Consider the following 71,080-nt stretch of genomic DNA (forward strand, 5'->3'; position numbering starts at 1 on the left):
GTCCTTGTTACATACGGAGAGCCAGGAGGGATTTGGGACCGTCAGATCCCAAAGCCCTCCAGCAAGGTGTGGGGGGCCACAATTCTGGTTATTCCTAACAACACGGAATCCTTTTATGATGAAGATGCTTAGGAGCTTCCAAAGGTTTTCAGATCTAGTACAGAATTGGAAACTTTGAGAGCTGGTACAGGGTCAGCACTGCTGTCCTGATCAGATGGGTGGCCAACCGTGAACTGCTTCCACAGTAACTTACTTTACAGTGTGTGAAGGATATCACTACCCTATGAGAATCTCAACAGCTCCATTGCATTTAGGATGAAATCCACCACCTTACCAAGGCCTACAAGGCCCTGCACCGACCCCATCTCTGGCCGTTGCCCCTCTTCTTTATACACCCAGCCACACTGACTTTGTTCCTGTTCCTTGTCAAGGCCAAACTTGCCCTACCCCGGGGCATTTGCACTTACTGCTCCTTCACAGGGAGGCTGCTCCCCTTTCTCTACAAATTCCTGGCTTGGTGCAAATGTCACAGGCTCAGAAAATCCTTCCCCAGGTATCTTAAACAAAATGCTAGCCCAGTCACTCTCAATGACATTATCCTGTTGGCTTTCCCCAGAGCAAGTATCTGTAGCTGGAATTCTCGGGCTTGTTTCATCTCCCTCTAGTATGGCAGGTCCTTGCCTATATTACTCATTGCTGCGTTAGAGTAGACCCAGAGCAGACCCGGAATAGACCAGAGGCTACAGAGACTACATCTAGTGTCTGACACGTACACAGTAGGTACTCAACACGTTTGCTGAATGAATAAATGAATTTTATATCCTTTCTTTTAAAAAATCTGAGCCTCATCCACACACTTTACAATGGACATTGTCTCTATACAAGAGACAGTCTCTTTCCAACAGACTCTTTTCAAACATAACGTTACTGTTGTGCTTATTTTATGGTCAAGGAAAGGGACTTCAAGACGGGAGTTGATTCCCCCAACGGCACTTACCTAGTCATTCACGGCAGCATAACAACCACTCCAGTTAGCTTTAAACCACTTTAAACCACTCCACTAGCTTTAAACAGTGGTTCTTGTGCTGGCCCCACCTGAGCTCATTCATGTGGCTGCATTCAGCTAGTGGATCCGCTGTGGGGGCTGCGACTGCCGAGCATCTCTCTCCATGTGGTCTGTCGTCCTAGATATCTTCATAGCACGCTGGTCTTGGGTATCGTTCTAAGAGGGGGAAAGCTAAGGCTGCCAGGTCTCTTAAGGTCTAACCTCGGAAGCCACACTGCATCACTTCTACTGGGTTCTATGGGTCAAAGCAAGTCTCAAGGTCCGCCCAGAGTTCAAGGAGCAATGAAATATACTCCATCTCTTGATAGGAGGTGCTGTTCCATTGCAAGGAAGCCTGGGCTGAATTGCCATATTCATGGATTTTCTTTGAAAATCCATCACAGCTAGTGAGTGTTGGAACCAGCCTGGCTGAGGCTGTGACTCACTAGGCAGACCAAGGGACCGTGACGATACAGCAATATCAGATGACTCCAGAAAACGCAATGGTCTACAACACGTAATGTAAGTATCTATCATGTCCACTGGGGGCCGGCTGGGCCTTTGCGGCTTCACTCTGGGACCCAGGTGACGGAGCAGCCTCTTCCTGGAACCACGCCTGAATGGTGCCAGTCCTGTGGCAGACAAGAAAGGAACATGGCAGGCACTCTCTGGCCCTAAAGCCTCTGCTGAGAAGAAATACACATCATTTCTACCAGCACATCAGTAGCCTTACAAGTCCCAGACACATCATCATCCTCTTTCTGGGAGGGGTACTGAAGATGCGTGGATGGTGATTCCACTACCCCGGAGCCTGTTTTCCTCTTCAGCTCCTTTAAAAACACATTCTTTACTGAGTGGAAATGCATCTCATTCTGTTTCTACCATTGACCTCAGTGCTGCTCTCATCTGTTCCCTCTGCACAGAGGTCCTTCACAGAGATGAAGGTCGCTGGAGCCTTCTCTACTCCAGGACACACATCCCAGCCTTTTCAGCCCTCCCCTGCTTAAAGACCTGCCATAATCTCCCTCTTGAAAACAGGATCAAGTCCAAACTGCCATCCGAGTCCTCCCCAGATCAGGTTCCCACCAGCCTTGTCTCCTGGCTGTCTGTGCTCCCCTCGCCTTGGCTTGCAGCCCTGCTGAACCTCACACCTCAGTTCCTTTCTCTGCTGTCACCGCAACCTGCACAGCCCTTCCCCACTTCTCCAGCTTGTGAAATGTTGCTTTCCTTTTAGAATTGGCCTGTAAGTAATCTCTTTGAAGATAATCCTCTTTTCCCTTTGTCAGGATCAATCAACTTTTCCATTTTCCTTTTTTTTTTTTTTTTTTGAGACAGAGTCTGTCTCTGTTGCCCAGGCTGGAGTCGGAGTAGCTGGGACTACAGGTGTGCACCACCATGCCTGACTAATTTTTGTATTTTTAATAGAGATGGGGTATCACCATATTGGCCAGGCTGGTCTCGAACTCCTGACCTCATGATCCCACCTCAGCCTCCCAAAGTGCTGGGATTTCAGGTGTGAGCCACCAAGCCCAGATCTTTTCCATTTTCTAAACCTCTTTGTTACAGCATTTTTTTTTCATTCACCCATTCAGTGAACATTTATTGAGCATCTACTACGTACCAGGTACCATTCTAGGCTCTGCAGAGACACAGGGAGCAATACAGACAAGGTCTCAATCCTTCCACAGCTGTGTGCTGGTGAGATAAAGCAGGCAATAAGCATATAAGAAAATGAAAAACAAAATAATTTTAGACAGTGATAAATGTGTTAATTACAATGAAAGGGGCTGCTGTGAAAAACACTATAGGCAGGAAGGTGACTCCTTTAGATAAGTTGGTTAGGGGTGAACTCACTGAGGAGGTGACACTGGAGAGCTTTCCTGGTGGAAGAAACGACCTGTGCAAATGGCCTGTGGTATGGTTTACTTGGCTTGTTCCAGGAACTGGGAGGAAGCCACTGTGGTTGAGGTGCAAAGAGAGAGGTAAAGAGTGGTGAGAGATGAGATCAGAGAGGTGGCTCTTGCAAACCACATGGCGCGGGGTCTCTCGGCAGTGACAAGGAACTTGAATTTTACTCGGACTACGGCAGGAAGTCATGGGAGGTCTAGAAGCTGGGAAGTAGAAAGGCATGATCCAATTTACACTTTTCAGAGATTATCTGAGCTGCTTTGTGAATTGCAGGTGAGCAAGAGAGGCATCCAGAAGACCAGCTTGGAGACTCTTGTCATTCCAAGATGACAATGACTTGGACGCACAGTGCAATGATAGCCTCTCCAGAAGCTGTGAACTGAGAGCTAGGGGACCATGGCCCCTCATCCTCTGCATTGCAGCCCCTGGCACAGGGCTGGTCCATGGTGACGGAATGGCTTGAGGTGGTGCATCAGTCAGCGGTGGCATGTGTCTGGAACACATGCTAGCTGAACCCTCCTCGATTTCGCTATCCTTTGCCAAGCTTCCATGGAAATCCCCCTCCACACACCAGGTTCCCCAAGCAAACCGGGGCAGCCCAGCTGACCGCCTGCCTCCCCTGCACTGGGCTGCTGTCCAGGCCCGGCGAAAATCTCACCATCCTGCCCACCCAGGCTCCCTCCACGGAGATCTGCGTGGTTAGCACAGTGGCCTTGATATCTTGATATTTAAGAGATGGGTTTTCCCATCTGAGCCTTCATTTTCTCATCTGGAAGGTGGGCGTTATTCTCCCTATCCCCAAAATCCCTTTTCCGAAAGCCTACTTCCTTACTTCTTCTCTCTCTCTCTCTTCATCCCTTCCTTCAATCAAAACAAAGCCCTAGGGTTTTTGAAGTTTTGCTGATTTTTTTTTTGTAATTAATAACCCCTGGACTAATTAATTTCTGCATTTGTGTTTCTAGATTTCAGATTCCAGAATTATTCAAGCTTTTCCCTCAAAACCAGTTATTTTCCCCTTCTAGCCTGACTCCACTGGATCCTAGGTGCCCAGTGTGAGGGATGCCACCTGACCTCCCAGGTCAGGTCCTAGCGCCCACCCAGGGCAGGTCCTCCAGCTGTGGCCACTCAGCCAGTATCTGCACAGGTGGACGCTGGGGCTCAGACCAGGCGGTTGCCCGGTCAAGGGCGGGCCGTAGACCAATCAGCAGGGCGGGGAGAGGCAAGGAGCCAGGGCGAAAAGGGAGAGAAAAAGGGGGCAGTGTGGCAGAAAGGAAGAGGAAGGGGCAAGTATCAGAGTCAGCGAGATGAAGAGGGAGGGTGTAGGAGAAAGGAAAATAGAAAGGGGGTGAGACTGTGGGAGGGGGAGGCTGGGGGAGAAAATGTGGGTGTGTGCGCGCTGAGAGAGAGAGAAAGAGAGAGAGAGAGAGAGGGACTTGGAGAGGGAAGGAAGGGAAGGAGCGTTAAGAGCAAGGAGGAGCGAGTTGGGGGCGGAGACGAGGAAGTGGGTGCGAGGCGCGGGGCGCAGGCCGTGCGCGCGCCGCCCGCTCCATCCCTGCCCGGAGCGCAGCCGGCGCGGGCGCGGGACCAAGGCAAACCCGGTGCGGAGCCAACGCCCGCCGCAGCAACACCAGGTAACGCGGCCGCCGCCTCCCCGCGGGGCCTCAGCTCGGGTGGGGTCCCTGGCGGGCTTGGAGACCCGGCTTGAGCTTGTGGCGCCGCCCGTGGGGGCTGCTCCGGGATGCCCAGCGGCCGTCGTGGCCCCGAACCTGGGTTCGAGCCCCGGCCCCACCGATCGCTGGCTGTGCCTGACCTTGGGCAGGTGCCTCCGCCTGGCCTGCCAGCCTCAGTTTCCTTCTCTGTGACCCGCGGGGGTCGTGCCTGCCCCAAGGGGGATTTGAGAGCTCGGGATGCAGTCCTGGTCCGCGGCAGTGCTTGGGGCGCGGGTCGGCTTTGTGTCTCCTCTGCCCGCAGAGGGGTGGATTTGGAAAGTCCACTTGCGCCGAAACACTCCCCGTTTTGTCCCCAGGTCTGGGTGGTGGCATTTTCTCGCGGCGATGTGTCTGTCGGAGCATGGAGCAACTTTCTGCTACAGGGAAGCCAGCGGAGGGCGAGGGGCTGGTGGGGAGGGGGCTTCTATGCCTCAGGAAACCAGAACGACCTGCCTTCATCCCGCTGGGCTGCTGCCTGCTGCCCGACGCCTGGAGCGACGACAGGCAGCGCTCAGCGTTTGGGAGTCCTTGCTGGGGACATCTGGAAGGGGATTTGCCTGTGGGATGAGCCACACAAGTGGCTTCTGATAGGAATCCCAGTTTGGGCAGTGACCTTGAGCTTGAGAGCCTCAGTTTCCTTCTCTATGAAAAGGGCCATACTAATCCCCCACCCCTCCATGAGGTGTTTTGAGGCGAAGGAGGTGGGGCAGGAAAGTGCCTGTGTGCTGTGGTGTCCCCAGCGGCAGCTGTCATGCCCTAGCTCAAGTGGGCCCTGTCCTGGCACCAGTTACCTCCTGGGAAGTCGTCTGTACGCTCTAGATCCCCTCTGTGTCCTTTGCCAGAGATGGTCGATCAGTGGAGCTGGGTGGTGGCTGGATGGTGGTGGGCATGAAGCAGGGCCTAGGGAATGTGGGGGTCCCAGAAGCTCCAGCCTCCACTCCACACCTATCCTGAGGCTGATGCTCCTCTAAGACATGACGTCTCTCAGATGGCAGTTTCTGTCCTGTGAAGACTCCTGGCATAATCTCTTAGCACCTCAGTTTCCTTATTTATAAAAGGAAGTTATAAATTCCTACCTACTAATGCGTTTCCTGTCCCTGGAGGTTATCCAAGGCAATCGGATAGTTTACATTTTTTGACATCTCTGGGTCTGGATGGTGGCATTTTCTCCTTATATCTGACCTAGGATATAAGGAGAATTCCATATCATGAGAAAATAACCTATCTCGAGAACCTGCTCCTTGCAGGCCTGGTACTTGGTGCATTGCAAGTACGGCTCTGACTAGAGCCACCACAGCAGTCCTGGGAAACTGGTGCCACCAAACCACAATTTACAGATGAGGAAACTGAGGGTCTCAGAGGTAAATGATTACCACGTGGTCACACTGGTAAGAAGTGCCTGTGCAGAGACTGGACCCAAGTCTGCCCGCCTCCAGGATGCTTCTGGTTGTATCGTGCTGGCCCCAAAATATGACTGCATAAGTTAAGGCGGAGCACAGGGCCTGGCACCTGGCACGTGCACGATCAGCGCTGGCTTCTTGTTCCATGTGTCATGGGAAGGGCTGCTACAAAGCACTGGAGAAAGTGAGCCCGAAGGCTGGCAGCAGGGTTGCCGCACTCTTGCCAGTGATTTCTCGAAGGGTCTAGAAGGAAGGAAGGTCACTACTCAGTACTACGTGGGAAACAGATATCAGACTGACTCACCCGAGCCCACCAATTTCTCTGCTTCCTCCATCACCTTGTCCCAGTTAACCTTGTCTTTATTCATCTCAGCCCAGGCTGAATCTCCTGAGCTCATAGGCACATCCCACTCTCCATCCTAGGCTGATGATTAAGTACTGACCCTCCCAGGCGATGAGTCCATGGGAAAAACAAGACCAGCTGTGGTCCATCTCCGCCAACACCCCAAAGCAAGGGAAACAGGATTAAGTTCCAATCCCAAGGATTTAGTTCAGACTTGAGGAAGAAAACCCTGATGATGGGGAGAAGGGCGTCCCAGCAGGCTAGAGAAGTTCCTTTGCCAAAAGTGTTTTAAAGAAGAGGAGTACATCCAAATGAAAGGGTGGAGATAGGAACAAAGCCTCTTTCATGTGCATCAACAGTCAGAAAGTGCCTAAATGTCCAACAGGGAATCAATAAAGTTATGGAACAGCCATGTGACTACCGAAAGTGGAGAGTTTTTAATGAATGGACACATGTTTTGCATAGGCATACAGATGGCAGGGTCCCAAATATGTGGCAAGAGCTTAGAAAAAAGACTGGGAGGACATAGGCTAGAGAGGGTTAACAATGTTTGCCCACAGATGGTGGGGTCATGGGAGATTTGTTCCCTGACTACTTTTTCTGGACTTTCCAGATTTTATGCAATGAACTTGTTCTTTAATAATTAGTGGACTACCTGGCTTCGAGTTTTGAGAGCAGGAAGGAGGGTGCCTGATTGAAAAAAGAGGTACTGGCTGGATGCGGTGGCTCATGCCTATAATCCCAGCACTTTGGGAGCCACCAGAGGTGGGTGGATCACAAGGTCAGGAGATTGAGACCATACTGGCCAACATGGTGAAACCCCATCTCTACTAAAAATACAAAAATTAGCTGAGCATGGTGGTGCGTGCCTGTAGTCCCAGCTACTCAGGAGGCTGAGGCAGGAGAATCACTTGAACCAGGGAGGCAGAGGTTGCAGTGAGCCAAGATTACGCTGCTGCATTCCAGCCTAGTGACACAGTGAGACTTTGTCTCAAGAAAAGAAAAAAAAAAGGTACCATATGGTTCAGTAAAATGGGTGCCCTGTCTCTGAGGGTGGCCTGTCTTAGGCCTACAATAAAGACTGAATTTCAAGTAATGTTTTCCAGATTGAAGTTTTTACCATCTTCGTGTCTTCAATCTTGTCCCCTCCAATTCTGATACATCCTTTATCCTATTGTCAATGTGATAATACAGATCTGAGACTACTGCTCCCCTGCTCAAAAATATTCCAAGACTCCTCATTCCCAAATGGATCAAGACCAAAGTCCTTAGACTGGCATACATGGCTCATCGTGGTCTAGTCTCTGGCCAGCCTTTTCGCCTCCAGCTACCCCACCCACCCACCCTCTGCTGGTCCACCTACAACAATCTACATCCAGCTGGCTGAATTAACTATGTTCTTGCCCACCTCCAAACTTCCCACTTGGAACTTCTCTTGCCTGCAATGCCCTCCTTTGCTTAGCAACCTCATCCTACTCATCCTTCAAGATTCCATTCAAACCAGATCTTCTAGGACCCCACAGTTTACAGGTATGCTCCGCCCCCAGGGCTCCTCGAAGATAGGGATGATGTAATCAGCCTCCTCTCAGGATGAGGCAGACACATGAAGGCCTGTCAGTGATAGGGGCACCTCTATTTGAGGCCTAACAGGGCCCCTTAGAGGAAAGAAATACAAAATTGTTAATATCAATAATATCTGTCATTTGTTGTATTCTTACTACGTTCTCGTGATAACCCTATGGGGCTCACTTTCAGATTGGAAACCAAGAGTCACATGTGTTCAGCCACTTGCCCAATGTCTCACAGAATCTGAACCCTGGACATCTAAATCCAGAGCCTACACTCCTACCCAGGTTCAGGAAGAGTTGATAGATTCAATCAACCAATATTTAAGCAGGGATCACAGAGATGCTGTGAAAAGCAATGCATCCCTCCACTGTAGGGGTAAAGAAATGGCACGAGAGTGACCTCCAAAGTGCAAGGGTTTATGCCAGACACTTGGGACCAAGGCATATATAAGATGCCATCCCTACAGGAAGCTTACAGACAGTGGGGGGCAGGGAGAGTAGTGTGTAAGCAAGGGCTTCAGGGCTTTGATGCGGTGTTTAGAAAACTGTGGGACCTCAGGAGATGCGGGGTGAAGGCTGCCCAGAGTGGGTGATGCTTGAAATAGATCAGGAGGCCAGGCGCGGTGACTCACGCCTGTAATCGCAGCACTTTGGGAGGCCGAAGCAGGTGGATCATGAGGTCAAGAGATCGAGACCATCCTGGCCAACATAGTGAAACTCCGTCTCTACTAAAAAATATATATATACAAAAAAAGTAGCTGGGCGTGGTGGTGCACATCTGTAGTCCCAGCTACTCGGGAAGCTGAGGCAAGAGAATTGCTTGAACCTGGGAGGCGGAGGTTGCAGTGAGCCAAGATTGTGCCACTGCACTCCAGCCTGGCGCCTGGCGACAGAGCAAGACTCTGTCTCCAAAAAAAGAAAGAAAGAGATCAGGAAAGATAAGTAGGAATTCCTCAGGAGAGCCAGGGAGATTGGGCTAATGGTTCTCAACTGAGGACATTTTTGCCCCTCGGAAGACATTTGTCAACATCTGAAGATATTTTTGATTGTCACAACTTGGGGAGGGGGAGTGCTGGCATCTAGTGGGTAGATACCAGGGATGCTGCTAAACTTCCCACAATAAACGGGACAGCCCTCATAACAAAAAATTATTCTGTCCCAAATGTCAATAGTGCCGAGGTTAAGAAACCCTGGGTTAGAAGAGAAGAGCATTCCTGACCAGCGATCAGCTCATTCAGGTACCCACAGGTGCTTACCAAGTGCCTTTGAAGCACTGGTCCTTTGAGCCTGTGGTTGCTCTGTTGACCACCTGGCCTCCCTGCTTCCCCTCTGTCCCCACCCTCAAGCAACAAGAGTGGTCTTCTTTTTTAACATAAGAACTTTACAGAGATATAATTCATTTACCATAAAAGTCACCAATTCTTTTAAACTACAACTCTACAATTTTTAGGATATTCACACAGAGTTGTGCAGCCATCACCACTACCTGATTTCAGACCATTTGTATCATCCTTAAAAGAAAGCTGTCCACGTTAGCAGTCACCCTCTATCTACCCCCCACTTCCACTTAAGGCTCAGCAACCACAGGTCTACTTTCCCTCTCTATGGATTTGCCTATTCTGGACATTTTACAAAAATCGAATCATACAATAGGTTTCATGGCTGATTTCTCACATCTAGCATGTTTTTAAGGTTCATCCGTGTTGTTGCATGTATCAGTACCTTATGCCTTTTTATGGCTAAACAGTATTCCTTTATATGGATAAGCCACAGTTTCTTTATCCATTCAGCAGCTGATGGGCATTTGGGTTGTTTCCATTTTGGGGCTATAATGTAATAATGTTGCTGTGAATATTTGCATATAGGCTTTTGGGGAGACGTATATTTTCATTTCTCTTAAATATATACATGAATTAAAATGACTGGGTCACACGGTGATGCAGCTTTGACCTGGCGCCTGTTTGAGGAATTGCCAAACTGTTTCCAAAGTGGTTGCACCATCTTACGTTTCCTCAGCAGCGCGTCCTTTCCAGAGCTTCTTAGGTCTTTTGGATGCTAGCCATCTTTGTGGGTGTGAAGTGGTATCATTGTGGTTTCGGTTTACTTTCCTCTGAGGGCTAATGAATTTGAACATCCTTCAGTGTGCTTGTTGGCCATTTGTGTCTCTTCCTCGGAGAACTGTGTATTCGGATCACAGTCACCTTTTAAACTTCAATGCTCATTCCCTTACTTGTACTGAAATGCAAACTCCACAGAAGTCTATCAGGCGCCCCCATCAGGCCCTGCCCACATCCTTGTCTGCATTTGTCTTCACTGGGGTCTGGCCAAAGCCTCAAAAGGTCCAGTTCATTCCCCACCAGCCCTCTGTGCTTGCCAGTTCCTCTGCCCTGCTTGCCGTTTGCACAGCAGCTGGAGGATCAGCCTCAGAGAGGCCCTCCTTGTCCTCCCAGTCTCAAGGACACTTCTCCAGCCCGCCTCTAGCACACTTCAAGTTTCCTTTGGTCATATTTTCCTGTCTGATAAGATCTTGAAGAACTCCAGGTGTCTCTACACCTTTGACTTACTCTGTAACCCTAGGCAAGCCACCTGCCCCCTCTGAGCCTCAGCTGCCCCATCTGAAAACCAGAGGAAGTAGGACTGGCTTATCTCAAAGGGCCTTTCCAACTCTGCCCCTATCTGATGCTGTGTGGCAGCACTGCCAGGAGGGTGCCGGCCTGGCGCCATTGCTGTGAGAGGAGGGTGCCTGGAGCCAAGTTGGTCATGGACTGGAGCAGGCAGCATGACTGATTATTGCCAGCCCCATGGGGACAGTCCAGGAGCTTATGGCAGCTTTGACCTGGCACCCAGCCTCCAGGAACAGGAGCGAGGATTGTACACACCTCCAGCTCCAGCAAGGATTGGACACCTTGGCCACTTCTGGCTCTAGAATTGCCCATTTTTTCCTGGGAGAATGATCTACCGCCAAAGCCTCTCTGAGCATGAGGGCCATTCATTCACACATTGGGTCACTCACCAAATCTTTCCTGGGGCCCTGCTTGTGCTCAGTCCTGGGCAGTGCCCTGAAGATACAGCAAGGGATACATCTGACAAAAGATTCCAGCCTAATGGGGAAGGCGGACAGGTGCATGGAGTGCAGCAGGTAGACACAGCGTCTGGGTATTCCAGGCGTAGAAAGGACGTGCACAAGGAAACAGAGCTGCAAAACACCCGGGGGTGCTCACGGCAGTCAGAATAATTAGGCTTTACCTGAGACCCCAGGGCAGTGGGGGCAGGTAATAGAGGAATCAAGGGTGCAGACCTCGAAAAGTCCTCAGTGCCAAGCTGAGGCGTTTGGATTTTGTCCTGTAGGCGGTGGGAGCCACAGAAGAATTTTTCTTTCTCTGTCACCCAAACTGAAGTACAGTGGCGAAATCACAGCTCACTGCAGCCTCGACCTCCTGGGCTCAAGCGATCCTCCCACCTCAGCCTCTCAAGTAGCTGAGGCTATAGGAGACCCCCACCATGCATGGCTACTTTACTTTTTTCTTTGCAGAGACAGGGGTTCTCTATGTTGCCCAGGCTGGTCTCAAACTCCTGGGCTCATGCAATCTTCTTACCGTGGCCTCTTAAAGTGCCAGGATTACAGGCATGAGCCATCGCACATGGTCTGCACAAAAGGATTTTTCAGCTGAAGATAGAGGTGATCAGGTTTGCATTTTCTAAAATGCCTTTTCTCCAGACAGTGCGGAGGAGGGTGGGGCTGAGGAGAGAGCAGGAGGCCAGGAACCTAATCAGGATGCTCTGGCTCCTGTTCTTTGTCTTGTGCAGGGAAGAAGGCCAGTACTCTGCAGCTGGAGAGGAAGGGACAGCTTCAAAGCTGAGAGGGAAAATCATCTGAAGAGGGTATGGGTTGAAGGAAAGGAAGGAATCTAAGTAATGAATGACACAGGAACAGCTGATGCCAGCTTCCCGGGGTTCCTGCTATGACCGAGGAGGCACAGGAGCTGCGGGAGCTGGCATTTGAGCATGGCATTTTCCAGGTGGCTGGAGAGGGGGTGTAGAGGCAGCAGGATAGGGAGGTCCAGACCCAGGGATCTTTATATGCACAAGCACAGAAGTGTAAGAATTCAAGAGGGTTAAAGAAACAGTGAGATGCTTTGGATGTCTGGAGCACAGAGGGTGTGATGGCAAGATGGGAAGGGAAACTGAGGCTGGAGCAGGCAGGTGGGGCATCCATGCTTGGCATCAGAGGGCTGTTAGAACCCAGAACAGGGGTCCTGGCTACAAGACCACGGATGGTTGCTTCCAGGCACAGAGCACTCGCTGCCCTGAGAAAGCCCACTGCTGGAGCTAGAAAGTCCTTGATGCCTTACCACACTCCAAGGGCCAGAGGTGGGTGCCTGTCAGCCTGACTGTAAAACAGGCAGAAGGCAAACTCCCCCAAACGACTGACCAGTGAATGTGATGCCAACTGAGGCCAAGCTCTCAAAGCGATTACAAAATGGGGAAGAGTGGTTAGAAAAGAAGGAAATCCCGAAAACTGACCTGGCTCTCCAAGAACGCCAGGAACACGCCAAGATCATAGGTGGCAGCTAGCAGAGGACTTTTGCAGTGACCACAAGATATTTTTGTTTAGGAAAAAAAATGAGCCAGCATTTTTAAATGAGGAGATTCCATTGCAATGTTAGGACATTTTATTTCAAACCCAGAAAATCTTACTTAACATCCAGATTTCCAGCTTCTGGAGAATGTGAAGCTCTAATGGCACTGAGCCCGTAGTGGCCACAGCTGCATAGTGGCTGCCCCTCCAGCTGAGCACCACACCCCCACTGTGGGTGTAGCCTGCTGCATTTCGCCTCCCTGCCTGGGACCTGAGGCCCTGGGATCTGGGTCCCCAGGACCAGCTTCATCCCTGTCTCTGCCCTGCTACCTAGAGGCTGGGCCAGTGGGAGTTCCTTGCCCTGCAGTCCCTGTGTTCCTGGAAGCATCAGTCTCAGAGAAGGCTCTGTGGAGGTGGGATCTGGGGCCGCATTTGGCTCTGGAAGTCCTGCCACTCCCAGCTCCTTTCAGTCACAGTACATGTTGGCAAGTTCAGTCAAGTCCGCAATAGAGACCCTAGTTGACATGCCTCACCCTTGAATTCCAGCACAGATTCCCTTTTTTTTTTTTTGCTTTTGAGATTAGAGACTTACTCTGTTACCGAGGCTAGAGTGCAGTGGTGCAATCTCAGCTCACAGCAGCCTCAACCTCCCTAGCTCAGGGGATCCGCCTCACCTCACCCTCCTAAGTAGCTGGGACTATAGGCATGCACCACCACACCCTGCTATTTTTTTGTATTTTTCTTTTGTAGAGGTTTCACCATATTGCCCAGAGGTTTCACCATATTGAGCCCCTTCTGGGCTCAAGCAATCCACCCGCCTTGGCCTCCCAAAGCGCTGGGACTACAGATGTGAGCCACTGTGCCCAGCCTCCAGATTCCCTTTTTTGAAGTAGCACCTTTAACAAATAACCACAGAGCTCATTTGGGACCATACGGCCTTCTTCTAAAGACCGATTAGATGGTATGTTTTTTCCTTTTCACCTTTTGAGTAGATAAGACCTTCATGCAGTTCAAAATTACAATATACAAGGTGTGCCACAAAAGGCCTCACTGCACCCTGGCCGCCATCTGCCCATTCCCTGCTCAAAAAAAGAAGAGGCCTCTCTTGTTAACTTGTGGCTTATCCTCCCAGATTTTCTTTTTGCAAATAAAGGCATATATATATACATGTAATGTATAAATAGTCTTATTTTTGGCCCAAAGGGGAATATATTATAGATAGTACTTTGCACCTTACATGTTGTTTTTTAGTCACTGTAGACTTAACTCTCAATGTAGAAAACTGTGAATAAAGAAACGTGCAGGCCAGGCATGGAATCTCAAGCCTGTAATTCTAATACTTTGGGAGGCCAAGGCAGGCAGATCACCTGAGGTCAGGAGTTCGAGACTAACCTGGCCAACGTGGTGAAACCCTGTCTCTATTAAAAATACAAAAATTAGCTGGCCTGGTGGCAGGTGCCTGTAATCCCAGCTACTCAGGAGACTGAGGCAGGAGAATCGCTTGAACCTGGGAGGCAGTGGTTGCAGTGAGCCGAAATCGCACTATTGCACTCCAGTCTGGGCGACAAAAGCAAAACTCTGTCTCAAAAAAAGAAAAAGAAAAAGAAAGGTGCAAAGAAGACGGAATAACCAGTATGACCATCCAGAGAAAAGCGTTGATACCATCCAGTCCGTCCTGTTCGGCAGAAATATTTTGTTTGCTGTCCTCCCACATCCCCTGGAGGCTGACGGATTAGGAGTTCATAGCTATTGTCTCCTTACAATTTGAATCCTGCTATTTTTTGACTTAAATATAAGCATTTCCCCTCATTATTTCATCGTTTCCAAGATGTGATAGTAACAGCTATAGTAATTTTGTTATGACATAATTTAACCATTCTTCTAGTTTTGAACATATAGGTCATTCACAATGTTGCTGATTGTCGAGAATACAGTTGTACCTATAGTTATTCTATATACTTGTAACTAGGCAGTGAGCGTCCCTAGAAAGTGGGGCACCTAGGCCAGGAGCTAAAAAGTCATGGTTTGGTGCCCCAGGGCTGGGACTGTGTGGGGATGAGGTTCTGGAAGGGGAAGGGCAGGGCAGGGCACAGGCACCTCGGGAGCTGGAGGGAGGCAGGTGCTGGTGTGCGCCAAGCACTGTGCTATGGGCTTGTGCATCACCTGTGTGCAGTATTCACGCTCACTGTGTATGAACAAAGTAGTGAGTGCTGGGGCTTGGCTACATTTGCCCACTGACTCTGCACAGCAGTCAGACAGCAGGGGACTGCAGGGGTTTCCGCTCCTCCAGTTAAGAAATCTGAGGCAGAGAACCCCCAGCCGTTGCTCGCAGTGTGGGGGTACAGGGGAATGTTACTCAGGAAGTCGGCTCTAGAAGGGACTTGAACTTGACCCCATACACCTGTCAACTGCCTTGCGAAGCTGGGTTATTAGCCCCATTTTACAGGAAGGGAAATGGGGGCTTAACACAAAGTCATCTGGCCAAAATTGACTAACTGGTAGCAGCAGTTAGTCAGCAGCTGCTGTGAAGGATGCGTGTTTCCATCAGGTCCTGGAGATTGAGGTGAGAGTCAGGGTAAGGGGCCTGCTAGGGGGAAGGGCCGAGACTGGTCAGTGAGGAGGAGTCCAGCCATTCTGTGGTCTGTCCAGGCGGAATCGCGTGCTCCCAGAAGCAGAGCAAGGGTGACAGGCTCTCAAAGACTCTTCAGGAAGGGCGGCAAGGTCAGGGCAGAGTCGTCCAAATCCAGAAAGAGGGTGGGAGAAGCAGGGGAGAGGGGAGCTCCCCAGCATGGGAGGGATGTGGAGGGCAGGACCCAGCCAGTGCAGAATCACGAGAAAAGTGCAGTGATGTCCACAAAGAGCCAATCGTGCAGTTCTCCCGGAGGTCCCTGAGATGGTTTTTGTTTTGTTTTGTAAGACACTGTTTCCTCGAGCTCAGGCTGGAGTGTGGTGGCACAATATAACTCAATGCAGCCTCCACCTCCCAGGCTCAAGTGATCCTCCCGCCTCGGCCTTCCAAATTGCTGGGATTACAGGTATGAGCCACAGCACCTGGCCCCTGCTTTGTTAAACGCATTTGTTTTTGAGGTTCCAAAGAGACACAGCAGTCAAGAACAGAGAATGATGAACCCCACGTCCCCCTTTCCCAGCCTCACTATTTTCAGCATTTTGCCAATTGTCTTTCATCCTCATCCCTGCCACCACATAATATTTTTTGTTTGTTCATGTGAATATTGTAAAGAAAATCCAAGGCATTATGGCACTGTGCTTGTAAGAATTTCTTTATTTCTTTCTTTCTTTTTTTGAAACAGAGTATCGCTCTGTCACCCAGGCTGGAGTGTAGTGGTGCAATCTCAGCTCATTGCAACCTCTGCCTCCCAGGTCACTGCAATAGATTCAAGTGATTCTACTGTCTCAGCCTTCTGAGTAGCTGGGATTATAGGCACACACCACCACGCCCAGCTAATTCTTTTAATTTTGGTAGAGACGAGGTTTCACCATGTTGGCCAGGTCTCAAACTCCTGACCTCAAGTGATCTGCCCACCTCGGCTTCCCAAGGTGCTGGGGTTATAGGCGTGAGCCACCGTGCCTGGCTTCAGTGTTTGTGTTTATTTCTAACTGGTGAGCACACAGCACCTTCCCATTTCTGTAGCTAACAGAATGACAGAACGAACACAATTCCTTAACATAACCTAACACCCGATTGGCTTTCAAGTGTCCCTTATTGCCTTGAGATGCCTGTGTACCATGATTATGTTCACATCAGGATCCAAGCAAGGTGCCTTTTAATGCTTTCAAAAAGCATTAGAGCTCCCCTACAGAAATCCTGCCTTTACCGTTCATGGACTGAGCAGAACCGGGAAGACTGGACACTTCTATAACTTGATGCCACTCTTCCAAGGAGTCCGAATTTTACTAACCACAGGAGCAGCTCCCTCGGGGTGACAAGCTCTGATGCTTCCGAGGTCAGGCAGCTGGTGTCACTGCTCGGTGTCACTTCCTGGTGGGCCTGTGTCTGGCCAAACAGGCTCCTAGCACCAGGCTCCAATCCAAAGGGGGCAGGTGGGAATGAGGACCAGGGCTGTTTTTCAAGACTAATTGGAGCCAGGCCTGTAGTCGCAGCTACTCAGGAGGCTGAGGCAGGAGGATAACTTGAGCTCAGGAGTTCAAGACCAGCCTAGGCAACATAGTGAGAACCTGAATCAAACAAAATTAATTTTTTTTAAAGTAACTGGAAATCTATACTTTTCATATGAAATCTCCTGATTGTTAAATATTGCTTTTTTAAAAAAAAATTATAAACATTATTTGAACCCAAACAGCACTCCTCAGTAGATTGAATTCAGCCTGTGGCCATTGATTTCATCTTTGCTGTCCAAAAATTTGAAAACTAGGGAGACACACGTTGTTGGAAGGAAATGACCTCCCCATCTTTGGAGGCAATCAAGGAGAGGCAGCCTGGCCATCCATTTGAAATACTGGACAGGGACTCCTCCACTCTCAGTGACCACTAGGCTATTTCCTGTCCTCAGTCCTACTAATAGTTGATTCAGAAATCTCACAGCTCCTCCGCACCACACACACACACGCACGCACGCACGCACGCACCTTCCCCTCAGACCAGCAGTGTGCCTGAGAACACTGCAATAGCCAGACTGCAAATGCCACCACCTGCCTGGAACAGAACCCTCAAGACCCTTCAGCCCACCAGAGACCCTTTGAGAGTCTACACAGTAAAGCCTAATCCTCACCCTCATTGTTGGCCAAAAACCAGCCACATCAGAATGACAAAAATCTCTTCCAGGCAGACAGCTGCCTGGGCTGGTTCTTGACTTGCTTTGCCAGGCCCAGTCCGGATGGACTTGGGCCTGTAGCAATGCTTACAAAGCCTCATCTGAATGCAGAGATGGGTGAACAGACATGGGCCCTGCCCTGGGGTGCTTACACTCACCTGGCAGGGTCCAGCAGAGAAAGGAAGAATGGCACACAGGGGGTTAATGACAGGTATGGTAAGTGCCATGCCGGAAGTACAGGATGCCAAGAATGTACAACCAGACATCTAATGTCTGTTGAAAGGACTGCGTGGGGATGGGGCAATGCTTTGGGGAACTGGAGGACTGATGTGGCCAGAAGCCTCTGAGTGAGGAAAAGAGAAGTTGGGGATTCATATGAGAAAGTTCCCAGGAGCCAGACGGATCACCCAGGGCTTTGTGGGGCACTGCATAGACTTAGTTTTTCTCAGCAGAACAGAGGTTGCCTAAGATAATCAACAGGTATAAATGTTCTGGTAAGTGTTATCTGTTTGCTGCTATTATCTTAAAGGTGACCCAGCTGGTTGCAGGACTTCTGCCTGTAAGAGCAAGTTGTACCTCGGCGGAAGGGCAAAACCTCCAAGGAATGAGGTTGGGGGACAGAACACAGAGGAAGGGAGAGACGGTGTTGGCGGGAGAGACGGTGTTGGCAGGAGAGACGGTGTTGCTGGTGCCCGGTGCGTGTGGCCACAGCTGCTACTGATGGTGGAGGTGATGACAAGCCTGGAAAAAGGAACTTGGACTTCTCTGAACCTCAGAGCTTTTCAGAGACACACAAAAATGCTTGCAAACACACACACACACACACACACACACACACACACACACAGTGCCAGGTATGAAATACAAAAAGAAAACCACAAAATTGCAAGTATTAAATGTTCAGTTGGGCATCTGCAAATGTAACATTATGCCAGCTGGTCAGAGTCAGATGCCTATGTCAAATAGTCATACACAAATTATACTTTCCTTAGAATGTGCATAAATTGTATTTATGATGCAGTGAGTTATGACCTCAAAAAGAAAGAGGGTGTAGAGCTCTGTAAATGTCCTCAAGTGGCTGTGACTCATTGGCAAACACTTTGTAAGACAGTAAGCCCCCCATCGATGGAGGTATGCAAGGAAAGCCAGGATGACTGCCTCTCTGGGGTGCTACAGAATGAGGTGCACTGTGTTCTGTTTCTACCCAGAGCTTTCCTATTTTACTATGGAACACTCATAATTCCTTTCCTTCCCCCCGACACACACACATACAGTTGCTGGGAGAGATCTTGGAAATATTCTAAGCCCATCTCCACATCTTTCTGCTGAGGAAACTGAGGGTATGAAACTTGCTGGCGGAAACACAGCAAGTCAGAATCACCCCAGAGACACAAACTCGGGATCTGGATTCCCAGCCCAATGTCCTTCCCGCCCCAGCTCCTGCGTCTGAGCAGGAGTTTTGCCCCTGGGTGGCAGGCACGTGGGCTTCTTTGAAAACATTGGTGATCCATATCTCACCTCCCCAGGAACCAAGACAGACTCTTCAGCTATCCCATCCCACCCCTGCCCTTGAAACTCCCTCTCTAAGCCTTTTCCACACTCGCCAGCCCACTGAGGATGGAAGACTTCAGCCAAGTCACAAAACATCATAAATCTTCATGTCCTTATCTATAAAATAGAGATGAATAGTGGTACCCACATAATAGGGTTGTTGAAGAGATTAAATGGGATAATGTACATAAAATATTTCAAACATTAACTGACACTTTCAAAGTGCCCAATAAATGGGATATTATATTGTTACGATGGTTCTTTTCAAATGCATTTTGCCAACTGAGTATTAATGGGTTCCCCATTAAGTGCCTGTCGGGGAGCAAGGTGGAGTGGATCCCGGATCCTGGCTCCTGACCCTCGCCAAGTTCTCATTCCAGTAGGGAGAGACGAACCAATCGAGAAACACATGAAATGCTAGGAAAGCCACATGAGGAGATATTACAGAGGGTGAATTGAGCTGCCTTGGAGGGGTCCAGAAGGCCCCTCTACAGAGCTGATGTGTGTGCCATGACGGGAATCTCCAGGCCATCAGCAGGTCACAGATTGAGCTCCAGGGAGGAGCAAGTATGCAGTATCCAAGGAATGAGAGCAAGGTTAGGGGCCAAAGTGCGCCTCTGAGGCCTTGGGTGGTAAAAGAGGAGATGGAGCCGGTTACAGGGGTGCCGATCACAGGGCGCCTTCTGAGCTGCTGGAAAGGATGAACAGGACAGCACTGGTGAGGTAGAAGCAGGCAGGTGCTAGGGATTCAAGCACCAGCAGCAGGGAGGCTGGTCAGGACCTCTCTCAAAAGTTCAGGCAAGAAAGGATGATGGCTCGAACTAGGACTAGGAGGAGGGCAGCAGCAAAGGAGAGTGGATGTGTGTGTCCGTATGTGTGTATGCATGTGTGCGTTTCACAGGCAGAATCCACAGGGGTTGCTGATGGGTTGGATGTCAGTGGTGAAGGAAAGACGAGAATCCAGAAGAATGCGTAAGTGTTTAGCCTGAGCAACCAGGTGTTTGGAGGCTGGGGAGGAGCAGGTTAGAAGAAAGAATCGGGGGTCCTTTTCCAGCCCCTCACTTCATGATTTGTGCCCACACTATGCAGGATAGAAAAGTCTACAGAGACAGAAAACAGGTCGGTGGCTGCCAGGGGCTAGGGAAAGGGAGGAACTGGGAGTGACCGATAATGGGAACAAGGCTGTTTCAGGGGTGATGAAAACGTTTTGGAACCAGAGAGAGGTGGTGGTTGCACCACATGGTGAAGGTACTGAATGCTCCCCAAGCAGACACTTCAACATGGTGCACCGTTATGTTATGTGAATTTCACCTCAGTTTTATTTATTAATTTTTTGAGAAGGAGTCTCGCTCTGTCACCCAGGCTGGAGTACAGTGGCGCAATCTCTGCTCACTACAACCTCTACTCCCTGGGTTCAAGTGATTCTCCTGCCTCAGCCTCCCAGGTAGCTGGGATTATTACCACCACGCCCTGCTAATTTATGTATTTTCAGCAAAGATGGGGTTTCGCTGTGTTAGCCAGGCTGATCTCCAACTCCTGACCTCAGGTGACTCACCCGCCTCAGCCTCCCAAAGTGCTAGGATTACAGATGTGAGCCACCGCACCTGGCCACCTCAATTTTTTTTTAATGTGGAAGAGAAATAAAGACTTTCCCAGACAAACAAAAACTAAGGAATTTTGTCATCAGATGCAGCTTCAGGCTCCCACATCCGCTGTTGGCAGAGGCCGAGCAAATGGTGTGAGTCTCTCACCGATAAGGAAACATGACAGCAAGAACTGGTCACGAGTCAGTGTCGGGGCTGGCTGGTTTCATGCCTTCTGTGGCAGGTTGGGCTGAGAGGTATGGATGTTCAAAGCCCTGCCTGCCTCTTTACCAGCTGTGTGGCCCCAGACAAGTGAGCTTTCCAAACCTCAGTTTCACCATCTATGAAATGGGAACATGATAATCTCTGCTATACAGATACTATTATTAACCTCTGTCAGACACCCAGCACGTGGTAGGCACTCAGGAAGTGGAAGTGGCCAGGGTCCTGCCGTCAAGTTCAGGTCTCCCTCTTCCTCCCTATGATGCCTAGGGGATGACACTCATCATCATAGAGTGTCCGCTCTGAAAGCTCCTGGAAGGCTTGGGGCTTCTCTCCAACGAACAGCCCCAGCCAGAAGTCTTTTCCTGCCTGTAGACTTTGACCAAATGTCTTGCCAGGAAGGAGTTAGACACCTGCACCACAAAGATGAAAGGCATTTGGATGTTATCACAAGGGAGGAAGTGTCTTGTGCTGTTGATACAAACTGCAATCACGCCATCTCTTTAAAAAGCCCAAAGCCCTTTCTCTACCTGCAAAACCAAATACGTGGAGGCCGAGAACGGGGACTCTGGAGGCTGACGGACCTGGGTTCAAATTCTAACTTTGCCACTTACTGATTCTGAAACTTTGGACAACGTTTTAAATTTTGCTGAGCCTCGGAGTCTGTGTTTATAAAATGCGGAAAAGAAAAATCTCTTGCCTCACAATGTTGTGGTAAAGATTAGATGAGGTAATGCCAGGCCTGTCATGACGTAAGCATTCTACATATGTTCATTTGTCGTAGTATCATTCTCATGGGTTGTTAACTGACTGAGATCAACAGATATGGGGTCCCGGCCGGGCGCGATGGCTCGTGCCTGTAATCCCAGCACTTTGGGAGACCGAGGCAGGCGGATCACGAGGTCAGTAGGTTGAGATCAGTCTGACCAACATAGGGAAACCCTGTCTCTACTAAAATACACATAACTTAGCTGGGCGTGGTGGCGTGTGCCTGTAATCCCACCTACTCGGGAGGCTGAGGCAGGAGAATCACTTGAGCCCAGAAGGCGGAGGTTGCAGTGAGCCAAGATTGCGCCACTGCACTCCAGCCTGGTGACAGAGCAAGACCCCGTCTCAAAAAAGAAAAGAGAGATGAGGTCCGTTATCTGCTACCAGTTTCCTGAGTGATCTTAGGGCTGATGATTGAACCTTTGATGGCTCCTTATTACCTTCAGAACTAAGTCCAAACTCTCAAGCACTCCGTCCCCAGCTACATTTTCCTCCTGAGAACTAGCTGGAGAGGTTGGCGGAAGGCAGATCACACAGGGCATAGCAGGAGTTGCCATTTCTTTTCTAACAACAAGAGGGGAATTGGAAGGCCATGGCATGCTCAAAGACCAGGACAGTTAGATTGTAAAACCTGTACAACGATTGAGAGGAGAGGACGGGCCCTGAGGGCTATGAGCTTGGAGATAGGGGACTTTTTATAAAGGGACTCCTGGATTGAGTGGACCAAGCATCAACCCTCGCCCAGCCCTAGCCTGGAGACCATCTCAACCATATAGCCCTGTCCCACTCCTAAGCGTAAGCTGGTCCTCCAGCTTCCACTCCATTGTGTGTTGTTCCCTCTGCTCAGCATGACCTTCTCCTTCCATTCTCTACCTGTCAAAATATATGTCTATTAGGTTTTGAGTAGGTGATACATACACAAGGTACAAAGATTGAAAAGGTCTCAAGAGACACATGGTGAAAAGACGTCTTTCTCCCATCCTGTCCCAGCACCCACTTCCTCCCTGGAGGCAGCCATCCCTACCCTTTCGCCGCCACCCACCTGAGCCGGATCTTGACCGACGTTAACATGTGTAGACGCGTGGGTAGGCACACGTGTGTTCCCCTTGTGCATATCACACTCAGCATCGGCACGCTTTTGGAGGCCCTCCCCCGTAGCCCAGACAATCTGAGTCTTTTGGACGGCTTCACCGCATTCTGTCGTGTGCACGTTTATGGTTTCCAGACTTAGCCAACACAAGCAGTACTCTGCGGAGTCACAGGACAGAGTCCCGGCCGTGCAACTGCTGGGTCAGTAGTCTAAGTGTTTTAAACATTTCTTGGGTTTTCCAGACCCAAGAAAATGCTTCCTTCTACAAATGCATGTGTGTGTGCTGGAGTACACACTCTGGCATGCATACACCCATGCATGTGTGCACACACGTGCGCGCGCGCGCACGCACACGGAGTTGTTGCCCACCACCACCCTCAGAGCCGAAGCTCCAGTGTCCCAGTTCCCACACCTGTGTGGCCTCCACCCACAGCTCATATTAGCCATCTCTTGCTCTGTCTGAACTTTTAGAGGATTGGGACCACCGCACCCTGTTCATATGTATCCCCAGCCCCTGCCCCAGGGCTCGCCTCGGGCTCCTGGGGAAAGGCAAGAAGGAGCCCAAACTCCCAGCACATAATGGGCCATCGGCACTTTTTTACCCCCAGGTTTTTGTTTTGTTTGTATAAATTTATGGAGTGCAAGTGCAATTATGTAACATACCTAGATTGTATAGTGGTCAAGTCAAGGCTTATCATATCGATCACCCAAATAATGTATATTGTACTTATTAAATAATTTCTTATCCACCTCCTCACCCTTCAGAGTCTCCATTATCTAGCATTCTGCCCTCTAAGTCCAGGTGTACACATTTTTTAGCATCCACTTCTAAGTGAGAACATGCAATATTTGATTCCAATTGCACTGGAGGGTATTATTTTAAGTAAAACAAGGCAGACACAGAAAGTCAAATATTGCAAAAGATAAGATTGCCTTCCTTTTTGTGGCTGAATGGTATTCCATTGTGTGAGTGTGTGTGTGTGTGTCTACTACTGTTTCTGTTTACTTCCTTCCTTCCCTCCTTCCTTCCTTCCTTTTTTTTGAGACAGGTTCTCCCTTGCCCAGGCTGGAGTGCAGTAGCATGATCTCAGTTCACTGCAGCCTTGAACCCCTGTGCTCAAGCTATCTTCCCACCTCAGCCTCCTGAGTAGCCTGCACTACAGGCATGCACCACCATGCCCAGCTAATTTTTAAACTTTTTGTAGACACAGGGTCTCGCTACGTTGCCAGGCTGATCTGAAACCCCTGGCCAATCCTCCCACCTCAGCCTCCCAAAATGCTGGGACTACAGGTGTGAATCACTGCACCCTGTTACTTTTTCTTTATCCAGTCCTTCACTGATAGACGTGTAGGTTGATTCCATATCTTAGCTACTGTGAATAGTGCTGTGAAAACATGAGCTCAGGTATCTTTTCGATATCTTGATCAGCATTTCTTAAATGAAGCTGTCCTGCCATGTAAGGGGGAAGAAAGGGCTCCCTGGGAAGGCCAGGGGTCATTTCAGCTCTGACTGTCTGGGCTGAAGCCACGTTGGTCAGCAGTTTGTATAGGGGCAGCCACTCTGAGCTTGGAAAGGCTCGTCTTCCTTGCAACACCAAAATAACTCCCTGCTTCTCGGGCCCATTTTGGACTGATTGTGAAACTTTGGACAATTTTTAAAATTTTGCTGAGCCTCTCAGCATCTGTGTTTGTAAAATGCGGAAAAGAAACACCTCTTGCCTCACAATGTTGTGGTCAAGATCAGATGAGATGACGCCAAGCCTGTCATGAAGTAAGCATTCTACGTATGCTAATTGGTAGGAGTATCATTCTCATGGCTTGTTAACTGACTGGGATCAAGAGATATGGGGTCCTGTATCTGCTGCCAGCTCCCTGGGTGATCTCAGGGCTGGTGATTAAACCTTTTATGGCTCCTTATTATCTTCAGAACTAAGTCCAAACTCCCAAGCACTCTATTCCCAGCTAGATTTTCCTCCTGAGAACTCGCTGGAGAGGTTGGGGCTGATGCTGGGACCACTTTCTGATGCCCTCGATAGGCACCTGGAACATCTGAATTGGTCAATTACAGGGGAAAAGTTCTGAGAACAGATGGCTCGTAAGAATGAGGAATAGGGCAGTGCCAGGCAGCCACTTGCTCAGACCCACCCCCAGTGCCACACCCCCAAATCCTGATGTACAGCAGGAGATCAGGGACCATGCGCCCCTTTTCCCACCTTCCAATCACATCACCGTCTGCTCGAACTTCCCTTCCACCTGCCGGAGGTGTCTCAGGGCTCTTGGGTTATTACCCACCATCTTTCTCCTCCAAACTTTCACAGCAGCTGTTCTCTCTGGAATCTGCTTGTCCCATGTTCACTCAGTTACCTTGTTCCCAGCTGTACAGAGCTCAACTCAAATATCACTTCCTTGGGGAAGCCTTCCGTATCCACACCACGATACGTTCAGGTGGCGCTATCTCCTTTTATGTAACTCTTAGCACGGCTGCCATAAATAAGCAGCTCCGCAGTAGGTCACAGATTTTGTCTCCTCCCACCCGTGTGATGGGCGCTCCAGATGTGTCTGTGCTCACTACTCTAGCCCGGTCCCCAGCACAGTGTCTTCACTAGAAGCTGCTTGGTGCGTGGCATGCACATGAACGCTATTTGCTGGCCATGCAGCTTTAGCCGATGACAAAAATGTTATTGGCAAGAACCTACCACGTGCCAGGCCTTAAGGGTTTTCCATCCCGTTGCTGTCTTCATTTCACATCCAGCAAGTGAAGGAGGAGGTATTAACATCCCCACTTTACAAATGAGAAAACCGAGGCTCAGAGAGTTGGAATCACATGCCCAAGGTCACAAAGCTATTTCAGTGACAGCGCTGGAATTAGAACTCAGATCTGTCCAATGTCCAAGTCCTTGCTTTCAGCACAGGAGCTCCCCTTTGTCCTTTCTGTAGAGTAAGGATCAAACCACCTACTTCTCAGGGTTGCCGTGAGGCTCACCCAGAAGGGGTGTCATGCACAATGGTCACTGCATGGATGCCATTTTCTTTTCCTGTTGTACATTATTCCCTGGAAAATCAGATTTATCTTTCAGGCTGAGTGAGAAACCCAATCAAGCCTTAACTGATTCCCCCAAATTGCTGGCCGCTGGTGTGCAATTGCCAGGCTCCGGCAGGGCTGCGTCTGGGGCTTAACTACTTAAACCGCAAAAGGGGTTTCACTTCCTGATGAAAAGGGAAAAGAAAGTATTGGACTTGATAAATTTGGAGGAGGAGCACATCCCAGTCCCCAGGCTGGTTGCTTTGCTCGGCGGCCTTTCCCCTCTGGTTTGCAAACAGAATGCACACCAGAGGCCTTTCTTCTGGGGTTTCATGGGTTGGCGGCAGTGAGAGGGAGGCCGTGGCATCGGAAGACCTGCCAAGTTCTATCTCTTTCTGTGGAAAGCTTCACCCTCCAAGCCCTCGTCGTCTTCACCACCAGGTGGAAAGACAGAAGAGAAGAGTGATATTTTGTGTCTCACCACAACTCAGTTCCTGGGGAGATGCATTCTCATGGTGAATCACCAAGGACCCCACTAAGAAGAGAGCGCTCCCAGGCCTTCAAAACTCAAAACTCTACCCAAGGGATCAAAAAAACACCCCCTTTCTGTCCACCTCAGAAAGCACAAGCCTCTGCCTGAGGTGAGTACAGGGGAGGTAGCAGTGAGAGAGGATGGAAAAGCTTCCTCTGGAAGACTTCCTGGAGGAGGTGACAGAGGAGGCCAGGGCTTCGAAAAAGGGTAAGAGCTCTCTAGTTAAGGAAAGGTGTTCCAGGCAGTGAAAACAGCACGTGCAAAGGCACAGAATCAGAATGGGCCTGGCACTTTTCAGAATTAAATGCCGCAGAGCCAGATCAACGCTACAAGGCAGCAGATGCTGTACAACCTAATTCGGTACAAAGTGCAGAGAGGTTACTCCTGCCTTTAGGCACAGGGGGACTCAGGGGGACAGGTACCTGAGCTGCGCCTTGAAAGGGGAGTGGTTGAAGTGAATACAAGGAAGAGTGGAACATCAGGCACAGGGGATGCAAAGGCAGAGGCAGGAGAGAGAGGGCGTGCTGCATTTGGGGACATGCTCGGTTGCTCGAGTGTGAAATTAACAGACAGATGCTGGAGTGTTTGATGAGACCCTGTTGGAAACATAGGTTGAAGTCTGATCAAACAATGGACATTAAACACAGGAGTTTGAACTGAATCTGAATCCAGGCTCTGCCACTTTCCAGGGGCATGACATCACCTGGCCTCTTTGAGCCTCAGTCTCCTCAACTGTTAAAGACCATTGGAGACCATGATTTTTCTCACTAGTGGGGTTGTGAGGATTCAGTGATATTTTATTTACTATGTGTGGTATCGCTTTGCCCAGGACAATCCTGCAGGACGGGTTTAGCCGTAGTTCATTGAACCATCTTTCCCCCACAGATGGGTGCGCAGGTTGTTTTCAGCTCTTGCCATTGCACATCTGCTGAAGGACATCCTTGTGTACATATCCTCATGGTAGCAGTTGCATTGCCACGGGCTGAGCTCCCTAAAGAATGGTTTAGATCTCAGTGACCTAGGGGGACATCCATTATATATTGGGAACTTTTTAAAAAGTGGAGGAGAGGCAGTTGCTGAGTAGCGTGTATGGTGTGTACAGACAGTGCCTGGCGTGTGCCCATGTGCACGCAGACGCACGAGAAACCCAGGAGGCCCCCAAGCACCAAACTTCCTGGGGCAAGGGATTGGGTGTGTGCTGGCCCCGATTGTTGGCCCTTTCTGTACACCTCAGGGATACTTGGCTTACTGGAATGAGCCTGTCATCACTTTGGAAGTTTGAAAGGACAGTTTGAGAGATTATTTTTTGTTAGCTATGATGGTGACAATGACAGTGACAAGGATGACATGATTCTTCCTCACAGGCAAAGAGGAGCCATTGAAGGTTGCTCCATAAGGGGATGACGTGGCTCTCTAGGGCAATCCTGCCCACAGGGGACAGGAAAGGATGAGAGGGAGGAGCGCTGTACAAAAGCCTCTGCCCTCAAAAAGGGTAACCAGAACTTACGGGAGCTTGGCTTTAAATAGGAATACAGCAGAAGTGGTTCTTCTTTGAAAACTCCATGATGAAAGGACTCACAGCTGTTTTGGTCACCATTGTCCTCCCAGCACCTAGAGTAGCATCGGACACATTGTGGGTTTTCAAAGAAATACGTGTTGAAAAGGACTGAGGAAGGGAAGGAGGGGTGGGAGGGGAGACAAGGAAAGGATTTTCTAATTATAAGAGAGGCTGGTTCACTCAAATTGGAAGACCCTTCATGCAAACATTAACTCATATGTCAGCCTAATGCCAAAATACGTATATGCAGCTGTTGCAGTAACTCAGAAAACATTTTGTTGGGAAATAAGAAGTCTCAAAAGAAACATACTCTTATCGCTAACCCCTCCAAAGTAATTAAGTGTGGCGGTGAGACCCATGCTGTTTGGGCTATTTATGTAATGAAAAGATCTGCTAAAAATAATACCCGGAGGTTCGGCTGCCAGGCCTGGTGGCTGAGCCAGGGAGAGTGGCAGAAGGTGATCAGGAGCCCTGATCCCTGTACGAACACAATCGTTATGATTAAATGATGCTTCTCGGATTCAGGTTGCAAACTGCTCCAGGCAAGAGCCTGGGAGAGGCTTAATTTATGTTTTATGGAGATTAGCTTTCCTCTGAGAGGGGGTTCTGCCGTCAACTCGATTTCTGTACACTCTCAGAGTTCAGGAGATTGCCAGTTCTCTAAAAAACCAGGAGGAGCTGGTGGGGAAGGACCCAGGCGTGGAGCACGGCCTCAGCTTGTTTCTTGCCAGTTGGAATCAGATGCAGCCACCACTGGGAGGGAGTTTTGGAGATTATCTGGTGATCCGGGTTCTTATTTAACCAAGAGGCATTGCACATGCTGTTACTTTATTGAATTTAGTGTTTGCACTACTTCAATAGCACAAAGGGAGGAAGGAGAAACCACCCAAATGCCCGTGAGAGGGTGATATGGGGATGATAGGATAAACCTATCCATGGTGAGCCTCCCCACAGACTGTTATGCAACCATTAGGATTGAGTGAGTTCTGTCCCTGCTGACCTGGATGTGGGATCACGTGTTCTACCAAGTAAGACCAGTAAGATTTAGAGCTGTGTTCAGAGCAGGGGTGGCGTGGATGACAGTGACGAACTGCAGACTAAATCTGGCCCTCTGCCTGGCTTCGTACAGCCCGTGGCTAAGAATGGCTTTTACATTTTTAAATTTGGGGAAAAAATCAAAAAGAGATTTTTTTGTGACACGTGAAAATGCTATGAAATTTAAATTTCGGTGTTCATTACTAAAGTTTTGTTGGAGCGCAGCCACACTCTTCTGCTTACACGTCATCTGCGTAGCTGCATCCGCACTGCAACGGCAGAGCCGAGCCATCACAGGCTGCAAGACAGAACGTGTTTATTACCTGACCCTTTTCTGAAGAAATTTGTTGGCCACTGCCTTACAGTATGATGACGTTTTGCCAAATAGCACCAGATACTGTTCTCAGCACTTCAGAGTAGTAGATTCATTACATTTGTTTATTCATTCATTCATTTCATCCTTTATTCATCAGATCTTAATGTCTATCTGTAGGGCCAGGCACCAGGAACCAGCAGTGAACAAACAGATGCAGCCCCTATTCTCATGGAGCTGAGAGTCTGTGTCTAGATCCTTCTTTTCTCAGTACAGCCACTTCCAGATTGTCCAACTCTTTCTCACAAGTCTCGGTGTCCAGCTTCTTGCATCCTGCCTCCCTTCCCCCTCCCCAGTATGTGTCCTAATTGCCTGAGTCCCTCCCAAGCAGAGGCATCCAGACTGACCCCATACTTCCTGGGGTCTTACCAAGAGGTCGAGATCTAGAAGGACACATCTTGAATCGGGTCATGATTTCTGTCTGGTTTCAAGGTGTTTAACATCCAAACTTTGCCTTTTCAGCTCCTGTCCTCCACTGACTCCAGAGAAGGAGATCCCCAGTCCTTGACCCCATCACGCAGATGGGACCAGGCACCAGCTATGGAGAGGGATACAGCCATGTCTCCACATGACCCATCCTGCATGACACCAAAGCCACCACCAGACAGTACCTCGGATTCTATGCAAAACCTGGAGAGTGGAGACCTGCCCCAGCCCCGGGAGGAAGCTAGCTCTTCAGGGGATCATCTGAGGACTGGAGTTTGATCCATGAACCTGGCTTCAAGGCCTTCCTTTTCTCTCTTCTTCACTCATACTCATTCCCAACACCTTAGAAGAGGCTGCTTAATTTATTTCTAGAAAACAGCCCTGAGTCAGTCATCAAAGGTCCGCCTCCAAAAAAAAAAAAAAACTGGACACATTGTGGCTCTGTTGGGAGCCTGGAGTCCGGTGGTTGGCATAATTGTCACACTGGGAGCAGAGAAGAAGCAGCCAGGAGCCCTGGTCAGGGGACAGAGCCATAGGGTCCCAGGATGGCGCCCAATGGCACAGCCTCTTCCTTCTGCCTGGACTCTATTGCATTCAAGATCACCATCAGCGTGGTCCTTGGGATCCTCATTTTCATCACCGTTGCTGGCAATGTGGTCGTCTGTCTGGCTGTGGGCTTGAACCGCCGGCTCCGCAATCTGACCAATTGCTTCATTGTGTCCTTGGCTGTCACGGATCTGCTCCTCGGCCTCCTGGTGCTGCCCTTCTCTGCCATCTACCAGCTGTCCTGCCAGTGGAGCTTTGGCAAGGTCTTCTGCAATATCTACACCAGCTTGGATGTGATGCTCTGCACAGCCTCCATTCTCAATCTCTTCATGATCAGCCTCGACCGGTACTGCGCCGTCATGGACCCGCTGCGGTACCCTGTGCTGGTCACCCCGGTTCGGGTCACCATCTCTCTGGTCTTAATTTGGGTCATCTCCATTACCCTGTCCTTCCTGTCTATCCACCTGGGGTGGAACAGCAGGAACGAGACCAGTAAGGGCAATCATACCACCCCTAAGTGCAAAGTCCAGGTCAATGAAGTGTACGGGCTGGTGGATGGGCTGGTCACTTTCTACCTACCGCTACTGATCATGTGCGTCACCTACTACCGCATCTTCAAGGTAGCCCGGGATCAGGCCAAGAGGATCAATCACATTAGCTCCTGGAAGGCAGCCACCATCAGGGAGCACAAAGCCACAGTGACACTGGCCGCCGTCATGGGGGCCTTCATCATCTGCTGGTTTCCCTACTTCACCGCATTTGTGTACCGTGGGCTGAAAGGGGATGATGCCATCAATGAGGTGTTAGAAGCCATTGTTCTATGGCTGGGCTATGCCAACTCAGCCCTGAACCCCATCCTGTATGCTGCGCTGAACAGAGACTTCCGCACCGGGTACCAACAGCTCTTCTGCTGCAGGCTCGCCAGCCGTAACTCTCACAAAACTTCGCTGAGGTCCAACGCCTCTCAGCTCTCCAGGACCCAAAGTCGAGAACCCAGGCCACAGGAAGAGAAACCCCTAAAGCTCCAGGTGTGGAGTGGGACAGAAGTCACGGCCCCCCAGGGAGCCACAGACAGGTAATAGCCCTAGCCGCTGGTGCATGGGATGGGGACACTGGGAGAAGATGCTACCAATGGGAATGATGAAGGGAGCTGCTGTGAAGATGGTGCTGGTTTATGTTCTAGGAACTCTTCATGAGCACTTTGTAAACACTGTCTTGTTTAATCCTCTCAACAGCCCCCAAAGGTGGAGCTTATTAGCTCCATTTTAAAAGGAGCATATTAAAATTCTCACAGGACTTGGCAAGGGCCGCACAGCTGGGGCCTGAACAGTGGTCTCCTGACTTCAGAACTCTGGAGACCTTTTTTCCAGCTACCTTGTCCTTAGAATCGTAAGTCTTATGTTTGAAGCCTGACTGCCACTTAGGAGTCATAGTGTTCAACCAACCCCTCCAGGATAGCACTCAAGTAACCATGTCACCAATGCTGCCACTTGATGGGGCTTTGTGGGGTTAAATGAGAAACCCAGCTTGGTTCAGCATTTATTGAGCACCTACTATGCATCAGCTCTTATTGTGGGGGTGTGTAAGTTGGTGGGGAAAGAGGCCACTGGAGTCAGAAAGGTGGTGCGTTGGAGGTGGCTAGGTTTGGCCATGATTCTATAGATTTTAGGAAAGGTGAGAGTTAGAAGCAAGGGTAAGGGTAACTTAAGTAGATCTACGCTTTGGGAAGAGGGCTCTGGGTACCACTAAGATGTGGACCAGAGGGTGAGATTGTAGATGAGGGGGTTGTGGCGCTGATTCAGGAGACAGGAAAGAAGAAGGCAACATCAAGGAGGCCGTAGATCTTAAAAGCTTGCAGACTCTTGGATGTTCAGAGTGCAGGAGATGCAGGAGAGGACAACAGGATTCCCCTCCCAGAGGGGACCAGGCAGAAAAGATGCACAGAACCAGAATGGGATTGGGATAAACTCACTGGTGACAAAGCCAAGGCAGGGCATTCAGGGAAATTGCACCAAAGACCTGAGTGGCACCGAGGAAGCTTGCTGTGGGGAGAGACGGCTTACTGGTCTGGGCTTTCGCTGCTGAGAGGAGTAAACTAAAGAATGCTCAGAGGATACCTGGCACACAGAAGTTGCTCAATAAATGTTGCTTTCCGTTCTCTTCCCACAGACCATGACTTTGCCTTTCAGAATGCTGGTCTGTGGAACTGACCCATTCATTCATTTGTTTGTTCATTTGGCCATTCATCCATTTGCAAACATTCACCCAATTCCCACCACATGCCAGGAATTACAATGAATACTGAGGATGTAGAAATGAGATTTTGGGGGTTTATAGTGATGAAGTTACAGAAAATCAATGGCACAGCCCTGACCTCAGCTCTGCCATCACTCACCTTGTGTCTTGAGCAAGTTCCTCCCTCTCTCAGGCTTCGGTTTCCTCATCTCACAGAGAGGTGATGTATCCTGGGCTTCCTACTTGCCCTCCGGAGTTGCCTGATGCTCACATGAGCAAAGGGACGTGAACATGCTCTGCCCTCTCCTAATAGGACATAAGTCCGCTCTGGAGCACTGAGCATCAGACTTAAGAAAAGCTTGCACAGAAACTGCAGACCCACCAACAAGGTTCTGGAGTTGTGGGGGCAAAACTGCCTATCGAGACCCCTGCATATGCCCTCTGGTCCTTTCAGCTGCCACCGCCATTCCCAGAGGTGGAGTGTCCCCCCGTAGACTTGGGTCCTGGGCCCTCTGCTCCTCCACCACTGTCCACCCGGAGCAAGCCTGGTTACTCCTGCACTGAACCATTGGCTAGGGCCCTGGACCCTGCCCCTCACATCCACCTTCCAAGTGCACACCTGGAAACTTCCGCTTCCAGTCCTGATGGGCAAAACACCCATCTCCCATATCCTTGCACAATCTCTTCTTCAGGAGGCAGCTGGAGTGCAAAGCTGACTTAGTTCACAAAGCATAACAAAGAAAAACATACAGGGATGTGGTTCGGCTAGAACATGGTTGCCACTCTGGTTTAGACTTGTGTATCACTTTGTATCGCTGTTATCTGTTTGAGCCCTGGCGTAATAAGCTGGCTTTTCAGCTGAATCCTTAAGGGAACTTATTCATTCAATAAGCACTTAACAACAGTAGCTGACATTCATTGAGCACCCACTACTGGCCCGTTTTAGATGTCTGACATTGTTTCTAGGCATTAACTGTTCTTCGGGGGCATCCTATTCCCACCCCTGCACCAAGTGCTAAGGGCACAAAGTGAGATAAAGCATCTCCCACCCCGCGCCACCCTCAGCCACCTGCAATTGCTCACGGTCTAGTTAAGAAGCTGACTGGTCAGATTCAGAGCCACACACGCCAAGGATTGAAGCCCAGGTAGGGCTGACGCATGGGAGCTCATCCCAGACCTCTGAGCTTTTAAATGCAAACGAGAAAGACCCTTTCATCCAGGGCAGGGCTGCACCGTTGAGACTCACACTCACTTCATCCTCAGCACAACCCTGTGAAGCAGGGACTTGCTTAATCTCCACTTCATAGATGGGAAAACTGAGGCTCACAGAAGTCAAGTAAACTGCCTCAAGGGACACACCCCAGAGCTGTGAGCTGAGCAACAGCAATACCAGCGCCTGGCATCGCCTGTCCTCCAGGTGCCTGGCATGCTGTGGGGTCTGAGTGTCCGTCTCCGGTTCTGATCCTCACGGGCACCGTGGGTGGGGGGCTGTGAAGAAACCAAGGCCAGCAGAGAGGTGGTGCCTGCCAGGGTCAAGCATGCAGCCAGGAGCCAGGGCCAGAGCTCACGCTCCTGGAGACCATGGCTGTGGTCTGTCCTCCAGCCCCCAGGAGCAGGGGCAGAGGACTTTGGCAGAGAAGTGTGGGGGAGCCAGTCAGAGGGCCCCACACCATGGCTGAGGGCATGGAGGGTGGAGGTAGCCAAGAATAGCCAGAGGTCGATAGTCCCACTGAGACTGCCAGGGTGATCAGGGCCTCGTGTGTCCCTTGATAAGCTTGGCTCCTGGTTTCCCTGCTGGCTGATAGCATGTCCTTCCAGCTCTCCATCTGGGGACAAACCCTCACTGACCCAGAGCCCTTATCACTGCCAAGGTTGGGGTGTCTGCCTGAGCCAAGAATTCCAAAGGGAACTGAGCCAGCCTGCCCTGGGTGGGGTGAGGGCACCATCGGCCACGGGGTGACTCCAGAAGAGAGTGTCCAAACTGGCTGGTCCTCCCCTGTGGCCAACCAGCAGCCAACCCACAGCATGACACCATCTGCCCCTTCCTGATCCCTACTGTCCGCGCCTCATCACCCCTCATTGCTCTCAGATGCCCCTGCTCCCAGCCACTGGGTCTCCTCCGTCACTCACAGTAAGCTCCCTCAATCATGACTCTCGGCGCAGTGCCCCTTCTTGGGAATCTCTGCCTCCCGTGGCCACCTGCATATAGAGAGCCCTGTGTCCATTTCCTGTGGCTGCCATAATCCCCATCAGCCTAGTGGCTGAACACAACACACGTTATTCTGTTGCAGTTCAGGAGGCCAGGTGTCTGAGATCAAGGCATTGGCAGGGCTGGTTCCTTCTGAAGGCTTCCAGAGAGCCTCCCTTTCCTTCCCTTTCCCCACTTGTAGGGAGCCTGCATGCCTTGGCTCAGGGCCCCTCTTGCATCACTCCAGCCTCTTGCTTCCAAATTCACATCACCTTCTCCTCTGCTTTAGGCAGCTCTCTCCCTCTACCTCCTTCTTAGAAAGACACTCACGGGGCCGGGCGCGGTGGCTCACGTCTGTAATCCCAGCACTTTGGGAGGCCGAGGTGGGTGGATCACGAGGTCAAGAGATCGAGACCATCCTAGTCAACATGGTGAAACCCTGTCTCTACTAAAAATACAAAAATTAGCTGGTCATGGTGGTGCGTGCCTGTAGTCCCAGCTACTCAGGAGGCTGAGGCAGGAGAATCGCCTGAACCCAGGAGGCGGAGGTTGTAGTGAGCCGAGATCGCACCATTGCACTCCAGCCTGGGTGACAAGAGCAAAACTCCATCTCAAAAAAAAAAAAAAAACAAAGAAAGACACTCACAATTGCACTGAGGCCCGCCTGAGTAACCCACACTACTCTCCCCATCTCAAATTCCGTAACATCATCAAATCTGCAAAGTCCCTTTTGCCACATAAGGTAACATTCTTGGGGGATTAGGATGTGAACACATTTGGGGGCCATTATTCAGCCTCCCACAAGTCCCAACTCCCTGGCCCATCCTGGTTTGATCCCTGCCCACCATCCTGCTGCCTTTCCTGCCACTTCCCCAGGCACATCCACCACCCTCTGCCCTGACCAGAATAAACCACCCAGAGCTCATTCAGTGAGAAGCATTTACCAAGGACTTGTCACCTGTACTGGCCCAGCCAGCACTGTTTGCGGTAGAGCAGTGAGCAAGGCTGAGGCCCTTCTCTCATAGGAATGTCACTCTAGAGCAGGGGTTCTCACAGTGTGGCCCCCACCAGCAGGGGACTCCCAGAAACAGAGGAGCCAGCCTTAATGAGTGGCAGAGCTAGGATTTGAGCCCGAGTCTCTCTGATCCCAAAGCCTAGACTCTAGGATAACATGTTGTCTGGATTTGAACTTGGCTCTGTTTTTGACTATCACCTCAGTGCTAGCCCTACAGATACCAGATGGGGAAACTAAGCACAGGGAGACAAGTGACCTGTCTGAGGTGTTAAGCTAAGGAGAGGCTGGGAAGAGAACCCTGTTTCTGGACCCCTGCCAGGGTCTCTTTAAGCCCTTTCCCCACCCATTCACTTGTTCATGGTAATCTCCCAAGGCAGTAGATAATATTCATTAGCACCCAGGGTATCACAGTCTCTGGGTGTGGCCCTTCCTCATGCCTGCACGGAGTCCCTGTGCCTGTGCCTGTGGCTTCAATACTCCCGGAGGCCTGGAGGGCTGGAGTCAGAGCTGGTGCCTCCCCACTCCTTCCAGCTCTTCCATCCCCCGACCAGCCCAGCATCTCAACCGGCCCCTGACTGGCTCCCTGAATTTGCTCTCCTTCCCTTGGAGAGGTTTTCAGGCAGAAATTGGATTAGATTCCACTTCTCCTGTTGCTTAGAGGAAAACACCAAATTCTTATCCCTGTTGCCAAGGCACTGCACTGCCATGACCTCCTCTCCTCCTGCCCCTCTGGCTCCCTCAGCCCACATGGCATCCAACCCCATGCTGCTTCCCCTCAGCCCAGGCCCTCTTCTCCTCTCTCTTGAATTATTATACTGGTTTATCATCTGCTCCCCCTAGACCATAAGCTCCATAGGACCGGCCCCTGTTTATGTTGTTCACTACTGGACCCTAACACGTGGCAATGTACCTGGCACAGAACAGGCCCAGGAATATTGTTGATTGAATAAATGAATGAGTGAGGGTCTTGTTCTAGGCCCCCGAAAGCCCTGAGAAGTGAACCCACCCCCACTGTAGAGATTAGGAAACCAAGTCTCTAAGAGGGAAGTTCCAGAAACCTCATAAGAACTCAGAGATTCCTGGTTCCCCTTTCTAGCTTGGATGTCACAGTAAGCCTTCCTCCAAATACTGGCATCAGGATCTGCCTCCTGGCAGAATCCAGTACCAGCTCTGAATCATAGAACCTCGGTGTGGGAACAGCCCAACCCTTCCCCAGCTCTGCCACAGATGAACCCAGGAAGGCAGTGCAACTTCTGGTCAATAGCACAGACAGCAAGCTTCAGAGTCAGGATTGGAATCTGGAGTTCCCACCAACCTGGGCTGTGTGCACAGCATCACCACAGCATGTCCTGGTTTGGGCAGAGGTCAGGGGCACAGGGGAAGGAGCAAGTCCAGTCTCAGAAGATGAGGCTGCAACATTTGCAGGCATGAAAGAGCCAAGTGTCTGATACGCACACTTCTCAAGAAAAGCTGTTGCCCAGAAGAGAAGTTTCCTTAAGGGCTTGAACATGTTCACCCCTTCAATTGCCCCAGCTTGTTAACTTAGACACTCAGCTTACTGAAATGCTCTCTTTAGCACACAGTTTCAGTGTTCCTGCCCGGCCTCTGTGAGTGCCCTTCACTGCAGCCTCTTGCTTCCAAGGTCACATCACCTTCTCCTCTGCTGTAGCCAGCTCTCCCCGTTACCTCCTTCTTAGAAAGACACTTGCAATTGCACTGAGACCTGCCTGGGTAACCCATGCTACTCTCCCCATCTCAAATTCCATAACACCCATGGCAGCTCACCCCACAGTCAGGGGCCCTGGCTGGCCCTGCCACTCAGGAACCTGCTGGCTGCCCTGTGTCTGCTCCTGCTCCCCTCTGCCTTCTGAAGCTGCTGCCCCATCTCACAGCTGCTGGGGGTGCTGGAGGGTGGGTCCGCCCAGTGTGAGTCATGGCCCCCACCACTTACTGGTTGGATGGCCTTGGGCAAGTCACTCTCCAGTCTGAGCTGCAGCTTCCTTATCTGTAAAATGCTGATAATCATCAGACTTACCAGGAAAAGTCAGAAGAGGCGTGAAGAGTGCAGACGCGTAGCGTAATTCCTGGCGTGTGACAGGTACCTCAGCAAATGAGAATTTTCATTCTTCACCATCCACCTCGTTTTCCTGTCTGCCTGCCTTTGTCTTGCTTTCCATTTTATTGCAACAGTTTTATCAAGCTACATAGGACATATTATAGAATTCACCTGTTTAAAATGGACAATTCAGTGGTTTCTAGAATATTCATAGAGTTGTGCATTTACAACCACAATCCATTTTAGAATATTTCATCACCCTCAAAAGAAACCTTGCGCCTGTGAGCTGACCACCCCCCACCCCAGCTCCCCGCGTTCCATTCCCTGCACCTTTGCATTGAGGTGGCTTTTGGCCTCTCTGGATCTGCCTGTGTGACATTTCGTGGAAGAGGTGCTCTTCCGTGCCTGGCTCTACTCTCTATTTTTTGCCTGTTCTTTCTTTGTCTCTTTCTTCCATCCTTTTTGGTGTTTTTCCCTCCCCTCTGTTTCTTCTTTCCTTCCCTTTCTTCCATCCAAGGGCCTATTTTTCCTTCCCCAGGTGTTTGGCCGTTAGGGCAGCTCATGGCCTCTGCACGCCCTGGGTGGAGAGCTCCAGGCATGAGGCTGCATCGTGGGCCACCGGGGCCCAAATCCCTGCCCGCCCAGCTTCTCAGGGCCTGCACTTCTGCAGTGGCCACGCAGAGCAACACGCCAGCACAGAGTTAATCCTCTTCCTCTTCTGTCTCTTCAGAGAGTTTGGAGAGTGAGAGCCCCTCCCACTCCTGGAGAGGAAGTCAGGGGAAGGAGAGCAGAAAGAGGAGGTGGGAAGCCCTTTACAGCCTCAAAAGTCAAGGAGAATAAATCGTGGCCCCCAGGAGTCATTGAAAGGTAGAGAACCTTCCTGCATGGGTCTGGGGATGGTGACTGGAAGCCAGATGGAGGCTCTGACTTCTATCTGTGAGCCCCTCCTTCCCTTCCCCTGCCCTGCCCTGGCCTTGCCCTGGTCTATACCTCCTGGCTCCTTCTGAAGGCGCTGTCTTCCCAGAGACTGTGATGGGGTGGGGAGGGACACTCTGCCTTCAGGGCCACTGCTAGTACATTTGTACCCTTAGGAAGGAGCACAGCGGCTAGGCAGGGTGCCGTAATCCCAGCACTTTGGGAGGCCGAAGCGGGTGGATCACCTAGGGTCAGGAGCTCGAGACCAGCCTGGTCAACATGGTGAAACCCCATCTCTACTAAAAATACAAAAATTAGCTGGCGTGGTGGTGCATGCCTGTAATCCAGCTACTCAGGAGGCTGAGGCAGAAGAATTGCTTGAACCTGGGAGGCGGAGGTTGCAGTGAGCCAAGATTGTGCCACTGCACTCCAGCCTGGGTGACAGAGCAAGACTCCATCTCAAAAAAAGAAAAAAAGGAGCACCACAAGGTGAACAAGTGAGGAAAAGGCCCTTCCTCCAGGGACCCGGCCCCAGGGCACACAGCCTGGCAAGCAGGAGGAGGGCTGATTGCAGGTCCTTGCCCCCTTCACCTGATGCCTTTGTGCAGAGAACGGCCTGCACAACTGTATGGGGGCTGCATACCTTCCAGACCCCTCAGGAGATAGCCCAGCAGAAGGCAGGGGTCAGAAAGGTTTTCCTGCAAAGGGCCAGAGAGTAAATATTTGAGGCTGTGCAGCCCCTACAATCCCTGTTGCAGTGCCGCAACTCTGCCCTTGTAGAGCAAGAGCAGCCACAGACCATACATAAATGGGTAGAGAGGGGCTGTGTTCTCATAAAGCTGTATTTATGAACACAGAAATTTGAGCTGCCTATCATTTTCACAAGGTCACAAAATGTGATTCTGTTATTTTTCAACCATCTCAACAAAAACAGGTGGTGGGCTCCTTTGCCTGTGGGTTATCGTTTGCCAACCCTGGTGTGGGGGAAGAAATGTGTGCCATTTCCAGCTCCTGGCTCTGTGACCTTGGGCAGCTGGCATGCCCTTTCTCAGCCTCAGCTTGCTCATCTGCAAAATGGGGCTAAAAATGCCTCCCTGAGAGAATTAGGATGAGATTTAGCACCGATTTATGCAAAGCGCCTGGCACAGAGCAAATGCTTAGTAAGTGGCAGCCTTTATTATTATTTTTTCCCCATGGCCCATTTGCCAAGGAGCAGCTGAATAGTTCAGGGCAGGCTTCGTGGATTTATGTCTCAGCTGTGCTACTGAATTGTTCCAGGGGGTCCTGACCCTAAGGCTGCTGCTCCCCCCATCTGAAAACGGGAGACTTGGATCAGTGTCCGGGGACCATTCCAACACCAACTATATATAAATACTTAACAAGGGAGAGAGCATGCCAACCCCCCAACTGTGTTGTGTCAAGAATCTTCTGGCAAGGGTGGTGAGGGATGTGTTTTTCATACTAATGAGTCGCTCAAAGTGTGGAACCAAATTCAGTAAAGCGTGTCCTTGTCACGACTTGAGTTGCCGGTTCGGGAGCCAGGGACAGGTGAGGGTGCAGGCTGGGCACAGGGTGGGACTGTAGAGAGAGCCCCAGGCAGAGGAACAGGAGACCAGATCAGGCTTTCTCATTCCCCTGCCACAGATTGGCTATATGAGCTTGGAGAGATCACATCCCTCTCTGAGTCCCAATTTCCCCATCTGTAAAAGAGAGCTGAGAATTCTGGCAGCTGTCCCCATCCCTGAAGAAGCAGCAGTGAGTCACAGAGCTGCCTGTTTTGGGGTGTTCATTGCACTCACAATGTGGCAGAGCACCGGGGGGCGCGGAAAGGGGTGTGCCTGCATTGCGGGGTGTGCACAGCCCTGAGGCTCTCCTAGGGTATGAGGACCACTCCCTCCCTACCCTGCCTGGAGATAGAAGTCGAGGCAGTCCCAACTGCCAAAAACTGGCAGTTGGTGCCTTCGTAGCCATCAGTGTGTCTGTTTCTCCTGTCTCTGATCCATGTAGAAAGTGGCAGAAGGTAGCGAGGGCCTGGCAGACGGGACGTCACAGGTCCAGGGAGGACGCTCAGTTCCTCCTCATGTGAGGACTGACCACATGCCTTTGTCACCCAGGGACAGACTGTTAGGGTAAGTGGCAGGACTGTCCCCAATGCCCAGAGGATTCAGGGAACTTCTGCTTCTCATGCTGAATCTGGAGACACAGAGTTTTAAAACTTACGGTGAAAATGGAAGAGAAAATGGAAAGTCACAGAGAACCCCATGCCTGTTGCCATCCTTCCTAATCCCTGGAGTCACAGCCCTGCACTCCCTTCCCATCTTGGTCCAGGTGCAGACATGGCCTTACTATCACGGTGGTAAGAGGATGCACACGCTCTTGTTCTGCCCCACTTTTGTTCCACCTGGTGTTCGTTCTTGAGCAGGCTGCACGTCTCTCCCTTTTGTGGCTGCTGAGTTTCCTGCTGTCTCACTGATTCACTCGTCCCTTACCAGACACTCTTGCGAGCTGGGAAGCCATCGATGACATGGCAGCAGTCTGTTGCCAGAGCTCTGAAGGCTGACCTTCCCACTTTGCCAGCTGGCTGACCAGGGAAAGTTACTTCCTCTCTCTAGAATTCTGTGTGTTCTTCGTCTGACAAATGGGCTGATCATTCCAGCGCCTTCCTCCCAGGGCTGGGGAAAGGACCAACTGAGAGTGCACTTGCCCCAGGATTGGAGCTTGGTGTGCCCAGGTGTGAGATACTTTGTCTTATTCTGCTCCGGGACCTCATAGGCCACCACTTCACAGATGCTGGAGGAACTTAAATTTTCCACGTCAGGGAGCTCAGCCACTTCCAGTAGCAAACATGGTGGCTTGGGAAGCAGTAAACATGCAGTCTGCACAGGCTTCTCTCCCGTCCCCACCTGCATCCCCCCAGGGTAAGTCTCTGGAGCCTGTCTGGCCCTAGTGGCATTCTCTGGGCCACTCCAGACCTGTCTTGTCAGCTGCTCTATCCACAACAGCTGTGTGGACATAGTCTACCGGCTCGTGGGCTCTGCCTGGCACTGTCCAAAGCCAGCTATATCCCCTGGCAGGCCTTGGCCTCTGCTGTGGGCCCCCACAGCTAGGACACCCTAGCAGGCAGCCCCCAAGGCTCAGCCATGTGCTGAGGCTCACTGTAGGCTCTGGGAGATTTTAACCATCTCCTGCAGCCCCTGTGAGGGGAGAGGTGGCATGCATCTATAGTCCCAGCTACTTGAGAGGCTGAGGCGGGAGAATCGCTTAAACCCAGGAAGAACCTGGGAAGCAGGGACAAAGCAAGACTCCATCTCAAGAAAGAAAAAAGAGGAAACCTAATACACATTGACTCTCCACCACCATTTCTTTGGACTTAAAAAATGGTCTCTGCCCTCGCCTGCCATTGCTGCCTGAGTGGCAGGGCCAGTGCTGGTGACAGAGACAAGCCAGGGCCAGAAACCACACAGCCTCTCCGCATTGCAAAGCCTAGCCCAGCCTGCCCCACCTGACAAGCATCTCACGCTGCCCAGCATGTTGACCCTCTCCCAAAAACTACCTGGCAATGGTGACTACTAACCATCGCTGCCCTGGTAACGGTTGAGGCTGGTAGAGTCAGACTTCAGGGAGCTGGCTGACCGTGGGCACACCAATTAACCCTTCCAAGCCTCGGTTTCTTCACCTCTCAAAGGGGACGTCACCAGCACCTGTTTCATAAAGTTGTTACAGGTATTAAAGGAGCGAATAATACAGAGGCTGGAGAACAGCGTCCAGCACATAGTGAGCCCAGGGGTCACCAGTTCTCGCGAGAGTGGGTGTGAGAAGGCCCTTCCCTACTGTTGCATCCGGCTCTTGTCTCTTCCTCACCCTATGGTAAACATCCTCATGCAGGGAACACTTGGTTCCTTTCAGATTATTTCCCGAGAAACTGAATTTCTGGAAACAGTTACTGGCTAAAGGGGAAGGGTATTTGAAGGCTTTTGCTACACTTGGCCTCACTGTTTTCCGTGGGGGCTTCCCGGCTGCCAGCCACATCTGAAGGTATCATTTCCTTGAAGCCACATCAGCAAGAGGGCCCTGGAAGTGCTGCGGGGTGGCAGACCAAGGCAAAGGGTAGGGACCACAAGGAGAAGGGGCCGACAGCGTTTAAGGATGGGCGAGTGGACAGGGAAGAGTGGAGAGTGACCGCCATTCTGGAGCAGTGTGGGCCAACACTGGGCCCCCTCTGAGCTCTGCCTTGTACATTATAGGGCGGGGAGCCCCCCACTTTGCCATAGGGCTGACCTGGACTCCCCAAAGCTCCTCCACTCATTCACTGTGAGTCCCAGGACAAGTGACCAAAGTTCTTTGGGCTGAGACTCCCTCGTCTCTTAGAGATAAGAACAGGATCAGTATCTGTCATATTGATCACGTGGATGTTGTAAAAGTTAAGTGAGAGCGTGGATGTTAAGGGCCTTGTCCATGTGCACTCTTGTGGTTTTATTACCAGCAATCCTAGGTCAGCAGCAGGAAATGGATGGCTGGGAGGTGGGGGAGGGGCTCAGCAGAAAGTAGGCCTCCCACGCCATCACTTCTTCCACGGGACATGCTGGAACACACCCAGCGCCGCCTACTGGCTGTGTGACCCCCGGCAAGTCTTCTAACCTCTCTGCCTTAACTTCCTCTTCTATAAGATGCAGAGAATCGCAGCACCTGCCCCATGGGGTTGGGGCGAGAAGGAACTGAGTTAAGATATAGAAAATGCTAGAGCCAGGAGGCAGTGCAGCAGGAGCTCAGTGGACGGTGGCCTTGCATGGTTGCTCTGATGGCTCAGCACAGGCTTTGCACCTAGCAGAGGTGGCAGAAGCCCGGGCCCGCTACTCACCACCTGTGTGACCTCGGTCAGGGCACTCAACCCCAGGGAAGGCCAGTCTCCTGTTCTGTAAAGTACCCCACTGGCATGACTGCTGGTGGGGGCGGGCAGGGGTATCCCAGGCTGAGCACACAGTACATGCTCAAAGACAGTGCTGGTCACACATTTTGCCTAAAGTTTTACTTTTAAGGAGGATGCCCATGAAAATGGCCCAGACCCACTCCCCTGCAACCTCATCTCTCCCAGAGGTGAGTGAATATGCCTTGCCAGAAGGCAAGCCCTATTCCCCTGCTGGGGATATTCACTGCCCCATACAGTCATAGAATTTGCAGAAGGGCCATCCAGGTCACAGGCTGAGTCCAGTCCTTGTTCAATTCCTGACACTCCCCTGCTCTACAGCCTTCAGTGGCTCCCCACTGCCTGCCAGATCACACACAAATTTCTCAATCAAGACCTTCATGCTCTGGCTGCAGCATCCCTTTCTGCCCTTCTCATCTTCTTCAGCCCCATGCTTCTTCCTCTTCAGCTGAGATAGGCCATTCCCTGTTCTCAGAGCATACCCCACACCTCAGGCTGCCCTCTGCCTGAAGAGCCTTGCCCACCTCCCCAAACACCTCTCATGGCAACAGACGCAGTAAATGCCCTACCTGCTCCACGGAGCCTCCCGTGAACTCCATGGCCAGAAATGGCTTCTCTGCCACACAATCTTGCTGGTACACACCCACTCACACTCAGAGGCAACACACCCATGCACACTCGGGTACTGGAGTGCACACACGCTCGTGTGCAGGCAGACCTGCCCCTGTGTATAGTTCACACCTGTGCATACACTGGCACACCCCACACACACTTGCTTACAGGCTCATGTCTGTGCACATATGCAGTTTTGTTTTTACACTGCAGCAATGAACCCAAATGTTTTACCATCCTTGAGATCAGCAGCCCTGCCCAGATCATCTCCGTATCCCTCGTATTATCCTTCTACCATTTTGCCAAATCCATTTAGCCCTCCCCACGGGAAGCTGCATGCCACAGCAGGAGAGAAGTATGCTTTGAAGTCAGATAGCCCTGGGTTCAAATCTGAGCGTTGTTACTGTGTGACCTGGGGCAGCTCTTACCTACATGGAGCCTCGGGTTCATGGGCTGTTAAATGCACACACCTGTTCTCACTTTATCATGCCATTGAGACAGTTAAATAGAAAAAAGATGCAAAACACCTAGCTCAGGCCCCAGAAAATGAGCTGTCAGTGAATGCTACTTCTTGACAGTCATTTATTCATTCACCAGCAAATTCAGGGCTCCTGCTAGAGTCACAGCCAGTCCCTCCCTCTCACAGCCTCTGGGTCAGATCCCAGGCTGTAGCCCATGGGTGTTCAGGAAAATGTGTCCTGGGAGCTCTGTCATCAAAATTCCCTTTATGGTCCTAAAGCTCCCAGACCCTCACTTTTCTTTTGTCATGGAAAAAATTAAAAAGGGGTTAATGCCTTGTGACTGTCAACTGTTGATCTCAAGTAAGTCCCCTTATTTGGTGCAAAAGTGAACCCAGGATGTTTGCAAAGCTCTTGCTGAGAGTCTGCCCGGCCTGGCAGCCTGCTCTCGCCACCTGTTAATGCAAGAGGAAGTGAGCCCTGCCTTACAGGGGCATCCCTGCCATTCGCACCACCCCTCAGTCTCCACTTCTTCAAAGCAGACCTTGCGGGCAGGCAAACCCTCTGTGCTTACTTCCAGAAACCCAGGAGAAGACCATGAGAAAAGAATTCCTCATGGAATACAGCGCAGTGGCTCACGGCTGTAATCCCAGCACTTTGGGAGGCCGAGGCGGGTGGATCACGAGGTCAGGAGATCGAGACCCTTCTGGCTAACATGGTAAATCCCCATCTCTACTAAAAATACAAAAAATTAGCTGGGCGTGGTGGCGCGCACCTGTAGTACCGGCTACTCAGGAGGCTGAGGCAGGAGAATCGCTTGAACCCAGAAGGCAGAGGTTGCAGTGAGCTGAGATTGCATGACTGCACTCCAGCCTGGGTGACAGAGCAAGAGTCTGTCTCGGAAAAAAAAAAAAGAAAGAATGCCTTTCATGAGCAGAGGACCGAAGTGTGGTCATTTGGGCATAGTGGGTAATGTTGGTTTGTGGCAGAGAACAAGGGGGTGTGAAGAGAACACTGTAATTGGTCTCTAGGTGACTTTGTGTCCTGAAATTTCCACCACAGGATATTTTAAAACAACCAAAAATTAGGTGTGGCCTAGAGAAAAGGATGACCCCCGATTTTAGCAAAAGCCTAAGACAATGAGAAAGACCCCTAGTGAGGTGGGTTGTGGCTGGCCCCAAGGGCAGGAGCCATCCCTTCCTGCTCCTCAACCTCCTCCACTTCCATTTCCTCTTAAAGGAGAGATGTCCTGGTGACCCAGTTCCCAGGATGTAGGTGAAACTGACCCTCTCAGTCTGGGGTTTCTGGTGTGTTGTTCAGTACAGGATCAGCCCAGAGCCTCAACACACAATCCCTCTGCTGTCAGTTTTTAGGGAACCTCAGGGACAAAGCATTTACAAAGGAGGAAGAAGAAAAGTAGGATTCCTTGAAATTTCAAAACATTCCACTTCTCCCATCTCATCTCATGCCTCTGACGGCCTCTTCTTCAGGATCACCCCTGATGTACAGATGTGGAGAGGGATGAGACGGAGACAGATGGAGTTGTCTAAGACCCAGCAGCAGTGCATGAGGAAGCCTCAGACAACACGAGGGACTCCTGGCTCCGAATCCCACACCTCCTCCCATTCACTCCTAGCACAAAGTTGCTGCTCAGACATTTGCTGAAGCATGAACGTCCCTCACTGCCTCCCCGCAGGGTTCCTGCCCACAAGGCTCTTGCAGCCTGGCGGTGAGAAGGTAGATGCTGAAATAAAGCCAGAAAGTGGGAACCAGCTATTGGAGACAGCCAGGGGAAGCCCAATTGCTTCTGACCATCTGTGAATTAGGGAAGTCACAAGACAGGAGAATCACTATCCAAACTGAGATTTATTGGGGTTTTCATTCATTCGTTAACACACATGAACATCTATTATAAACTTGGACAAAATAAATTATGTAAGCCCCAATGCCTGCCTTTATGCACTCCTGTTTAGTCTGGAAAACAGACAAGTAAGCTGACACCTAACCCAGGGACATAAGTGCCTTGGCAAAGGGGCTTCAGGAGACAGGAGGGAACCACTAATCCTGAGAGACCTCAGAGACAGCTGCCCAGAGGAGATGATACGGAACAGAGTGTTGAAGCAGGAGAAATTGATCAGTATAGAAGAAAATACAGGAATTTAAAGCAGTGGGAAATACAAAATCTGTCCAAAGGCACAGATGCAAGAAATAGCAGAGTTCTGTCTGATCATTTGTACGATAAGCAGTGGAGGGAAATGGAAAGGGGCACTGGCATTCATCATCTGCTGTCCTCACATTAGCCCTGTGAGGTCACTATTATTAACTCATTTCACAGATGAGGAAACCGAAGCTCAGAGCGGGGCTGAGCAAAGCTACCCATGCAGAGTAGCTCTGAAACAGGGTCCTAACCCCTGGTGGCTGAACTTATTATAACACCTTCCATGTAAAAACACGAGATTCAGATTCAAATGGCACTTAATTTAAGAATATGATTAGTCTGAACCCTCTTAACTGTAAGTAGCAGAAACCCAGTTAAAAGAGGATGGGGTTTGGGAGATAGGTAACTGATGCACAGAACTGGAGAGACTAAGAGTAACTTCAAGCATGGCTGGATCCAAAGGCTCAAATGTCCTCAGGAATTTGTCTTTCTCCAGCTTTCTACTCGGCTTCCCCCTGTGTTGACTTCATCTTCAGCCAGAGTCTTCCCATAGAGCCACCAGCAGATCCAAGCTTCTATCTTAACGTCTTTGCAGACCCAGTGGAAAAGTATGTCCCTTTCCTACTGTTCCAACAAAAAGCTCCAAGCTTCAGTTTCATTGGCTGGATCGGGTCATATGTCAACCCCTGAACCAACTGTCATGTACCCAACCCTGAAGCCAGGGCAAAGGGAAATAGGTCAACTCCACCTAATCTAGAAGGACAACAAGTGGGGAAGTTCAAATCCCTAAGAAGACTCAAGGTGCTTTTAGCATGAGAAGGGAAATTGAGGATGGAAATGTGAAATGAGGTATTTATCACAAGCACTTACTGTACGGCAGATACGAGTTATACACACCTAGAACCCCATTAACATCCGCTAGCTTCCAGTGTTCTGGCTCAGGGCAAAGATGGGCATGGGCCATGGGACCGTGAAGGGGGCTGAAGAAGATTAAACCTGCTAGAATCTCTGCCAGTGGTAGGTTGGTGCAAAACTAATTGTGGTTTTTGCCATTAAAAGTAATATATACTAGAGTCTACATAACATGGGAATCCCAGCTTGGTGTCTCATCCCAGCTTATGCATGGCATGGGCGGCAAGCCAAGAAAGAGAGAGAGGGGCTTCTGCCACTGGGCTTTTTAAAGCTAAATATGCATGTCAAGATGCCTCAGATAATCACTTAAAAAAACACAGAAGGTGGAGATTCCATATGGTATGGAGGAAAGAGAATGAGAAAAAGAAATCAACTTAGAACAAGAAAAGAGAGGGGGGAAATTTAGAAAAAAAGATGGAACAAATGTAAAGCATAAAAACAGATGGAAGAAATGAATGAAAAAAATCAGTAATTACAGTGAATATAAATGGAATAAATTGACCAATTAAAAAAATACAAAGATTGTCAGGCTTGGTTTTTTAAATCCAAACAAATGTTTTTAAAAGGGCTTTAAATATAAAGAACAAGATTTTTGAAAGCATAGGAAGGAAAAAAAGATATACTCAGCAAATACTAACTGAAAGAAATCTCAGTAGCTATGTTAATATCAGACAAAGTGAACATTAAGCAAAAAGTGTACCATCTTTAAAGATAAATATGGTCACCATATTTTGATAAACAATTTGGTTCACCAGAAAAATAAATTCTAAATTTGTATGTACCAAATAACCCCACTTTAAAAATATGTTAAGTTGACAGAACTACAAAGAGAAATTGACAAATAATCATTACAGCAGAAAAAGTATAGTATACCTCTATCAAAATTTAAAGACTAAGAATATAAAAAATCAGTAATTAATATTTGGAAAACACAAAATGCTTAGAACACCATCTCTATAGAGAGTACATATTCCTTTCAAGTATATATGGAACATTTACAAAGCTGACCTTATATTAGGCTAAAAAGCATGGGTCAGCATATTTCAAGGCACTGAATATATTTCACACAGAACAATTCTCTGACTACAACAAAATTAAATAATAAAAAAACTCTTACATAGTTGTAAACATGTTTTTTAATAGCTCATGGGATAAAGAAAAAATAATTATGGATATTATAAAACAATTTAAAGTACACAACACCGAAAATACTGCACATCAAAGCTTGTAGGATACCACTAAAACTCTACTGAAAAGGAAATATATAGCCTTAATGGCTGGCATTTTTAAAAGCAAATTTGAAATTTAGTGATTTAAACAGCCAATTTAGAAAGCTTAAAAGAACAACAAAATAAACTCAAAAGATAATTAAAGAAAGGAAACAGTAGAGACAAAGGGAGAAATTAATGAAACAGAAGACAGTTTTAATAAGGAGAAGAGCAACAAAACCAAATGTTAGTACTTTGGAAAGTTCTGGCAAAACTTGCTAAGATAACAGAATAAACAACATAAGACTATGAATAATAAGGGGGGATATTAATATAGATGTTGCAGAATTCAAGAAAGAACATTCTGATCAATTTTATGCCCCAAACAAGAAAAAACTAAGGTGAAGTGAATAAACAAACAGAACTTGCCAAAACTGACTTGGGAAGAAATAGAAAACCCGAAGGGCCCTATAACCATTAAAAATAAATAAAATGACAGGCTCACTTTGGCAGCACATATGCTAAAATTGGAGCCATACCGAGAAGATTAGCCTGGCTCCTGTGCTAGTATGACATGCAAATTCATGAGAATTCCATATTTTAAAAATAAATGTGTAATATGAATAAAACACCAGTAGTATTTGGTTTTGCAAATGAGTTCTACCAGACACTCAATGAACAGAGATCACTGTGCAGTCCTATACAAACTCTTTCAGAGGAGAGAAAAAGAGAAATTATCCTATTCATTTTATGAATAGAAGAATAATGTAGATTCAAAAATAAGTATGAAAAAGGAAATTACAAGGTAATCAGAAACTTGAACATAGTTACAAAAATTTCAAAGTATTAGGAAACATAATCCTGCAATATTTTTAAAAGAAAAATATAATTCCTCATGACCAAGTCAGATTTATACAGAAATAGGTTGCTTTCATATTAGAAATGTTAACTAATGTAATTCAGCTCATCAACAAATTAAAGAAGAAAAAATATTTGTAAATATTATATCAATAGAAACTGAAAAAACATTAGGGCAGGGCATGGTGGCTCACACCTGTAATCCCAGCACTTTGGGAGGCTGAGGTGGGCAGGTCATCAGGTCAAGAGATTGAGACTATCCGGGCCAACAAGGTGAAACCCCATCTCTACTGAAAATACAAAAATTAGCTGGGCGTGGTGGTGGGTGCCTTTAGTCCCAGCTACTCGGGAGGCTGCGGGAGGAAAATTGCTAGAAGCCGGGAGGCAGAGGTTGCAGTGAGCTGAGATTGTGCCACTGCACTCCAGCCTGGCAACTAAGCGAGATTCAAAAAAAAAAGAGTAAGTTTAAGCATTTATTCACGATTTGAAACACAAAACAAACAAAGTCTCTAAACCACTTCTTAAATAGGGAGCAGGGCTGGCCATCACACTCCTATTCAACATATTACCGGCAATCAGTCCAGTAAGACAAGAAAATAAATTTTGAAAAAATAAGGGGGGAAAAAACAAAACTATTATTATTCACAGCTAATAACTATCCTCTATACAGAAACCAAAAAGTATCTACAAATTGTTGTCATGAATAAGAAAATTGAGCAGCATTGCCAGACATAAAATCAACGTACATTGTCAACTTTTGAAAACTACCATTTATAAGAACAATCAGAAAATTAGACATTGAAGAAGAGCTAAATAAATATCTTTCAATGATTATATACTTTTCTTCATAAAAATCTGGTGTGTCATTTGTTAGATGAGTACCTAGGTATCTTGTGGTTTTAGTTGTTGCTGTAAGTGGTATCCTTTTATAGATTGTAGTTTCTTACTATTTCTGATACATAGAGAATTGGACTCCGTATATGCAACTGAATTTTGTATAGTGATCTTATGTCCAATAGCCTTGTTATACTCTAACATTAATTCAAATGACTTGTAGATTCTGGAGGAAAAGACTCGATATTATAAAGATGTTTGTTCTTGCCAAATTAATCTGTACGTTCAGAACAATTCCCATTAATCCAAACAGTGTTCTCATAGAAATTGACAAGCTCATTCTAAAATCTGTATAGTTGAGAATAGGCTCAGGAATAGCCAAGTCTTTTCTAAAGAGGAAAAAAATAAGATATAGCAATTAAATCCTTGGTGGTAATGCTGCAAGAATAGAAAAATAGACCAGTGGAAAAGGATAGAGAATTCAGCTAGCACTCAAACACGTATGCACCAGGAGACAGGTCCAGTGAAGTCCTGAGCAGCATTTCTTGTAAGGGTTAAAAACTGGAAACAATCCAGATGTTCTTCAACAGGTAAATGCAGAAATAAATTGAAGTCTTTTCATACAATGAAATACTTTTTTAAAATTACGTCTCATTGTAAACACATACATAGTAAGGCTCCCTGAACCCATCATATGGATGCAAACAGTTATCAACCTGTGCCCAGTCTTTTTTTTTTTACTGCTCCTTGTGGAGCAGGACTACCTATCCCACAGGTAGTATGCCTAGAGTAGACTTTTTTTTTGAGACAGGGTCTCACTTTGTCCCCCAGGGTGGAATGCAGTGGCATAATCTCAGCTCACTGCAGCCTCAGCCTCCCAGGTTCAAGCAATCCTCCTGCTTCAGCCTCCCAGGTAGCTGGGACTACAGGTGCATGCCACCGCGCCCAGCTAATTTTTATATTTTTTTATAGAGACAGGGTTTCGCCATGTCGTCCAGACTAGTCTTGAACTCCTGAACTCAAGCGATCTGCCTGCCTTGGCCTCCCAAAGTGCCAGGATTACCGGCCTGAGCCACTGCACGTGACCCTAAAATACCTTACAACCATGAAAATGAGCTACAGCTATACCTCTCAAAAATATAATGTTAAACAATAACAAAAAGTTAGCTACAGAGAAGAGATCATAAAACATGATTTCAGATATATACAAGTGAAATACAGGCAGAATAACACAATAGATTGTTTAGGGATACAGAAATATTTGCTGAAATAAAGCAGGGGCTGGTAAAGTTCAGTTTCCGAATGTGGCAGGTGGTTCCACTGGTATTCTTTTCAATATTCCTTAAGCCATGCATGTGTGTTTTATATACGGTCTCTTTGGATGCTTAATGCATTTCATTTAAAAATATTTAATGAGTAAATTGACACGTAACAAAGAGATAGGACTGAATAGAGGAAAACTTGAGATGTTTGTTTTCTTTTTAGTTAATCCCTATGGTCTGAATTTGTTACTATGAACATGTGGCATTTCCAAAATAGCATTATTTTAAGTGATTTTTAGGCCCCTTAGAAGAAGGGAGGTAGTTATTTCCTAGCCTAGAGCTACGTTTTCTTTGATAATTTCACTGAGTGCAGTGAGAGTTGCCTTCTCAGAGCCACAGGCTGCGTCTGGAATGTTAATGCAAGGGCAAATACCTGCCTGCATGGTCAAATATGTACACTGCTAACACGGTAAAGGACGGTCACAGGCTCTGAAATGCCAGAGGGATGACCTTGAGGCCCAGGTGCAGGTGGGGTGTTCAGGGAGGACGGGAGTGACCAATCTACAGGCCTGGGCACCTGCAATGGCTCGGCCGGCACATGCCCTCACGTGGAAGTAAGTGCAGATGTCAGCTCTGTCCTTGTTCACAAAGCCTAAAAAGTCAGGCCTCCAAACCCACAGCTATCATCAGGTGGACACTAAAGCATGAGGGTTCCCTTCTCTTCCTCTACGTGGAAGGGAGAGGGAGCAGGACACTTGATTTCCTTGGTGGCCGAGGTGTTCACAGCTGATTTGAACGCCAGGAGTAACTCAGACTTCTCCCAAACTTCTTCCCCCACTCATGGCACGCTCAGAAATCATCTCACTAAGACTCAGAAATGGCACACTTTGGCGGGGCGTCTGCTACCAGACAGCCTATGTGTGCTTACTTTTATATGTATTCTGTAGCACTGAGTTCTTTCAGGGGTAGAAAAAGTGAGGGCCGGGTGCAGTGGTGGCTCATGCCTGTTATCCCAGCACTTTGGGAGGCTGAGGCATGAGGATCACTTGAGCCCAGGAATTCAAGACCAGCCCAGGCCACAGAGTGACAATCTGCCACTATATTAAAAAAAAAAAAAGGAAATAAAAAAAAAAATTAGCCAGGCACAGCGGTGCGCACCTGTAGTCCCAGCTACTCGGGAGACTAAGGTGGGAGGATCCCTTAAGCCTAGGAGTTAGAGGCTGCAGTGAACTATGATCACGCCACTGCAGTCCAGTCTGGCAACAGAGCAAGACCCTGTCTCGAAAAAAAACAAAAACAAAACAAAAATCATGAGTTGGATATTTTTATCTTCATTTGAAGTCCAGAAAAACTAAGTAACTTGACCACAGGCACTCAGCATCTTAGAAGTAGAGTTGGGATTTGAAAGCAAGTCCCCTGAATGCTCCTTCTTGTGGGTTGAGGGAAGAAGTCCTCGTTGTCTGTGGGCTGCTCTGGGTGTCAAAGGGAAGTCCCCCTCCCCTCTCCTCCCCATCCCACCCCACCCTTCCCAGGGCCTGGCTTAGTAGATGCAAAGTCGTGAGGCTAAACGCAGGCTGCTCCCGCCTTGCTCTGCGGCCACCTCAGCCTGGTGTGTGCTTGTGTCTCCTCAGGAAGCCAGCACTGTCCCGTACCTCATGCTCCAGCAACCTCCTGAGCTGCTACAAGAGCCTGTGGGGGTTCAGGTTCCTTTGGAGACATATGGGAGGCCCCTTGGAGGAGCCGTCGGGGGAGCCACTCTCTGAGGAGCCACAGAAGAGACCTCCCCAGAAAGCGATGAGGACGCCGCCCTCCCAGGCTGTCTAGACCTGGCCCCAGGACACTGAAGATACTGCTCCTGGTCCCCAAGATGTGACTCCTGGAGCTCCTAAGGACTCAGCCTCCAAAGCCACCAAGGACTCACCCTGGACTGAGTCTGGGGGCTCCCAGAACACACAGCTGGGTGTGGGGTCCTCAGGCCTAGGGCAGAACAGCCTATTCTGTGCTCAGCATTCCCAGATGGGCATGCAAGACTCCTCTGGGCCTGAGTGGGCCGAATCCCATAGGTTCCAAGCTCACATTGGTGCTGGCCCTGGGAGTCACGAGCAGAGACGGTGAGACAGACAGGGATGCGTGTACATGTGTATGCATAGGTGCATACGTGTAGGAACATGCATGTCCTCTGAGCAAGGCAGAGGGTATTGCAAGAAAGCACTGGCCTCTCACTCCTTCATGGGTTCTGCAGGAAGAAGGAAAGGAAAGGAAAAGATAGAAAAAGGAAGGAAGTAGCTTTTAATGAGCACCTACTGTGTACCAGGTGCTTCCCTGGCATGAGCTCTCGTAACCCTTATAGCAGCAACATGAGTTTACGGCAAGAGTCACCACCACCCTGACTTTACAGAGGTGGAAACAGACTCAGAAAAGTGTGGGACCTGTCCAAGGCCACTCAGCACCGAGAAAGTGGGCCTGGCACATAGGAGGCATGCAAAAATATTTGTTGAATGGGTGAATGAATGAGAGGATGGGTGAAAAGCCAGCCCTCAAGCCCATACTCCTGACACTGCACTACCCCGCCTCTCAGGACAGAGGGCAAAGATTTCCTTGACTCAGCCACCTGCCTCCTAGCAAGGCTTAGAGCCCCAGGCTCTGGGGGTCCCTTCCTGCTACAGTATGACCCTTTCTGGTGCTTGTCGTCAAGAAGCGGTGTGTGGTGGACTTGCTGGGGAGAGTGTCTGCAGCCAGCCACCATGGAGGGAGGGGTGGAGGCTGAGGGACTGTAATGGTTATGAGTGGGGGATTTGGGCCCCAGCACTGTCTGCTGGCTGCATGACCTTGGGCACATCACCTAACTCCTCTAAACAGCTTTTGAGTCCCCTGTCCAAGAGGGTAGGCTCCCTGTTCCTATTTACAGGATCCATAAAGAAACAAAGAGATAGGGTAGTGCCAGCCTCAGAGAGAGGGGGCTGTGAATGGTCTTCTGCCACCAGGGCTTCTCAGTGGCATCTCCTGGCTGACCCCGACACTCAGTGTTCCTTGGTTTCCAAGATGCCCTGTGGTCTTCCCCCTCCCTGACATCCTTGACCTCTCCTTTCTGTCCCTTTTGCAACTCATTGTCTTCCTGCCATCAGATGTGGCTGTTCTCCAGGCTCAGTCCGGAGTCCTCTCTTGTCACTCAACATCTCTCCCTCTGTGACCTCATCTGCACCCACAACTCCAGTTACAAAGACACGAGGTTCAGTTATGAAATCGCTCACAGATTTATGACTGCAGGCTTGGCTCCTTCCGGGAGCTTGAGACCCACTGCCGCCTCCGCAACACCTCCACCTGGGAGATTCAAGGGCGCTCTCCCTCAGCGTGTCTGCAGCTGCGAGCCTGCCTTCCCCCTGCACCCGCCCTGCTTCCCAGCTCCCCTTCTCACACCAAAGCCTTCACAGGGTGAGGGTCCACCTTGCCACCTCCTTTTGCCTCAGTCCTCATGGAGTCCTGGCTCCACCGTCTGCTGGCTTCTTCCCATCTACCCTGTGTCACTCCATCCGGCCACCATCGTCTCCATCAGGACAGCTGGAACACCTCAGCACTTCCACCCCCACCTAGTCCACCCTCCACCTGACAGCCAGAGTGGGCCATGCCAGAGTAACCCAGGTCATGTGTCGCAGGTGGATAAAACCATCTTCAACCTGGCCCTCAGGCCCTGTGTGCTGGGACCCTGCTGGGCCCTCTCCAGCCTCCCCCTGCACCAGGCCTCCTCCATCACTTCACTCAGGACCTGCTGTCCTTTTCCTTTTGGTTTGATTAACTTGCTCTGCCCATTCCATGTTCAAAGCTGTTTCCGTGACTAAATGCCCCTTCTGTCCATTTCAGTGCTCTGAACTGTCACTTCCTTCAGGAAGCCCTAGTTGACCCTCCACACCAGGCCAGGCCCCTGCCACACCCCTCAGAGCTCTCCTTGGAAGGCACTGGCACGGCTGTGATGTCACAGCTGTTTGTGTGACTCCTTGAACGTTGTCTGTCTCTCCTCCTCCCATGGAAATAGCCATGGGTCCTGTCTATTTCCAGTGACCACTGTCTGACTAGCCCCTAGAGGAGAGTTTGTCACATGGTGGGAGCTTAATAAATACGTGTTGGATGAATGAGCAGAGAAAAGAGACAGTGCAGAGAGTGGACAAAACAGATGCTTTCCGCAGTGTATCTGCCAACAAACCTAAAGGCATGATTTGCCCTGGTGACCCCCAGAGGTCCTTAGTCTCTTGGCTGAATTCCTTCTGGAATCCCCGGAACCATCTCTTTGGAAGGTTTCCCAGGAGTCTGAGGCAGGCAGGTCTCTCGGTCATGGCTACATGACTTCGAGTGAAAACAAACCAGTCTGGCTGATCACAGACTCAGCTGGTCACAGCTCTGGCCCGAGGCGCCCACGCACCACCCACCACAGCAGAGGACGCCTCCAGGTCTGTCTCTGGGCTGCCCCCGCCTTCTGCAGCCTCCTGGGGCCTCTGCTGGCTGCAGAAGTGGGGTGCATGCTGCCTGGAGGAGGAACATCTGTGGTGGGACCCCAAATCCCATGTTTGTGTTACCATCGTGTTCCAATAAAACTATCGAAACAGATGCTGCCTCACGCTTTTATTTTTTAACTTCCTGGTGAGGAAATGCTTCCCAAACTTCATCATACGGTGTCTTGATTTAGAAAAAGAGTCATGTTGAAATGCTGGGGTAAAGGCCAAATTAAAAATTGCCTTGAAGTTTTCCAGAAGCTAGTTTCATCTTAAAGGGCCACACCAGAAGTGAGGGGAGGGCTGGTCAGAAGGACCCGGAGAGCCAGGTAGTTGGGAGGAGTTTGGTAAGTGCTCCTGGAGTGGAATAGTTCTGAAATTGTCAGATGCAGAGACACCTTTTTACGTGGGAGAAAGAGGCACCTTTAAAATGGAAAACCTGCCAATCAAGCAAGCCCACAATAGAGAGTGGGTGGATGAGGCGCAAGTGAAAACCAGGTCAGGAGAAAATGCACGGATTTCGTGCAAGGAACGAACCTCAGAGCTACCAACAGAAGGGTTTTGAGGAGGAAGGAAGGGAGCAGGCCGGAGTTGAGGATGATGTTTGATCACCGCAGTGTCAGCCGTGAGCTGTGCTCCCTGGCATGGAAGGGAGGAGGCTGGAGAACGAGGAATTCTGAGTCTCCAGCCCTCCGGAAGAACCCACCAAGACACACCTTGACAAATTTTCACAAGAAGCAGAGAAGAGATTGTGTGTAAATCAAAGCTTACGGGAACTGCTCTGCTCAAAATGAGATTTTATACATATTTAGGGGAGGAAAGACAAAGCTGGAAGACTCGGGAAAGGTGAAGGTAGTAAACTGGGTTGCAGATGATGCTAAACAGTCCTGAACTGAACTGCTGACCCCTGAGTGACAGCCCCGGGTGTGGTGAATATCACGGCTCTTTAGAGGCAAGCAGCCAGGGCTGGGGCCTGGGAACTGCAATGCCCAGAATCCTGTGCCAGCAGGCTCAGATTCCACCAGTGGGAATCAGAGAAGCAAAAACCAGGATCGCTAAGTAGGCAAAGGGGAATGAGGTTGCAGAGGGGGAAGAAGACCAGAGAGTTTTTGGGAAATTACTAAGACTCGGGGTGTGAGGCCCAAACAGGCTCCATGGGCAGGTTGGAGGCTTGGTGGCCACATTAGGAATTGTGTCTCCTCCTGAGAGTCACGGGAAGCCTTTGAAAGGTTTTCAGCAGAAGGGCTAAAGCCATTCGGTCTCCAGTGGAGAAAATAGATCAGGAGGAGGATCGGGGGCAGATCGTGGGGGTGGACAGGAATATTCTATGAGCATCTGCTCACTGCAGACCTCAAGCTACATCTGGGAACCCAAAGGAATCAAAGCCCGTGCCCACCTGAAAGATGGGTATGCACCTAAATGTCAAAGGTGGGAAGGAATGAGCTGTGTGGAGAGCAGGGTGGCTGCGGCCGGGAGGGTGGCTCAGTGCGCGAGTGTGGGAGGAAGTGGATCCAGCAGCCAGCTGTGAGGTTCTAGAGGAAAAGGCTCCTGAGTACCCCAAGCTGGGTGGTGTTTAAACCCAGTTTAGATGCAAGGTGGGTGCTGGGGAGTTGCTCAGTAGCCAGATTGAGGGGTGGTTTGGAATCCCATTCTACTCACATCGACTGAGCCCCAGCAAAGCACCCGGCAGTTCACCATGGCTTGGTGTGACCCTCAGGACTGCTGTCGAGGGAGAGTTCATCATCCTTATTGTCCAGATGAGGGAATGGAGCTCGGGGAGTTCAGGTGGCTCTCCCCATGTCACACAAGCAGGAAAGCATCGCTGGGGACACACATTTCCCACAGGAATTCCAAGCATCCAGTGAGAATTCAGGAGCCTCAAGCATGCAGGGTGAATGGAAGGAGCACCCTTCCCAACTGCCAATAGACCTCGGAGGTCTTTGCAGAAGTCAGTGCCGTGTCCCTGACCTCATTCAAGGTCACAGAGCACAAAGTGCTTCTCACATCCTGAGATGCCACCTGGCGAGCCGCTGCACTGGCCTGGCCTGGCCTCGACCCTCACTCCATGGGCCATTTAGGGCTTTGCCAGAGTTCTCATGCACCTGGTGGCCCTGGCAGGACTCCCAAGGAAATAGTGACCCAAAGCGACATACAGTCTGGGCCACGTGGCTCCCAGATAAACCTGTCCATCACTTTCCACTGACTTTTACGAGCCCCTTCCTGTATCCAGACATGATGTCAGCCCTTCTACAGGCACCATTTTGTCTCTTCTGCAGCCAGCCATCCCAGGCAGAGAATAGCATCCCCACAAGCGGTTAACAACTCCAAAATTAACAACCCGAACAAGCAGCGTAGCTGGGGCTTCAACCAGATTAGCTTGTCTCTAAGGTCCGGATCTTTTCTTTATATATTTATCTTGAAATTAATTTTTAAAGACATAAGCGATACTAGACATACAATCTCTTTTTAAAATGGAAACATTACAGAGAATGGTAGAGTTCATTTGACATGCCCCCCTGACATCTTTTTTCCCTAGCAATTTAGCATGAACTATGCTAAATGTCTCCATGCAGCCACTGTCACCCTAGTTTGCTGTATGGTGTTTGGTTCAGTTTTATTTGTTTTTTAACATAAAAGTTATACTGTCCCTAAGGAACCAAACTCAACAGTATGTCTTCAAGTTTCAACCAAGCTACCACTGAAAGATCTCCCTCATTATTTTTAGCCATGGAGGGGTGTTCCGTGGTATTGGCAGTGGTAGGTACCCTACAGTTTAGCTGTATTCCTAGCCACAGACATTTGAGTCATTTCTATTTTTCAGCTATTTAAACAGTGATATGCTGATCATCTGACAATGTTTCCTTGTGCACATGTGCAAGTGCAGGTTTTGGTTGTGTGTGTGTGTGTGTGTGTGTGTGCGCGTGTGTTTAGCATAAGCATACCTGCAAGTATCCTTCTGGATGTGGAGTATACATGCCGCCAAACAGCCCTCCAGAGACGCACAGCACGGTCACACTCCCACCAGCAACACTGGGAAGAAATTGTCTCTTCACAGCTTCAGCATCCCACCCATGCCTTGTAGTCCTTCTAGTCCTTCTAGGGATGCCCTACTTCCAGGGCAGGACAGAAAATGTAGGTAGAAGAAATACTCAACACCTCTCCTGAGGCTCACCCCAGGCTCTCCATGAGCTCTATCAAGTTCTGTCTTCCTCCTCGGATCTCTGTGGAGGAAGCCAGCCCTGCCTGAGTCACCCAGATATTAGCGGCTGTATCAGCTAAGAAGGGTCACAGTAGTGCTGCGTAACAAACATCCACAATATCTCCCAGCATATGGCAGTAAACATTTATTTATCTCATTCGTCTGTAGGCAGCTCATTTAGGATGGGCTCTGCTGGGATGGTTCAGCATTGCTTCCAGCATCTCCCATGCTCTCCTGGGACCAGCAGGGACACCCAGGCAGTTTCTTCTCTGGGAAATGGCAGGGACATAAGAGAGCAAGCCCAGAAACACATGTGCATTTCAAATTTCTGGGCATCTCATCTGCAAACACACCATGAGCCAGAGCAAGTTCCACGGCCAAGTCATGGATGGAGCAAGTAAATCCTCCTCTCCACTCTCCAGTGGAATGAGATGAGAGGTGAATGACTATCTAATCCACCACAGAAGCCAGGCCAGCTATGAGCTGAAATCTGCCTGACACCAGAGTCCTGCAGAGCAGGAGACTCAGGATGGAGACAGGGTCCCAAGTAACTGGAAATGAGTCCTTTAAGCTCCTCAACTCCCTATTACTGAACCTGCCTTCAGTCTCCTACACATGCCACAGTGATTCTCTACCCTGCCCCACAGTGAGGTCTCTAAGACTCAAATCTGGGCCTTGGCACTGCTTGGCTGTGAGCTTCTCAGTGTTCCACCCCCACCACCACTGCCCTACTCCCATGGTCTGGACCTGCCTAACGGTCCAGGCTCACTCACACTCCTCCCTGTCTACTGCACTCTCCTCTCTTGCTCAGGGACCCAGTTTCTCGTGCACACTCTCACTCCATGGTCATGTCCCCTGCAGAATTCCTTTCCCAGGCATCCTTCAGATCCCAGCTTGGGCCTCATTTCAAAGTGATCCCTGTACCTGTTCCCAGAATAATTCATTACTTCCTCCCCTGGCACACCCCTCTGTCCAAGAGACATATCACAGACATCCCAGAGGGTCTAACTCAGATGCTTTCAGGGGCCACCAAAGCTCACTGGCATAAGAAAAATAGAAGAGGGTGCCTGGCAATTTACAACCAACGTCCCTGCTGTTGATCTGCACCCCAGCCATGCTAATTGCACACATGTCCATATGACCTTGGCCAAAAGGGACCACAGCAACTCTGCTGGACGATAATGCTGCCACCTGGGACTGTGGGCCCAGAGTCTATTTTTCAGGAGAAGACATATATTTGGGTATTTATTATGGATATTAGAGGGGTTAATATTTGTAAAGCTCTAAGAAGGATGCTGGGGACATAGTAAATGCTGTATACATGTTAAAGTAAGTGGATAGATGGAAGAAAGGGAGGGAGAAAGGAAGGAAGTGGGGGAGGATAAATTAGATAAACCTCTCTTTGAAAAGTTGATAATTGAAAAAATAAAACATTAGTTGGGTCTGGTGGTTCACGCCTGTAATCCCAACACTTTGGGAGGCTGAGGTGGGCAGATCACGAGGTCAGGAGTTTGAGACCAGCCTGTCCAGCATGGTGAAACCTGGTCGCTACTAAAAATACAAAAATTAGGCAGGCATGGTGGCGTGTGCCCGTAGTCCCAATTACTCAGGAGGCTGAGAATCGCTTGAACCTGGGAGGCAGAGGTTGCAGTGAGCCAAGATCGCACCATTGCACTCCAACCTGGGCAACAAAGAGAGACTCCATCTCAAAAAAAAAAAAAAATTAAAGCACCATACTGAAAGAACCAAGCCTTTTTATCAGCCACATTTGACCAGAAGGCTGCCAGTCTGTGGACTCAGAAACAGAACTGCTCTGTTACTCTGGGGGAGCCCCTAGAGGAGAGAGTAGGGGTGGGGTGTGGCCCCTGACCAGAGCAGACACCACCAAGGATGCCCCTCCCTTTCCCTCTGCCCCCACCAACGCCGCACACACACTTCCCTCAGCTCCTTTGGGGAAACTGGAGAGAGCAGGGAGACCTCAGAGGACAAGCAACACAGGGAGATTGGAAATCGCCTCTGTCTTGACCAGGCTTTCTCTGCAGGGCTCCAGAGAGGTCCCAAGAGCCGCCGGGACCTCAGAAAGGGCCTTTAGGGAACCCACTCCTCCCATCTTCATCACCGTTGCCCTAGGTCAGGCCTCTGCCGTACCTTTCTTGGACTCCCCCCTAGCCTTCCAGTCCTCATTCCCTCCTCATCCAACGTGTATGGACCCCTCCCTGTGCCCCAAAGGGCATCTCAGAGCCAGCAGGTCATGGTATCTGACAGGCTTTGAATTCCAGCTGAGGGAACAAGTCACACACGAGTTCCTCCGTCCACTAATGAGGATAAGCGTGGTGTCACACAGAGTTGTTGGAAGGTTTCAAAGGATGTCATGCCTGCAAAGTGCTTGGCAAGATGCAACCAAAGAGCTTAGACAGTGTCATGTGCTCAATAAGCATGAGCTATTGCTACTGGCAAAGTGCAAGCCATTGAATGCTCTTCTGCTTAAACGCCTTTGTGGCTTTCATTACCTTTGAATGCAGAGCTGGCTACTTGGTTTGGCATTCACAGCCCTGCCTGATCTAGCCCATGTAAACTTCCCTGCTCCCACATGGATGCAGTTTCCAGCTGTGAGATGTACACACCCTACTCTAAATGGCACATCCTTGACTTGTCGATTCTGAGCCTTCCAAATGTCAAGCCTTTGCAGGCTGCCCCTCCCCAAAGCAATGGAGGTCCTCCACCAACCTTGGAGCTCAGTCCAGGATGTAGGGGCCAAGTCAGGGCTGCTCTGGGCATTGAAATTGAACATCTCTTAGACTTAGGGACAGAGGTCATTCTGAGTTGACTCCAAGATCTTCTCCCAGAGACCTGGCATTCATCTGATCTAGAGCCTGAGCCCAAGAGAAAAATGTAGGTGACTGACACAGGACCCTGGGTCTTATTCTCTCATCCATGACATGGTAGTACTAGGGACATTTTCTTTATGCTATTTATAACCCAAACTGCCTTTTCCAAAGAACATCCCTTATTGTTAACTAGGTCCCCTTTGTTCTGCTGTGCACCTGGATGAATCTGAAAATGCATTTATCTGCATAACAGTGGGAGCAGAATTTGGAGTTTGTGAGGTACAGTTTGTGGGGTAGCAGGTGGTGAGGAGGAGGGACGAGAAAAGAGATAAAAGTCGCTAAGATGGGGACAGAATGAAGTTAACCATGTATATTCCCAAAATGACACTTGGAAGAAAAGTGAATGCCTCATACTCATTTTATAGTTGTACACACTGATGTGGTGTAAACCCTTCTCCACCTCTCCTCCTACACAAAGATCTCCAGGAGAGACCATGGCACTCATGAGTATTTTGGCTTTGGTTGGGGCCGGGGGTGGAATCTGGGAAAGGGGTGGAGTTTGGCATCTGGGCCCAGATAGATCACAACTGAAAGGACCCTAGAGGAGGCAAGTTTCCAGAGGCAAAAAAGACCAGGTGCTCCGGATCCTTTGAGAAGTCACTGGAATCTTAGGAAGGCTGTGGTCTTCCTAGAGGGCAGTGAATGAGTGAGATCAAGCCAAACTTGTCCAGATCTCAAGGCATCAGGAGATCACAGATGCCATTTTAGTTACACAAGGTTAATAAAATCTACCTTACAGGTTGTGTTGAGGATTAAGAGATGATGAATGAAAGCATTCGATACATAATGACAACATTATTTGAGGTGGATTTTCTTTGCGGTTGTGACTCCCTCCAATGCCAGAAACGATACTATAGAAATGTCCAGTTTGAAGTTTTAGGTCTCAGGCAGCATAAAATGCTAAGGAACTGGGCGGATCTAAGCAGGTGTTCAAATGATTTGAAATGCGTATGAGAGGTACAGGGGTGAGGACCCTCTCAGTTCTTGAAAACTGTTTCCTCTGAAACACGTCACTAAAGACAGGACCGACGCAAGCTGAGTTAGGGTGTGAGCCAGCCAGATGGTGGGAAGCCCTGAAACATCACGGAAATACACCACACTGTGCGAACTCCAGTTTCCAGGATTGTTCTTCTCCCACAGCCGGAGAAATGTTCTTTGGTCCCCACACTTGGCCCTGTAGGGAACTTTTCCAAAATCCCTTGTTGTGCTGACCCTTTTCTGGAGTGTTGTTTTGATTGAGATATAATTCACATACCATAAAATTTGCCTTTAAAGTGTATAATTTAATGTATTTAGTATATTTACAAAATTGTGCAATCATCACTGCTAAATTTCGCAACTTTGCAAAATTTTGTATCATCCCCAAAAGAAACCCCACACCCATTAGCAATGACTCCCCAGCCCCTGACAACCATGAATATACTTTCTGTCTCTGCGGATTTACTCACTCTGGACGTCGTGCCACACACGGGCCATCAGAGCGAGCTTGGAGCCCACAGTGTCCTCGCTGAAATACAGGAACCCAGTGGTTCATGCCATCAGGCTACTTACCAGTAAAAAATAATGCATTGTCTAGAGCTAGAACCCTTTCCTGTGCTTCCCACTAACTTCTTTGATTTGGATACTCCCCAAACAAAACTAAGGAAGGAACAAAAACCACAAAAAAAATGGGAAATGTTTTGCTAAGTATTTTCTGAGTACTGACTCCACTGTGACCATGGAAGTAAGCAGGTAAGTGACTTTGTTTCTGTATATAGGTTTTGTTAACAGAAAAATCAGTTTTTCCCTGACCCTGCTAGATTAATATTGAACAAAGATTGAAAGACATAGATCTGAAGAAATGCCAAATCATTTACCTCCCTGGGAGCGTTGATCCCAGCAGAGACTTATCCCAGAAAAGCCCTTTTCTCCCCCTTTGCATTGTTAAGAATTTTTACCCAAAACTTTGGAAGAAACCTAAAAGGTGACGGCATGTCCTTTGAGCGTCACATGGGGGGCCTCTCTAGCAGACCCGCCCAGGACCACCTGATTCTCCAGGGGAATGTCCCCTGTGTTTGACTTACTGTTTACTATTGATTAGGGCCCAGACTCTGCAAAGTTACATGTTAACTTGTAGAAGATTAAGTCGCAAATAGTTCCTTTTGGCCCATTAGAAATGCAAATGGTTTCTGTCCAGTGGGAAAGACACTGCCAAGGGTTATAGTTTACTGTCCCGTGGGACACTGACCTGTTTGTGTCTAATTCAGCAATCCTATCCCAAGACATTCTTTCACTGATGGTCTTTAGCTGTTTCTCAGATTATTTTTTGAACCAGCTCTACCCACCATCCTACTTGTTCTCTCATTAATGAGCTAAATTATTCTGTGTCTCGTGTTGACTATACATCTGTGTGAGTCATGTGTTTAATCTTTTGAACGGTATGCTTTAATGAAATCTTGGGTTCTAACCACAGCCAGTGGGCAGGGACGCCCCCTGCTGGCAGGGCCATTTTATCCATTACACGTCATAAGCACAAGCTTTTCAGAAGCTTCCAAAGATATTTGGGACCTGAACAACAAAAAAAAAACCAGAGCCTTTAAAGCATGAAAAAAACTGCAAATTTAAAATGAGTTCACATTTGATTAAAATCTACAAAATGCAATATTTTATTTTATTTTTATTTATTATTATTATCATTTTTTGAGACGCAGCCTCGCTCTGTAGCCCAGGCTAGAGTACAATGGCACAATCTCGGCTCACTGCAACCTCTGCCTCCCTGGTTCAAGTAAGTATCCTGCCTCAGCCTCCTGAGTAGCTGAGATTACAGGCACCCACCACCACGCCCAGCTAATTGTTTTGTATTTTTAGTAGAGATGGGGTTTCACCATGTGAGCCAGGCTGATCTCGAACTCCTGACCTCAAGTGATCCTCCTGCCTCAGCCTCCCGGAGTACTAGGATTACAGGCATAAACCACCATTCCCAGCCTAAAATGTAATGTTTTAGATGTCTACAAAGTACAACTTGTCAACCATAGCTCAGCTCAATTCACAATTACATTAAAAAAATCTTTAATATGGGATATTCTGAGTGTTTACAATGTCTGTTCGGAGTTCCTCAACACAAAGAGGGAAGGCAAGTTCTGTGCATCATTTTTACTTAACATGAAATGAAAATGAAAATAAGCATGTACATAAGGGCATTTGCTTGCAGGGGCAGCAGCCAGTCCCATCTGCCATATTTCCGAGATGAGATTGATCTAAAACTGTAGAAACCGCACTCCACCTGTCAAGGCCACCCTGGCTTTCCAGGATCTGGCGGGAGAGTGTGGGCATAATTCATGCCCTCTCCTGGATCCCTCTGTCACCAAGACACTAGGCCATCTGTGTGGTGCCTTGCCCTCAAGGCCACTGGGTTCTTGATGCTAGTCAGCTGTCCATTCAGGCAGCAAGAGACCCGCCTTCCCTCTACACAACCTGCCAATCTTCTTGAGGATGTGTGCTCATAGAAATCCCCTTCTGCTTTCCTGGTGACAATGGCCAGCTAATGAGCTTGGCTTTGTGGAATCCTTGCTGCAGGCTGTGAGAATCTAACACAAAAAAATACTTTGGGTTTAAAGAACAGCTCTCCTTTGCTCTGATTTTGAGCTGCCTCTTGAGCAATTCCTTGACCAGCTGGTATCATGGGTCACTCCGAGGGGTGAGGAAGAGGTTTCAATGAGTCTTTCTTATCTCCACGTCCACAGGACACAAACCATTTCTTGAAAGATTTAAATACTGATTTTGATAATTTAGAAGTATCAATTTTGGCCAGCCATGGAGAACATTTCAACCATAAGAAACTCTCAACCAGGCCAAAATTTTAGAGCCGTGGGGTGGGATTAAGACTCTTGTCCTCCCAGTTCTGAAACCATAGTCAGGCCAGCACTAAGTGTTTACAAAACCAAATTCTATTTTGACCCCAGATAAGAGGAGAACACAGATATGCAAACTGCAGGCCACAGGGCCTTTGCCAAGGGGAACCGCACTCCTCACTGGGCCTCAAAACCCTGAGATATGAGCTCTGGCTCCAGTTCAAGTTCTAAGGTAACCTTAGGGGGCCTGTTACTTCTTTATTTGTACCTTGGTTTTCCCATCTGTAAAAAGGGATGAAGGATCAAGTCAGGATTGAATGATATAATGCAAATAACTCATCTAGCACATACCTAGTACCTAGTAAATGTATGTTTTATAGGTCCCATAATTTTGAAGTAAAAAAAAATTTAATTCATCCTACGTGTCACCAAACAGTAAAGATTTCCAGGTTAAAAAATATATATATCCTGTGGTTTAATGTTCGATGAAGGTCCTTTTTATACAGACACCCTAATTTGGGGGGCCTTACTCCACATCTCAGTAACGCACTAAGATGTTCCCAGACACCACCTGAAATGACTCTCCCCAGTGTTAAATTCAATTGCAGTTCACAAGCTGACATAACAGGACTGCCTGCAGAATCTGGTTAAACGGAAACACTGATTAGCTTTGATTCTGCAGTCTTCTTTTCATATTCTGGAATCAACTTTATTTTCATTCTTTCTTTCTTTTTTTGGTGAAAAGCAAGCTAGAGGACTGGAAGGAAGGTGACGAATCAGTGAGAAGGGGAGGACATCCTGGGGTGAGATTATAAACAGCAGCAAGGGCGTGGAGGTCTTTCTGGGGATTGTTTAAATATTTACCCCAAATTTAAATAGAATGTGACTTTTAAAAATGGAAGGAATTAAAAATCCTTTATTTGGCAAAATTAAATCCATCATTATTCTTCCAAACCAGTGGTCTCAAGAAATACAAGTGACATGTTATTAGAAGAAAATGTAAATGTTTCATTTTTGTACATTGCTGCTGGGTGATTCCTGCTACCTTGTTATTTCCTGTATTTATTGCCATGGCAAGCAGCTGTCAATCAGGGCTGCCCCAGCAGGGAAGCACCGTCTCACACTTAAATCCTTTCCTCTATCCTAAAAGCTCTCCTGCCCAATGTAGAATGCAAACCTCCGCATTGCTCAGCCTTCTTTGCCCCTAGGGTGCAGACATATGACTTAGAATATCCCGATCAAAGGCGCGAGCAACTTTGATTTAGAAATAAGCTCCTCCGAGCAGTGGGATGGCAGAATCATATGACAGTCCTATTTTTAGTTCTTTGAGGAACCTCCATACTGTTTTCCACAGTGGCTGTTTAATTTACACTCTCACCAACAACGTGCAAGCGTCCTCCTTCCTCTGTATACTCACCAGCATCCATTATTTTTTGACTTTCTGTTGAGGCTGGGATGAGATGATATCTCACCGTGGTTTCTGCCGGCCAAGGTGTCAGAGCCCCAGCACCAGGAAGAGGTCGACTCATGGATTGGTTAAAAATATATATATATGCTGACAATAGTATAGGTTTGAAAAAGGAAGTTTATTAGAAAGGAAGAACGCTGCAAAAGGGTGCAACGGGACACCTCAGCAAGACAGCTGAGCATGCGGCAGTGGGTTTTTCCTTAGGGGTATTTAAGGACCTTCAGGCAGGAGCTCAGGGTTGGTGTAAAATGAGTTTCGGCATGGCATTCCGGAGATGTACAGACATTTCAGTTACTTATAAAAGTTGAAAGAGGCCTGGAACCAGATGCCGACTTTAGATACTAGGGAAGTCTAATTATTTCTAATTTTCTCCAGATAGGGAGTTTTGCCTCTGGAGGGCCTGTCTGAGAGTCACCAGGTGGTCTCTGCTCACTTCTAAATTCTTCAGGTAAGGCGCTTTGGTCCCTGGGACCCCTCCAATGGTCACCAGGTGATTTTCACTCTCCTCACTTCCTCAGTGGATTTCCATGATGATAGACGTTGAACATTTTTTCATGTACCTGTTGGCTATTTGTATGTATTCTTTTGAGAAATGCTTATTCTAATATTTTGCTTATTTTTCGTCAAATAACTTGGGCTTTTTGCTATTGAGTCCATCAACAGATAAATGGATAAAGAAAATGTGATATCTATATATACTTGTATTAGTCCATTTCATACTGCTGTGAAGAAATATCTAAGACTGGGTAATTTATAAAGAAAAAGAGGTTTAATGGACTCACCGTTCTTGAGGAGGCTTCACAATTATGGCCAAAGGCAAAGGAGGAGCAAAGGCAAGTCTTACATGGTGGCAGGCAAGAGAGCGTGTGCAGGGGAGCTGCCCTTTAAAAAACCTTCAGATCTCGTGAGACTTATTCACTATCATGAGAACAGCATGGGAAAAACCCACCTCTCTGATTCAATTACCTCACACCGACATGTGCGTGTCAGTGTTACCTCCCATGATACGTGGGGATTATGGGAGCTACAATTCAAGAAGGGGTTTGGGTAGGGACACAGCCAAACCATATCAATACATGATGGAATATTATTCAGCCATAAACAAGAATGAAATTGCTGTAATATGAATGGAACTAGAGGTCATCATGTCATGTAAAACAAGCCAGGGACAAAAAGACAAAAATCACATGTTCTCACTCATATATGGGAGTTTAAAACGTGGGTCTCATGGAGATAGAGAGTAGAATGGTGGTTACTGGAGGCTGGAAGGGGAGGGGATGGGAGGACGAAGAGAAGTTGATTAATGGGTACAAAAATACAGTCTGATAGAAGAAGGAAGATCTAGTGTTTGATAACTTAGTGAGGTGACTAGAGTTAACAATAATATATGGCATATTTCAAAATACCTAAAAGAGAAGAATTTAAATGTTCCTAACACAAAGAAGAGATAAATATTTGAGGTGATGGATACCTCAGTTACCCTGATTTGATAATCACACATTGTACACGTGTATCAAAATGTCACATGCACCCCATAAATGTGTCCAACTATTATGAATAAATTTTTTAAAAAAGAAGGGAGGAAGAAGCTCCTCTGTGCAGGACAGAATGTGGTGGGCTCTGGCAGTAGCTGGCTTGCCCCAGTGCACAGGCTTCCAAGGGCAGCCCCAGCTCCCAGCCAGGCCAGTTGTGCTGCCAATCCGTGAGCTTTGTAATAACCCCTATGCTAATAAATCTCTCCCTGCTTAACACCCAGTTCCTGGCCTGTAATATGTGTTCACTGAATTCTAATTACATGAATCTGCTTGAGGAGAAGGACTGGCTCTGCTCTGAGGTATGTCTTCCTTACTAATTGGGAAACCAGGGGCTGTGTCCTTCAGATGCTTTGCCAGAAAGTGCTCAGCACAGATCAGGCCCCACTGAAGGTGGAAGACAGGGAGGAGGGAGCAGATGTGGCCCCCCAGCCCTGCCCCTGGGCTATTATAGAAACCCCCTTTTTTCTAGTATATTCCTGGAGATACCTCATTCCTGCCTGAGAAGATTAGAACAAGGGGCCCTCCGAGGACCACCTTCAGACCCAGGCAGGAGGAACCTTGCTTTGGAAGACCTGGCCCTGTCCCTTCAACGGCCCCCTTCTATGGGTCAGGAGTCTATGGGCCACCTGAAGCCCACCCTGGCGCCCCTCTAAACCACAGTTGCAGGAATTGGGTCCTGGATTTCCTTGATCAAATGGTGCTAAAACCCAATTATTGGGCCTCTACAGGCCCGTCCCCAAGCCAACCTCTCAAGGGTGGACCATGAACATGGCTAGGCCCAGGGGTTGCTACTTATGAGGGGATATGGAGTTTTAACCATTGGGTATGCATAAGACCTGGGGTGTATGGGATGGAGCCCAGGTGAGAAGAGACAGAGCAGGGTGGCCTCCTGTCAAGACCCAGCTCTCCTCCCCATACCATGTTCTGGTGCAGAACTCCAAGGAGTCCAAAGATTCCAGATTTGAACCTGGTTTTCTAGGTAGTCTTAAAATTATACTTTCTCAAGATCAAAACATAGAAGCTATTTAATTTAATAATGTGTCTATGTACCGGTTACCTATGGCTGTGTAACAAATGACCCCAAAATTTAGTAGCTTAAAATGACACACATGTATTATCTCACAATTTGTGTAATCAGGAATCTGGAAACTGCTTAGCTGGGTTTTCTGCTTCACAGTATCTTGGGAGGCTACAGTTAAATCTCAGCCCAGGATCTACAGTCTCATCTGAAGGCCCAACTAGGGCAGGGTTGGCGGCTGAGCTCAGTCAGTGGCTGGCTGTCAGGCAGGCTGGCCTCAGGTCCTTGCCAGGAGGAATCTTCTTCACCAAGGCACGCATGCCAAGAGGCATCATGAGACTGTAACAGAAGTTACCATTTTTATAGCCTACTCATGGAAGTGACACCCGCATCACTTTGTCTTACTCTACTGGTTAGAAGCAAGTCTCCAGCCAGCCTACCCTCAAGGGGAAGAAGTCATACAAGGGCAGGAACATCAGGAGGTAGAAATTGCTGGGGCCATCTTAGGGGCTGCCTGTCACCGCTTGCTTGATTTTTGACTTGTAAGTATTTAGGTATGTGGGATGTCATCCTCCTAAGCTCCACAAATCTTAAGGGCAGCCCTGCTCTTTCCTGTGAGACTCGCAAAGCACCTCCTTGCCATACCTAAAATGTCTCCCCTTGGGGGCTCTAGCAGAATCCAAATGCATCACCTGCCAGGCCTGGGACTCTGTGCTCAGAGCTCCCACTGAGAGCCAGTGCTCCCGGATCACAGCCCTGCATCCTGGACAGATGAGCAGAGCCCAGTTCAGAGGGAGCTTCCATGAAGGACAGAAATTACCACCTCCAGCTCCAATTACCAGCTGAGCTAATTGCAAAAGTAATTGCAAAAATAATTGCAATTGAAGGGCCTAATTACCAGGCTGGGCCAGAGAAGCGCTTCCTCCTCGCCTTTGGGGGCTCCTGCTGCCTCCTAGGGACTGCAGACAGGGT

General features: G+C 48.9%; 1 protein-coding gene and 1 non-coding gene across 7 annotated transcripts; both read left to right on the plus strand.

Annotated features, from left to right (window-relative positions):
* The first annotated feature begins 4,500 nt into the window (after positions 1-4,500).
* Positions 4,501-56,285, plus strand: HRH2 (histamine receptor H2). Of its 6 annotated transcripts, none has more exons than XR_010342878.1 (4): positions 4,501-4,584; positions 29,542-31,126; positions 38,276-38,412; positions 53,318-56,285. XR_010342878.1 is itself a non-coding variant. In XM_012466338.2 (3 exons), exons 2-3 carry the CDS (start codon positions 30,051-30,053, stop codon positions 53,508-53,510), a joined length of 1,269 nt encoding a protein of 422 aa, XP_012321761.1. In that variant the 5' UTR covers positions 4,501-4,584; positions 29,542-30,050; the 3' UTR covers positions 53,511-56,285. The 6 variants fall into 6 exon arrangements, 3 of the variants coding, with proteins under 3 accessions (XP_012321761.1, XP_012321760.1, XP_012321762.1); XR_001109641.2 differs by lacking the exon at positions 4,501-4,584 and adding an exon at positions 25,824-26,222 and having other exon boundaries at positions 53,318-53,402; XR_010342877.1 differs by lacking the exons at positions 4,501-4,584; positions 38,276-38,412 and adding exons at positions 25,824-26,222; positions 45,035-45,172 and having other exon boundaries at positions 53,318-53,401.
* On the plus strand, positions 49,232-49,336 carry LOC135275203 (U6 spliceosomal RNA). The gene has a single exon (XR_010342900.1). It is a non-coding gene; the product is annotated as a U6 spliceosomal RNA (small nuclear RNA).
* Positions 56,286-71,080: the final 14,795 nt, after the last annotated feature.

Source organism: Aotus nancymaae, unplaced genomic scaffold (genome assembly GCF_030222135.1).
Source record: "Aotus nancymaae isolate 86718 unplaced genomic scaffold, 86718_ANA_hifiasm-v0.15.2.pri h1tg000015l_1, whole genome shotgun sequence".
NCBI lineage: Eukaryota > Metazoa > Chordata > Mammalia > Primates > Aotidae > Aotus > Aotus nancymaae.

What these genes read in the sequence shown, in the direction of transcription:
- HRH2 (XM_012466338.2), top strand. Translation starts at nt 30,051, where the DNA reads ATGGCGCCCAATGGCACAGCCTCTTCCTTCTGCCTGGACTCTATTGCA. An exon ending in CCCCAGGGAGCCACAGACAG is followed by an intron (nt 31,127 to 53,317) that starts GTAATAGCCCTA and finishes GTGTCTCCTCAG; the next exon opens with GAAGCCAGCACTGTCCCGTA.